We start from the raw sequence: 72,089 nt of genomic DNA, 5'->3' as shown, positions 1-72,089 counted from the left end.
GTACAGGTGGTTATGAGGTTGATGGTTCTGGTTATGATTATGGTGCTGGTAAGTGGTATTCTTTCCGTTTGGAAAGGATACATTGGGTTAACAACTTGGGTTAATGCTAAAACTTGGCTTTCTACTAGTAAGTAATAACCTGACCAACTAAAAGCAACTGCTTGACTTATCCCCACATAAAGCTAGTCCACTACAGCCAAACAGGATACTTGCTGAGTATGTTGATGTGTACTCACCCTTGCTCTACACACCAAACCCCCCCCCAGGTTGTCAGCATTGCAACCACTGCTCAGGCGAAGATGAAGCTGTGGAAGGAGACTTCCAGGAGTTCCAAGATTACGACGAGTTCTAGGTGTGGGTTAGCGGCAACCCCCAGTCGGCTGCCTGTGAAGGCCGCGTTATCTACGTTTCTTTTCCGCACTTTGATTTATTGTAAGAACTATATGGACGTCTCAGACGTATGATGTAATCGATTATTTCCCCTTATTAATACTATTTTGAGCACTGTGTGATGATGTCCATATTATGTAACTGCTGTGTACGTGAATAACTGATCCTGGCACGTACATGGTTCGCATTCGGTTTGCCTTTTTAAAACCGGGTGTGACATGTATCAAGGCTTCATACTCGGCTGCGTTGTTAGAGGCCGGGAATAGCAGCTGGAGAGCATACTTGAGGTGCTCGCCTCCAGGTGCAGTGAAGAGAATTCCTGCTCCTGCTCCTTGCAGTTTCAGCGAGCCATCAAAATACATTCGCCATACTTCTGCGGTTTCTGGATTATTCGGTACTTGTTGTTCTGTCCATTCTGATACGAAATCAACCAGTGCTTGAGTTTTGACGGCTGTGCGAGGTCGGAACTCGATATCATGGGATCCCAACTCGCATGCCCACTTGGCTATTCGGCCAATGGCTTCCTTGTTGTGAAGAATGTCTCCTATTGGAAAACCAGTAACTACTATGACTTTGTGGTCGTCAAAGTAGTGACGCAGCTTGCGGGCAGTTAGAAGTACTGCATATAATAGCTTCTGAACTTGAGGATACTTTTTCTTTGATGGACCCAGAACCTCACTGATGAAGTAGACAGGATGTTGTACCGGATAAGCATGCCCTTCTTCCACTCGCTCGACTACCAACGCAGTGCTTACCACGTGAGTCGTGCAAGAGATATACAACAGCAAATCTTCAGCCGGTTGAGTCGGCGTAGCTCGCCGGGGCGGTTTCAATACTGGTGGTGTTGTCAAAAATTTCTTCAGTGCATCTAAAGCTTCTTGTGCCTCTGAAGTCCACTGAAACTTGTCCACCTTCTTGAGTAGTTTGTAAAACGGTAGACCTTTCTCTCCCAGTCTGGATATAAATCTGCTTAGAGCTGCCATACATCCTGTGAGTCGCTGAACCTTCTTTTGTGACCGAGGAGCTTCCATCTTCATGATAGCTTCAATCTTATCTGGATTAGCCTCAATTCCCCGGTGGCTGACGATAAATCCGAGCAACTTTCCTGCTGGTACCCCGAAAACGCATTTTTCAGGATTGAGCTTCCATCTATATCTTCTCAGGCTGTTGAAAACCAGCTGTAAATCTTCGATGAAGTTTTCTGGATTCTCAGTTTTGATCACCACGTCATCAACGTAAGCCTCCACACGCTTGCCCCAGTGATCGGTGTTGGAACTTGCTCTCTGCTGCAGGTGGGCCAACGAGGGTGAACAATGGCAACAACAGGGTTACGTGCACGGGGGCAATAGCTCTGTTGATCTAGCCTCTCACGGGCACTGTGCGGGGGTATTTATAGGTGTCTGAGTGCCCAGCGTCTTGTGTTAAGGACGCATGTGCCCTCAGACGCCTGGTTTATCCCCGGAATATTCCCATAAAGCAGGGTTACAAGTTGTAATTACAAGTGTGCCTTTACAAGTTAGGCCCGTAATACAGAGGCGGCCACGCGGGGCCCGTTACAATGGGCCAGATCACACGTGGGCCTTGGGGCTGAACGAGGCCGCGCCGTGTGAAGACGTCGCCGCAGGCCTTCGTCAAAGTGCCGAGTCCTGCGAAGGGTGTCCCTGCCCGCTTTGCCTCCGTCGGACCAGCGGCTGCAGCGAAGGCCTCGAGCGAAGGGTGGCGTCTTTGCCTTCGCCCCAACATTTGCCCTCCGAGGGACCAGTTCGACAAAGTCACCTGGTGCCGAAGACGTCGCTAGATGGCGGAGACGCTGCCCTCGCTCGAAGTGGTTCCGCGGGGGTTTTTGATGTGACCGTTGATGGACGGCGTACTGTTGGATTGCGGGTTTCCCGAAGCGTCGCGGCCTGTCGGGTTGTGGGTTTCCCGAGGAGCCGCGCCCTGTCTATAAAAGGGGGCGGGGGCGGCGCTGTTTGAATTCTGCTTTCCGCGCTCCGTAAAAACCCTAGCCGCCCGCCGCCTTGCTGCTCCTTTTCCTCCGCTGCTCCCTTTGCTCGCCGGTGTTCTGGCTCGAGTGAAGCAAACCGCCCGCCGCCGCCGACGGTACGTAGCGATGCCATCCTCTTCTTCTTCCGCCACCGCCACGCCGCCGGCCGCCGCCTCGTCTGAGGAGACGTTGAGTAACGTGATGGTGGAAGAGTTGCGCGCCGGCGACTCTGTTGAATTTGGTGTGTCACGGATGACGTCAGGCCGTATTGAAGATATGCAGCGGTTGGGCTACTTTGGCGACGGAGTCGCTCGTGCTCCGGGGACGGAGGAAGTCCCCGAGCCGGAGGGCGAGTTGGTTGTTTTCGAGGCGTTCTTCGCCGCCGGACTCCGCTTGCCTGCGCACCGGTTTGTCGGCGAAGTCCTGCGCAGATTCAGCGTTCAAATACATCAGCTTACACCGAACGCCATAGTGGCGCTGGCGAAGTATGCCTGGGCGACGACTTCGTACGGCGGGCAGCCGTCGGTTGAAGTTTTCGCGAAGAATTATTGCTTGCATTGGCAGAAAAGGGTGGTTGAGGGCGGAGTTGCGCAGTTCGGGTCGTGCACTTTCACGCCGAAGACCGGCAAGACCACGATGCCAGTAGTGGAGTTGGTCCCGTGCGCCCGCAACAAGTGGGGCAGTTGGAATGAGTTTTGGTTTTATGTTGCTGAGGCTACTGTCGAAGGCCATCAAGGGCTCCCCGTGTCCGAGATGTGCTCTCACTGTTACTCTGCGTATCCGCCTTTCGAAGTGGCAGAAGAGGATACAGACGAAGGGGCCCTTCGGTACGCCGCCGGTCAGAGCAGCGGGCGTGATTTGGTTGAAGAGTTTGCGGCGTACGGGGTCTGGCCCTTGGCGCACGGCTGGGCGCTGGGCGAAGTATGCCCTCGCCAGATGCCCTTTCATGGAGGAAGGGAGGTGCGAAGTCCTGCCTTCGCACTGAGTTTGCGGAACCGTGACCCGGCCGCCTTTGTGCGTGATGCAGAGGACTTGGCGGTGCGACTCGTGGGGCGCTACGTGCCGAGGACGGAAGGCCAGCGCAGTTTTGACATCCGTGGGTCAAACGATCGCTTGAACAGGGTCTTTGAATTAAATCAACTGCCGTACGACGGCTACCCTGGTCAGGACGAGGCAGACCGCCGCGGGAAGAAACCGGTGGTGGAGACCGGAGGCGACCCAGCGCTGGCGGCCGCCACCTCTTCGAAAAAGAGAAAATTAGGTACTGCGATGGGAGGGCTTGGGGTGTCTGATAGTTTCGCTAGAGAGTTAATGAGGACGTGTGCGGCCCCGGGGGAGAGGATGTCTTCGCCCGAGCTCCGGGAGTCTTCGGCTCGGATGCTGAGGGTTACCGGGGGTTGTTGGCCTAAAAACATTCCTATCCCCTGGGATGAAGAGGACTGTTTTACATCTCGTATGGCTCGTCGGTGGAAAGTTTTTCCTTATGGGCGAAATATCGGTCATGTTGTGTGGGCAGTGATGGACAAAGATCGCCAAGTGGCGGCGCGGAAACGCCAGGCGACCGTGAGGGTTCACGAAGCCCGGCCGAAAAGGCAGCGGGGAGCATCGAAGGCTGAGGCCTCCGGCGGAGGCAAGCCGCCATTGCCGGCGAAGGCGGGCGCCTCCGCGCCTGGCAAGGCGCCGGAGGCGACGGTGGGCGCCGGAGGCCCCAAGATGTCGAAGGTGGTGCCGTCCGCCAGCGGAGTGGCGGAGGCTGCGAAGGCGGCCCGATCGCTACCGCCGCCCGGCAAACGCGTTGCCGACTTCGGCACCGAGATTGATGTGGAGGATTATCTTGGGGGTGAGTCTATATGTATACGCATTTTTTTTTCTTTTTCTTTTTCTTTTTTTTTAATTTGTTGACGCGTTGCAGGGTTGGACGAGGTCCCGCTTGCTCTAGTCGGGGGCCCTAACGGCGGCGTTGTCTGCCAAGGTCGAGAGACTTCGGACGCAACATGCGGACGCTGTCCGTGAGAAGTCGGCCTCCGACAGCAAGTGCCGCAAACTGGCGGAGAAGGTGGCCGCCCTTGAGAAGGAGAAGGCAGACCTCCGGCGCCAGCTGATGGAGGAGAGAAGGGAGGCCAACGAAGCCATTGCCAAGGAGCAGTCTGCGCAGGCGGAGGCCAGGCTGGCGCGGGCGGAGGGCAATATCGCCAAGGAGCTCGCCGGAGAGCTGCAGCGGCGGCTTGCTGCCCTCGAGAGCCGCACGGAGGGGGCCGAGGCCGCGGCGCGAGCGGAGGCCGAACGGACGCGCACGCAGCTCATGACTTCATATCGCGAGCTGGGTGTGCGGACGGGTGACTTCGAGGTGCCGGAGCGAGAGGCCGGACTTCGCTGTCTGGAGTGGGTGCAGGAGGAACTGCAGGAGCTCCCCACTGTCTTGGCGGGGTTGATGTCGTTCACCTCCCTGGTCACCTGCGAGGCAGCGATGAACGCGCTCTCTCGCGAAGGCTGCCGGCACTATGAGGCCCTCGACCAGGTGGATGAGGATTTTGGGCGAGATATCTTTGAGGTCGAAGACCCCGTGGTGAAGGAGTCCGCCGGGGCCCTCTATGACCGGATGTGGGGTTCATACGGTCGAGAGGTGGTCCGGGCGCGGGCCGAGGCCGCGAGGGCTCAGGTAACGTTGTCGTTTACTCGGTGCTTGCTGGATGCGGTCTGTGCGTGTGTTTGCTGAATTTTTGTGCGTTTTGTCTTAGGCGGAGCGCGGCGAGCGGGTGGACGATTTTGGGGCGCTGAACAACGCGCCGCCTGAGCCGGAGACCACCCCTGCGGAGGCCGCCACTAGAGTCGCCCCGGGACTGACCCCGGTGACCGCGGAAGATGCACCAGGCGCCCTTGTACCTGCTGCGGCCGGCGAAGGCCTTCTCCCAAGGGTGGCCGAAAGCGCATCTGATGCCCCCGCAGCTGCTGTGCCGAGCGCTGAAGATCCAGCGGAGGCAGCGGCGGAGGCGGCGGCGGAGGCTCCCGCAGCGGCAGGGCCTTCGCAGGTGGCGTAGGTGGTGTTTAGGGTTGAGGGATTTTTGGATTATGTACTGAATTTTGGTTGCTGCGCAGGTTCAAGATTTTGGGCCTGCGCACGCAACCGCTACTACTGGGTTTTTGGCGGCTTCGACCACGGAAGGTGGAAATGAATGTGGTGGGTCTGTTTCTGAGTTTTTTGATTTTACTGACTCTGGGAGCTCGGTTGAGTGGACCGAGGAGTCGTCGGAGGAGGACTTGGACTATTTTGCGGCCCTGGACGTGGCTGCGGCGGAGGCTGCGCCACATGCTGCGGACGCGCCAGGCGTGCCCGGTCCTAGCACCGGGCACCGACGACGAAGGGCGGTTGCGAAGCGTAGGATTAGTGCGGAGGAAGGGGCTCGGCTTCGCGTTAGTAGGGTTGGTCGGCAGGAGCTGCTGTCTTTGCCGGCCGCCTCGGGTGTGGGGGAAGGGGAGCTGCGAAGCCTTTTTGCGGGTGAGGAGCTTAGGATAATGTTATTTAATTATAGAGAGATGGGGATTATTCCTAAAGTTGAGCCGATGTAGGGCGTGGTGCCCTCGCTTGTGTATGTGCAAGGGCTTGTAAAATGGAGTAGTGTGCCCTCGCGTGCTTGTGCCTGCGAGGGCGCTGTGTACTTTGACTGGTGTGATTGATTGTGCTGTGCCAGTGTGATTATAACTGGTCTTGCTGTCGTTTCTGCTTTTGCCATACTGGGTCGGCTGCGCCCTTGGGCGGTTTTTGCGATAGGCTCCGGCTGCGCCTTTTAGGCGACTTCTGTGCGAAAAGTCTTCGTGATAGACTTTGATTTTTGCGCACTTGTTGTGCTAAGTCCGGCTGCACCCTTGGGCGACTTCTGCGCGGTTAGTCTTCGCTATAGACTTCGATTCTTGCGCACTTGTTGTGCTAAGTCCGGCTGCACCCTTAGGCGACTTCTGCGCGGATAGTCTTCGCTATAGACTTCGATTCTTGCGCACTTGTTGTGCTAAGTCCGGCTGCACCCTTAGGCGACTTCTGCGCGGATAGTCTTCGCGATAGACTTTGATTTTTGCGCACTTGTTGTGCTAAGTCCGGCTGCACCCTTAGGCGACTTCTGCGCGGATAGTCTTCGCGATAGACTTTGATTTTTGCGCACTTGTTGTGCTAAGTCCGGCTGCACCCTTAGGCGACTTCTGCGCGGATAGTCTTCGCGATAGACTTTGATTTTTGCGCACTTGTTGTGCTAAGTCCGGCTGCACCCTTAGGCGACTTCTGCGCGGATAGTCTTCGCGATAGACTTTGATTTTTGCGCACTTGTTGTGCTAAGTCCGGCTGCACCCTTAGGCGACTTCTGCGCGGATAGGTCGCACGCGAGGGTGTCTAGCGCTTAGCCTCGCGGTGACTTCGGATTGGTCGAATGCCGAAGACCGTTGTCGCGGTCTTTTTTCGACACATGCTTTTGCGGGGGATTTTTGTCACATATATTACATGGCTCCGCCTCGTTAAAAACCTCACCCCCCGGGAGGAAAAGAGTGCGGGCCGGTACAAGATTGTTTGCGGTGAATTACAAGGGCGAACTCAGCCCTAGGAATTAAACAAAAAATTTACGAAGGTTGTCAATGTTCCAGGAGTGCTCCAGGTCCTCGCCATCTGGCGTTGCGAGCCTGTAAGCGCTGGGGGAAGCTTTTGTTTTGACTATGAAGGGGCCCTCCCACTTGGGCTCCAACTTGCCCTTGGACTCCGTCCGAGCTGTTCGGATGAGTACGAGGTCCCCCGCGCTGAACTCCTTTGGGATGACTGCGCGGTCGCGCCATGCTTTGGTCTGGGCTTGGTATTTGTTTAAGGCCTGCAGGGCGAAGACCCGGTCTCCGTCAATGAGATCTTTGGAGGTTGGCTCATCCACGTCAGGGGTGGCTGACGGAGCTGTGCGCGGAGACCCATGTTTTATTTCTTGCGGGGTCATTGCCTCCGATCCGTATAGAAGGCGGAAGGGAGTGAACCCGGTCGCCCTGCACTCAGTTGTGTTTAGCGCCCAGACTGCCTCCGGTAACAAGTCGGTCCATCTGCCTTTTTTCTCGTCGAGGAGCATCTTCTTGATAGCTGTGAAGATTTTCCCGTTGGCACGCTCCACGACTCCGTTGGACTGCGGATGATAGACTGAAGCGAAGGCTAGCTTGGTGCCGATGGAAAAACAAAAATCCTTGAAATCTTGATTGTCAAACTGCTTGCCGTTGTCAACTGTTAGCTCGGACGGTACTCCGAAGCGGCAAACAATGTTCTGCCAAAAGAATTTTTGGGCAGTCTTTGATGTGATTGTGGACACAGCCCTCGCTTCAATCCACTTGGTGAAGTATTCGACGGCTACGAAGGCGAACTTGAGGTTCCCCTGAGCGGTGGGCAAGGGCCCGACAATGTCCAGGCCCCAGCGCTGAAGAGGCCATGTATGGGCGATCAGCTTTGTGTATTGCGAGGGGTTGCCTGACCGAGGAGAGAACTTCTGGCAGGCTTCGCAGGACCTTGTGACTCGATTTGCGGCGCAGATCATTGCAGGCCAGTAAAACCCTTGTCGGATCACCTTAGCAGCTAGGGCCCTTGGCCCCGCGTGCGAGCCGCACGTGCCACTGTGGACCTCGCGCAAGATTTGGATGCCTTCGGTCTCGGTGACGCATTTAAGCATTGGCTGACTGACCCCCTTCTTGTATAATTGGCCCTCGATTAGTGCGAAGTCCCGGCTCCGATGTTCGAGGCGCCTCGCCTCACTGACGTCGGTTGGGTGATAGTATCCCTGTAGAAACAGGGTTATTGGGGCCCGCCAGTCTTCGGTCATGATTAGGTGGACTATACGGTGGCCCTCGCTATCATTGGTTATTTGGAGCCCTTCGGGGCTCCGGACGGCTGGCGTGCCGATGGTGTGAAAGAATACGTCGGAGGGCAGGGGCTCGCCCCTGGCGGCGGCCTTGGCTAATGCATCGGCCTCCTCATTCTTGGCCCTGTCCACATGCTGTAGGGTGAATCCCTTGAACTGCCTCTCGAGACTTCGGATAGCCGCAAGGTATTGCATGAGCGCGGGGTCTTTTGCTGCATAGTCTTTTTCGACCTGACCGGCGACTATCTTGGAGTCTGTTTTGATGATGCATGTGGTGACTCCGAGGGCCCTTAGCTTGCGGAGACCGAGGATGACTGCTTCATACTCTGCTATGTTGTTTGTACATTTGTCAGATTCCAGAGCGAAGCTGAGGCGTGCTGTATATCTGTGTTTGACTCCGGCTGGTGAGGTGATTACTGCAGCGACGCCTGCCCCCGCGTGACACCATGCACCGTCGCAATGGATAGACCAGACCTTTTCTGCGGATGGGTCCGGCTGTGTTACTGGCCCGGTCCAGTCGACGACGAAGTCTGCCAGGACTTGCGATTTGATGGCTGTCCTGGGCTCGAAACTAATGTGGTAGCCGGAGAGCTCGGCTGCCCACTTGGCAATTCTCACTGATGCCTCCGGGTTCCTGAATAGCTCGCCGAGCCCCCTGTCTGAGGTGACTCGGACCTTGAATGCTTCAAAATAGTGGCGCAGCTTGCGCGAGGACATAACAACTGCGTAAGCAATCTTCTCCAGCTCTGTCATGTTGCATTTGGATGGTGTCAGGACTTCGGAGACGTAATAAACAGGGCACTGTCTGACTGCGCCTTCGACTGTCTGCTCCTGTACTAGTGCCGCGCTGACCGCGTGCGGCGAAGCCGCGACATAGAGCAATAAGGGGAGCGAGGAGTCTGGACTTGTGAGGATGGCCAGCTTCGCCAGGTACTGTTTTAATGAGGCGAAGGCCGCTGCTTGCTCCGGTCCCCAAGCGAAGTCCTTCGCGCCGCGGAGTGTTTTGAGGAAGGGGAGACTTCGCTCGGCGGACCTGGAGATGAATCTATTGAGGGCGGCCATCCTGCCTGTCAGGCGCTGGACGTCCCTGGCGGACTGCGGAGGCGACATATCGACGATGGCCTTGATCTTGGTTGGGTTGGCCTCGATGCCTCGGCGGGACACCAGGTAGCCCAATATCTTGCCCTGGCGAACACCGAAAACACACTTTTCCGGGTTTAGGCGGAGTCGTGCATCTCGCATGTTCGCGAATGTTTCCGCCAGGTCGGCGAGGTGGTCCTCCTTATTTTTGCTGGCGACGACGATGTCGTCCACATATGTGAATACATTTCTGCCGACCTGCCCTTCGAGCACCGTTTTGGTGAGTCTGGAGAAGGTGGACCCGGCATTCTTGAGACCCTCCGGCATTCTGACAAAGCAATAAGTGCCGAAGGGTGTTATAAAGCTGGTGCTAGCCTTGTCTTCCTCCTTCATGTATATCTGGTGATAGCCGGAGAAGCAGTCGAGGAGGGACATGACCTCGCATCCGGCCGCGCTATCGACTATTTTGTCGATCCGTGGCAACGGGAAATTGTCCTTTGGGCAGGACTTATTGAGACTGGTGAAGTCTATGCACATGCGCCATTTTCCGCTTTTCTTCTGCACCATCACAACATTGGAGAGCCACGTGGGGTAAGCCACTGGCTCGATGAATTTAGCCTCCAGGAGGCGATGCACCTCCGCCTTGGCGGCTTCTGTCTTTTCGTCTGACATCTTGCGAAGCTTCTGCTTTTTGGGTCGCACCGAAGGGTCAATCCCCAAGCTGTGTTCGATTATGGCTCGGCTGACTCCGACCAGATCGAGGGCAGACCAGGCGAAGACATCTTTATTCTTGGCCAGGCAGCAGAGAAGTTTCTCTTCTTCAAGTGAGGTGAGGTCTTCGCTGATAGTTACAGTCTGCTTGGGCGTGGCCTGATCGAGGGGGACAGTCTTGGTCCCGTCTTGGCACTGTAACTGTGCCTTGTCGTGCTGCTTGTCGGTTGGGCTAGCCGGCGCAGGGACTTCGCGCTGGGTCGTGAGACAGTGTACATTTCTCTGACCGGGCACGAAGTCCCGCTCTATGTTGCGCGTCGTCTGCTGGTTGCCGTAGATTGTGATGGCGCCCAGCGGGCCTGGTATCTTCATACATAGGTACAACCCGTGGATGGCGGCTTCGAATTTGTTGATGGAGCCTCGGCCCATGATGGCGTTGTATGGATATACCATGTCGACAATGTCGAAGGTTATTTGCTCACTTCGGGCATTGGGTGCTACACCGAAGGAGAGGGGCAACTCTATCTTGCCAACTGGAAAGGTGCCCTTGCCGCCGAAACCATACAACGGGTTGTCCGAAGGCTTCAGCAAGCTGTGGCTTATACCCATGCGGTCGAAGGCGTGGAGGAAGATGATGTCCGCCTGACTGCCGTTGTCGACAAGGACTTTGTGTAAGTCCCAGCCTGCCACGCTGCAGTTGATGACCATTGCGTCGATGTGGGGGGCGCTGCGCAGGTCGACGTCTCGCGCGTCGAAGGTTAGCGGTATGTGGGACCACTTCGTCTGCACGACTGGGCCAGTGACGGCGACATGGTTGATGCTGCGGTAGTGGTCCCGCTTCTGCCGCTTGGTGTCGAAGTCGGTGCTTGACCCCCCTGTTATCATGTGAATGACTCCGCGATATGGTTGATCGGCGAAGTCTTCTTGCTTTGGGGCATGGGGAATGTTTTGGTGTTGCTGGTGTGGTGGTGGGGATGGAGGAGGTACGATTTGTACTTCCTGATGATGTTGGTAAGCGTGGTGCGGTGGATGCGGAGCGGGGGCGTGGACGTATGGTGGAGGGGGTGGCTGGTAGTTATGCGCGACAATTCTGGGATTGTCGGCTGGCTGCGCCCTCGCCATTCTGTCTCTGGTGGCCTTCGTCTCGGGGCAGTCTTTGGTCTGGTGGGCACAGTCTTCGCCGTGGAAAAGGCAATAGAACCGGCGCGGCGGCTGCTGCGCCCGCCCTCGACCCCTGCCGCGAGTTCCATTTCCGCGGCCCTGGGGGGGATATTCCTGGCGGCGAGGGGGGTCAGCAGCAGGCTGTTGGTTGACGATGTTGTGGACTTGCTGCTGACTGCGGCCGTCTCGACTGGAGTCTGGCTGCAAAGTCCTTGTCCACGTGCGGCTGGACTGCGGAGTCTTACTGTTGGGTTTCCGTTGCGACTCGACCTTGCGCTGGTGGAGCTCTTCGGATTTGGCATATTTTTCGAAGAGCTGATATAGCTCCTGCAAGCTCTTGGGTGGATCTCTGATACAATGGCTGTAGAGGACGCCGGCCCGAAGGCCATTGATGGCGTAGTGGATAGCGATCTGATCGTCGACAGAGGGCAGCTGTGACTTGAGTGTTAAGAACTTGCGGTAATACTCCCGCAGAGTCTCCTTTTCCAGCTGTTTGCAAAGCGAGAGCTCGGCCAAAGCGTCGGTGTCTGGACGGTACCCTTGAAAGTTGAGGAGGAACTTGTCCCTGAGACTTCGCCACGAATCAATGGACAGCGGGGGCAATCTGGTGAACCAGGTGAGTGCTGGGCCCTCTAGGGCGATGATGAAAGACTTTGCCATTGTGGCGTCGTCCCCTCCGGCTGATGCAACGGCGACTTGGTAACTCATGATGTATTGCGCCGGGTCGGTGCTGCCGTTGTACTTGGGGTATGCCCCCGCTCGAAAGTTGGCTGGCCAAGGCGTCACTTGCAGGTGTGGCGCCAGGGGACTTCGCTCGTCGAGGTAGTTGACCCCTTGGAATGGCGCGCCGTGCTGGGGGGCGTAGTCATGCTGGGGGAAATGCGGGTTCTCCGGCTGCGTCCGGTGCTGCAGGGGTTGGCCATGCTGCCGGCCGAGGTAGCCTTCGCGCATGTCCTCCGGCTGAGCGCGTTGTTGGAGGGGTGGCTCTTGCTGTAAACCGAGGTGGCCTTCGCGCTGCATCAGCGCGATCTCGCGCTCGAGGTCCTGGGCTTTCTGCTCCTCGTCGCGTATCATTTGCCGCACTTTGGCTAATGTGGAAACACGCTGGCGCTTGGCCTCCAGTATCTCTTTCTGCCTCTGGAGATTGCGGTTCCTGAGGCGCAGGGCGCGCAGCTGCAGCTGTTCTTCTGTTGAGACGCCGAGGGCCTCACCGTCCTCGGTGAGGTCGGCGCCTTCCAGTGGGGCGAAGCCTGGGGGCGGCTGCGACTGTCCTTCGGTTCCGCAGGTGCGGAAGGCGTCGTCTTCGCCGGTGTGGGGAACGTTGTCTTCAAAGGGCTCTTGGTGGGTGGATTGGGTGAGGGCGAGGGCCTTGCCCTTTCTTGCGGCCAGCAGTGCTGCCTTCGCAGCCTCGTCAGCCTTGGGGTTAGCTCTCTTGGGTGCCATCACGGGTGGTTTTGTCGTGGCACGAACGGTGGGCGCCAAATGTTGGAACTTGCTCTCTGCTGCAGGTGGGCCAACGAGGGTGAACAATGGCAACAACAGGGTTACGTGCACGGGGGCAATAGCTCTGTTGATCTAGCCTCTCACGGGCACTGTGCGGGGGTATTTATAGGTGTCTGAGTGCCCAGCGTCTTGTGTTAAGGACGCATGTGCCCTCAGACGCCTGGTTTATCCCCGGAATATTCCCATAAAGCAGGGTTACAAGTTGTAATTACAAGTGTGCCTTTACAAGTTAGGCCCGTAATACAGAGGCGGCCACGCGGGGCCCGTTACAATGGGCCAGATCACACGTGGGCCTTGGGGCTGAACGAGGCCGCGCCGTGTGAAGACGTCGCCGCAGGCCTTCGTCAAAGTGCCGAGTCCTGCGAAGGGTGTCCCTGCCCGCTTTGCCTCCGTCGGACCAGCGGCTGCAGCGAAGGCCTCGAGCGAAGGGTGGCGTCTTTGCCTTCGCCCCAACAATCGGCTAGGCATGTTTGAATGGCCCTCTGATAAGTCGCTCCAGCGTTTTTGAGGCCGAACGGCATGGAGGTATAACAGAAGGCACCAAACGGAGTGATGAACGCCGTTTTTTCCTCGTCTTCTTTTGCCAAACTAATCTGATGATACCCGGAATAGCAATCTAAGAAAGACAACACAGAACATCTAGCGGTGGAATCCACCACCTGATCTATCCTCGGGAGCCCGAAGGGATCCTTCGGACAGTGTTTGTTGAGATCGGTATAGTCGACGCACATGCGCCAATCCACTTTATTCTTTTTGAGTACAAGAACAGGGTTGGCTAACCACTCGGGGTGTAATACTTCTCTAATGAATCCAGCCGCGACTAAGCGAGCTAACTCGGCACGAATGGCCTCTCTCTTGTCGGGCGTGAAACGACGTAGCTTTTGTCGAATCGGCCTCGCCTGGGGGTAGACTTTCAGTTTGTGCTCGGCCAGTTCTCTTGGGACTCCCGGCATATCCGCAGGTTGCCATGCGAATACGTCTCGGTTATCTTGCAGGAACTGGACGAGCGCGCTTTCCTATTTGTCGTTCAAACTGGAGCTAATGACAGCCGTCTTGCGCTCGTCAGCGAACCCCAGGTTGATTCTTTTGGTTTCTTCAGTCGGCCGCATAGAGGTCGCGGCCTGAGTTTCATTCGCTGGTACCGTGAGGCCTTCCTCAGGCTTAGAGTTCGTCGATGTAGAAGGAACCGCCGACGGCTTGGTGGTGAGGGCTGCCTGAATGGCCACTCTGAAACACTCTGCCGCGCCTTGGAAGTCGGCGCACACAGTTATGATTCCTCGTGGTCCTGGCATCTTCAGTATCATGTATGTATAGTGCGGAATGGCCATGAATTTGGCCAGTCCCGGCCTCCCGATGATGGCGTTGTACCCGCAGTCGAAGTTCGCCACCTCGAACCTCAGGAACTCGGTTCTGTAGTTCTCCGGAGTTCCGAAGGTGACCGGCATGTAGATGTGACCCAGCGGGTATTCCCCTTCCGTCGGCACGATGCCGAAGAAAGGAGTGTCCGACTCGTGGAGCTCTTTGAGGTGAACTCCCAAGCCTTGGAGTGTACGGGGGAAGGTGACGTTGATGCTGCTCCCCCCGTCCACTAGCACCTTCTTTACCCGGCTCTCTCGGATCACCGGATCGACGAGGAGCGGGTATTTGCCTGGATGGTCGAAGTTGAGCCACTGATCCTCCCGAGTGAAAGTGATCGGGTGCTCCGACCACCGGTACGGGGCGGGAGGTCCGGTGGTTGCCACCAGTATCTGGCGGTCGTTGAGCTTTTGTTGTCTTTTGTTCTCCTGCGACCCATGTCCGCCGAAGATGACGTTGACCTCCCTGTCAACGCGCGGGAAAGCTCCTCCTCCCCCCTCCTCCTGCCGACGGGGCTGTTGTGGTTCATCAGGTCCTCCCCTCGGCGGAGGAGGCGGTAGAGGTTGGAAGGGTCGGCCGTGCCCGACGGAGTGCTTGAAATCCCGGCAGTTTCGAAGGGTGTGGCGCATGTCCTTGTGGTACGGGCACTGGGCGTCAAGGATGTCGTCCAGCGTGCGCTCGCCTCCACGAGGTCCTCCTCGGGCGCGAGAGGCGGGTGGTCCGGCGGCGTGTACTTCTTCTCGAGGCCTCTTCTCCCAGCGTTTGTCGGACGGCTGGTTCACGTCACGTCGTGGCGCTGCTGGTGCAGGCTTTGCTCCTCCGATGAGATCCTGGGCCCGCTCGTCGGCGGTGATGTAGAGGTCGGCTTCCCGGAACAGCTCCTCGGAGGTAGTCGGCGCCTTTTGTAGTATGGCTCGGACGAAAACCGAGTCATTGGATCCTCTGTAGAAGTCCTCGATCACGGCTGCCTCCGTGACCTCGGGGATGCGGTTTCTCATGGTCTGGAACCTTTTAAGGTATGATCGGAGAGTCTCGTCCCCCCAGCGCTTGATGGATTTGAGGTCCCATGGTTGCGCCGGCTTGTCAGAGAGGGACTGGAAGTTGGCGATGAAACGTCGACTGAAGTCTCCCCAGTCGTCGATGCAGTGTCGGGGTAGATGTCGCAGCCACTGCAGCGCATCTTGCCCAAGGACGATGGGCAGATACGCGGTCATGACGTCTTCGGATGCTCCGGCAGCTCGAGCGGCAGTGGTGTAGACGGCTAACCAACCCCCTGGATCCTGCTTAGGTTCATATTTGTCAACATTGGATACCTTGAAGTTGGGAGGCCATTGGATGGCCCTAAGGCGCGGAGTAAGTGCAGATACTCCGCACGTGTCCTCCTGTCGTCGGGGATGACGTCTGTCCCGGGGAGGGGAGTGGTGGTGGCGGTCCCTCGACCGTCCCCGGGTGGTACCGCCAGTTGAAGCTGTTGCCGACTCAATCCTGGTGGCCTGGCTTTGAGTCGGGAAGCCATGATCTCGGTCATACTCCTCCCGACGGCGAATTTCGTTCTCATGCCGCCGTTCGCGCGAAGCATTGATGGAGCTTCGCGCGTCTCGGCGACTGTTGATGGTGTGTCGCAAATCGTTCGGCGGGTGAGCGAGCGGTAGAAGATGGTTGGCCGCCTGAGTAAACAGGCGTCGGTATCCTTCGGCGTCGGGAGTCCGAGGAAGTCCGTCAGCTATCCGAGCTAGAACGCCTCCGACTTCGCTCGGCGTGTTCATAGCTCGAGCGAAGTCGGGGTTCAAGTTGCGCCCGAAGAGCGGATTCTCCCGGCGTTGCCTTGCCTCTTGCTCGGCTTGCTCCTGAATCCGTCGGCGATCACGTCGTCGGGAGTTCCTTCGTTCCCTGAAGACGCGTTCTTCCGGAGTTTCTCCTACCTCCGAGACCTCGTCTCGCGAGACAGGCTGCTCCGGATCCCGCTCTCCGGCCGCGTGATGTCGTCGAACGTTCCTGCGTCGGTTCCTTCGTCGGCGGGATTCTCGCTGAGGCGGTTCTTCTCCAGGCGCGGTCGGTTCATCGTCGGAGACGACGAGCGACTCTGCTCTCCCGATGAAGAGGACGTCGGGGTAGAACGGCATTGCTGCCGCGGCGACTTTCTTTCCGTTCTCCTTTGAGATCGGAGGAACGGGAAGAACGATTTGCCTCTCCCTGGTCTCCTTCTTTCTCACGACCCGTGTCCATTCTTTCGTCGGGGAAGTAGACAGCGGACTCTTCCGGGTCAGCGAGCTTCTAGCTCCAGCTTCCCCGGAGACGATCTTTTTCCGAAGAGCCGGAAGTAGCGTCTTTCCAGCATTTTCGGAGTTTGTTGGAGGAGACTTCTGTTCCGGCAGATCTGCGAGGCGGTGTAGAATTCCTTCTTCATCTGCTACGGACGAGATTGTCCCGAAGCAGAATACAGATCCGGGACGCACGGCGACTTTGCTGTGGAAGGTGACGGCCATTGAGCTAGCTTGGATCGTCGACACACCCCCTACTTGGCGCGCCAGCTGTCGGTGTTTTGGGTCCGACCGCACACCCGGGGTTGCCCCTCAAGGTGTTTTCTAGGAGTAGGACGGTGTCCACGACTGTAGCAAAATGGTTCGTGCCGATCGCACGAGAGACAGTGAACAAGATTTACAGGTTCGGGCCGCTTAGAGATGCGTAACACCCTACGTCCTGATGAGAATTCGGCTGTGGTTACAAGAGGGCTCTCTGGGTTAAAGGCACAGAGAGTTTACGTGGGTGGCTAAGTAGGATAGGGTCGATCGTTCTGAAGGGGTGCCCCCTAGGCCTTATATACTCGACCGTGGGGCAGTACACGTGGGTAAGATAACAACAAGTAGCTAAAAGATAGTGAACCTCTTGAGATTATCCCTACGTAACCCTCGCCGACTTATCCTCGCATGGCTTCGTTGCATGGAGACTCCAGTGCAGGAAAGTCGGATCTCTGTTGCAGCCATTCGCTCGACGCTGTGGGCCGTCCGGGTTTGCACCAATCCAGCCTCATGTCGTTCTGCTTTGCCGGTTGTTTCTCCCCAGGCCCACGAAAGAATGACCTTACGATTTATTGGGCCCTTGGGCCTTTCGTGAGGTCCTTTACTCTTTTAGTGGACCCGGGGGATATCTATCTCCCACAGCACGGACGTCCACTCGGATTACCCGCTTGCAGCTCACCGGAGACACCATGTTCGGTGCCCATCGAGGGTAACATGGCGCACTCCCCCCTCCTCCTTGCGGAAAGGCGACGTAGGGGCGTATGCAAAAAGTCGAGTCTGTCCCTGATCGTCCTCTCGCCCTGTGCGGAGGCTCGGGGGCTGCTCTCGCAAACCCGGCTCCGGCCGAACCGTTGACAGCGTCAACATACCAACCCGAGAACTTGGGCCCCGACCGTGCACCCGGGCTACGGCCAGTTCGCATGAGGGAACAACCAGACCAGCCGAAGCGTTACGCAAGGCATTAAGACCTCGAAGGAGTGAAACCACTCCTCCGAGGCCTCGGGGGCTACACCCGGCGGGTGCGCTCGCGCGCACCCACCAGAATAAAATGCAACCGAGGAAGGCTGGTCCCCTTGCAAAAAAGTGCGACGAAAGCCTCCAAGCGAGTGCTAACACTCCCTTCGAGGCTCGGGGGCTACTGTCGGGGACCATAATTAGGGGTACCCTCAAGACGCCTAATTCTCAGCTGGTAACCCCCATCAGCATAAAGCTGCAGAGGCCTGATGGGTGCGATTAAGTCAGGGATCAGTCCATACGAGTGACTCGATCACGCTTCACCCGAGCCTAGCCTCGGACTCGGGCAGCCGACCTCGAGGGACTTCCGTCTCGCCCGAGGCCCCCCTTTTTAACGGCGGACACATCTCCGGCTCGCCCGAGGCCTTGGCTTCGCTAAGAAGCAACCCTGACTAAATCGCCGCACCGACTGACCAAGTTGCAGGAGCATTTAACGCAAAGGTGGCCTGACACCTCTATCCTGACGCGCGCCCCCCGGCAGAGCCGAAGTGACCGCCGTCACTCCGCTGCTCCACTGACCGGTCTGACAGAAGGACAGCGCCGCCTGCGCCACTCCGACTGCAGTGCCACTCGACAGAGTGAGTCTGACAGGCAGTCAGGCCTCGCCAAGGGCGCCATAGGGAACTCCGCTCTGCCCGACCCCAGGGCTCGGACTCGGGCTAAGACCCGGAAGACGGCGAACTCCGCTCCGCCCGACCCCAGGGCTCGGACTCGGGCTAAGAACCGGAAGACGGCGAACTCCGCTCCGCCCGACCCCAGGGCTCGGACTCGGGTTATGACCCGGAAGACGGCGAACTCCGCTCCGCCCGACCCCAGGGCTCGGACTCGGGCTAAGACCCGGAAGACGGCGAACTCCGCTCCGCCCGACCCCAGGGCTCGGACTCGGGCTCGGCCCCGGAAGACGGCGAACTCCGCTCCGCCCGACCCTAGGGCTCGGACTCGGGCTCGGCCCCGGAAGACGGCGAACTCCGCTCCGCCCGACCCCAGGGCTCGGACTCGGGCTCGACCCCGGAAGACGACAAACTCCGCCTCGCCCTACCCCAGGGCTCGGACTCCGCCCTGGCCTCTGCCGAACGACTTCCGCCTCGCCCGACCCAGGGGCTCGGGCTCGGCCTCGGCAACGGAAGGCAGATTCGACCCCAGCTTCGGAGGAACGCCCGCGTCGCCCGGCCTCGGGCGCGGGCCCGCCCACGTCAACAGGGAGCGCCATCATCACTCTACCCTGAGCCGACTCGGGCCGCGGAGAACAAGACCGGTGTCCCATCTGGCCAGCTCCGCCAGATAGGCAATGATGGCGCCCCGCGTGCCCTGTGACGACGGCGGCTCTCAGCTCCCTTACGGAAGCAGGGGGACGTCAGCAAAGACTCGACCGCTCCGACAGCTGTCCCTCCGCCAAGCTCCATTGCTCCTCCGACAGCCACGACATCACACCAGCAGGGTGCCAAGATCTCTCCGGCTGCCACATTGGCATGTACTTAGGGCGCTAGCTCTCCCTCCGCTAGACACGTAGCACTCTGCTACACCCCCCATTGTACACCTGGATCCTCTCCTTACGACTATAAAAGGAAGGACCAGGGCCTTCTTAGAGAAGGTTGGCCGCGCGGGACCGAGGACGGGACAGGCGCTCTCTTGGGGCCGCTCGCTTCCCTCACCCGCGTGGACGCTTGTAACCCCCCTACTGCAAGCGCACCCGACCTGGGCGCGGGACGAACACGAAGGCCGCGGGACTTCCACCTCTCTCACGCCCGTCTCCGGCCACCTCGCCTCTCCCCCCTTCGCGCTCGCCCACGCGCTCGACCCATCTGGGCTGGGGCACACAGCACACTCACTCGTCGGCTTAGGGACCCCCCGGTCTCGAAACGCCGACACATTGCTTTTAAAGTTGGTCAAAATTTTATTAGCAATTACTAAGTATAAGTAAATACCAACCCAATTAAGTAGTAGAACAAAAGTAACAACATCACCTGTGATGCAATGCATATGACAAATTGAATTTAAGTTCCATAAATTAATCATGTGAGTGTCCGAGCTGCTCATGACCGTGAGCACAACTAGTATACCAGTTTTACACTCTGCAGAGGTTGCGCATCTTTACCCACAAGTCATGTTACCCATCTGCCAAGAGACGGCCAATCCCATACACCTCTACCGAGGAGGCGAGGCAGGGTAACACTACGAGGCCTTTACAAAGTTCCACTAGCTTCAGAAAACCCGCTACAGTTTATAGGAAGCTCCAATGCAGGAATCCCTCGCATGACCGCCATCGCAGCAAAAATCATCCCAAGGGCCTCCCTACACTGACCACTCCCCTACTGCCCTTGCCCCTTTCGAGTAAGGTAGTCATCCACTAGCTTTCCTAATTAATCAGCCAAGGGCGTCCATAAACCCTTGTGGTAGCACTGTTTTCCCGGGTGGTTCTCCATGTTCCAATTAACATAATGATCTTATCATGAACAGTAAATAACAACTGATAATAAAAGTATAATCATGAATAAAATGTATCTCCATACCCATAACCACATAAAGCAATAGCAGGTACTACCCAAAAGTGTAGTGGTAATCAAGGTATAAAGATAGTCAAACTGGGGTAACCTATTGGGTCCCATCAAAATTAACCTATGCAGATCATTATGATTAATCAGAACATGACTGGGTAAAAGAAGTGATCAAGGACACAACTTGCCTGGGACTTGAGATTCCAGGTACCAACTTGCTCTTCAGGTGACTCGTAACCTCGCGCTAGTCGTAGCAATATAGGCAAACATAGTATAGGCAAAATTAACATTACACCAAACATAAGAACAAACTATATAATAATAATCTACGCGTTGCGACGAGATCGTAGGATCGAGACTCACTAAATTCAGAGCTACGGTTATCGAGTTATGATTTATGGGAGATCTATGTGGTTAAACTATATTATAAATTGATTAGTATACAGTGTATTAAAAAATATAATCTGAATAACTAATCCAACTTTAATATAGATTATAACTTAACTAGAGATCATATTCTAATCAAACTATAATTATGGATGGGTTAACTTCGATTAGAGGAGTTAATCTATTAAACATAGGCTAGACAAATTTCTAATAATAAAAGTATGGGGTGTGATAAATGTTAGTGCCATATTATACAAAAGATATTATTATGAATCTAATGCGATTCGAATGAATCAAATCAGAGTTATGGTTCTCTAGTTATGAATTTATGGAATTATGTAGTACCTAGAATAGAGTAATTCAAGTGAATAATTTTAAATCAAGTTTCATGGCTAAACAAAGGTACTAGGTGATAAATAATATTAAAACAAAATTAATGCAACTGGAATGAATTAATTTGGAGCTAAAATGAATTTAATATGAATTATACAAGTTTCTGGATTTATTTTTACACTAAAAATCAATTTCTGAATTTATTTATTTGATTTCACGAGCTCTGGACAGCACAACAAATACTAAAAAGTCCGAGGTTAATATCGCAAAAGTCCCGCAGACACAGACTTTCTTTAAGATGGACTGCGGGTTGAATTCTATATCACTCGGGGTCTCTTATGCAAAAGGTCTAGGTTGAAGGGGTATGGAGAAATTCGGGCCGCACGATCTGATCCGGACGGCTCGGATAACAACGTGGTCATAACCGAACCGGTACGCAGCGTGGGGCATCAGATTAAGATCCTACGGCTAGGGTGTTATGAAGATGTGATCTAATCCGGGTCATCGAACTACCATCCTACGGCTCGGATCCGTTTGATGAAGGGGTATGCTGATTCTAATCCTGACCGCCCACACAGAGATCAACGCCACACACAGGCCATCCAACGGTCGGGCAATTGTCTCCCCAACCCAGACGCGGACGACGGCGTGAGCAAGCCTATGGCGGCGCCATTACCGGCGCACGGCCGCCCGCCGATCCGAGCGCAAATCCACAAACCAAGGGTCGGTAAACGGAGCGGGGATGAAGGCGAATTAGTCTAGGGCTTCCTTACCTGGAGTTAGGAAGTCGAGATACCCTGACCACGGGCGGGGCGGATCTATGGCGGCACACGAACGACGGTGAGAAATTCCTCGACAACCAGCCGGTCTTTGTGTTAGAAATATAGGCATTTTCCGTACCATTTTAATTCCATAAATTAACATTATGATGATGACATATAATAGATAATCAAACATAGAAAACATGATCTCAAAAATATCCATAACAATATGGATCATGAGAACACAAAGCATATGAAGCATGTAAATCATATAAATAAAATAAGTATATATACATGGTTCATGGATTATTGCGGAACAACTGGAAATAAACAGATAACAATATAAACAAGATGACTGTAAAATTAAGACAGACAGATATAACATATTATAATACGATAGAACAAAGCTACATATGACATATATAATATGCAGAATATAAAACTGTAATGAACTGAATTGATCATACCCTCCCATGCGCTCCGAGGATCCTGATCCTTGTCCAACTTCTCTTGTCATCCGATCGAGATGAAGACGCCAAGAATCAGCGATGAAGACAACGACAGACGTTGGGCAGTCGCGTAGACGCTCCCCAAAAACCTAATTGCCGATCCCCCGTGCAAGGTCTCGAACGGCACCGGCTTCGGAGGCACCTGCCCTCTCGCTTCTCTGTGCGCGCAGATTCACGAGATGGAAATACCCTCACTCGGCTGCTGGACTGTGAGACTGAAAGTGTTTCTCGCGTGTACCGAGTGACAGGGGTGCTCCTCTATTTAACCTCTCGCAGAGGGAAGTGAGAGCACCTAGAGGGGGGGGTGAATAGGTGATCCTGTAAAACTTCAAAACTTAAGCCACAAAAACTTGTTAAGGGTTAGCACAAGTATGGCCAAGTGGCTAGAGAGGAGTCAAAACACAATAACCACAAGAAATCAATCACAGAGATGACACGGTGGTTATCCCGTGGTTCGGCCAAGTACAAAAACTTGCCTACTCCACGTTGTGGCGTCCCAACGGACGAGAGTTGCACTCAACTCCTCTCAAGTGATCCAATGATCAACTTGAATACCACGGTGTTCTTGCTTTTCTTTTCTCAATCCCGTTTGCGAGGAATCTCCACAACTTGGAGCCTCTCGCCCTTACAAAAGATGTTCACAGAGAATCACGGAGCAAGGGAGGGATTAGCAACTCACACACGACACAAAGATCACAGCGAATACGCACACACAAGACCCAGACTTGAGCTCAAGAGACTAGCACACTAGAACGGAGCTCAAATCACTAGAGTGTCGAACAAGTGTGCAAGATTGATGTGTGAGTGATCAAGAGTGCTCAAGGAATGCTTAGTATTCTCCTCCATGCGCCAAGGGGTCCCTTTTATAGCCCCAAGGCAGCTAGGAGCCGTTGGGAACAAATCTGGAAGGCCATCTTTGCCTTCTGTCTCGTGGGGCACCGGACAGTCCGGTGCACACCGGACACTGTCCGGTGCCTGATTTGTTTCCATAAACAGCGAAGCCGACCGTTGCCGACCGTTGCAGTTCTGGCGCACCGGACAGTCCGGTGCACACCGGACAGTCTGGTGCTTCCTTCCGACCGTTGGCTCGGCCACGTGTCGCGCGCCGATCGCGCGGTCGACCGTTGGCCCGGCCGACCGTTGGCTCACCGGACAGTCCGGTGCACACCGGACAGTCCGGTGAATTTTAGCCGAAGTCGCCGGAGAAAAACCCGAGAGCGGCTGGTTTGCTCTGTGGTGGTCTGGCGCACCGGACACTGTCCGGTGCACACCGGACAGTCCGGTGCCCCAGTCCGAAGCAGCCTTTGGCTGTACACAGCCACTCTCCACTTCTTTTCTTTTCTTCTTTCTCCTGTTTCTAACACTTAGACAAGATGTTAGTACACAAAACTAATGTACTAAGGCTTAGAAACATACCTTTACTTGTGATTTGCACTTTGTTCATCCATGGGCATATTTTCACATTTAAGCACTTGTGTTTGCACTCAATCACCAAAATACTTAGAAATGGCCCAAGGGCACATTTCCCTTTCAATCTCCCCCTTTTTGGTGATTTATGCCAACACAACATAAAGCAACTAGAACAAGTGCAAAATCACTTCAAATAAAAACTGACTTTGAGTTTTATTCAATTTTGGCATATATGGATCATCTTTTGCCACCAATTGGTTTGTTTTTGCAAATCAAACTCAAATCTCTATCTCTAAGTCAAACACACATGTTGAAGCATAACGAGAGTCATTCCAAAGGAGATTGATCAAAGATTTCAAAAACTCCCCCTATTTCCCATAATCAACACTTCTCCCCACAAGAAGCCAACTTTTGACAATAGAGACAATAAGAGACAATAAAAGCTTTTGACAAAACAAAAACTCTATTCTACTATTTTCAAAATCTCTCAAGTGGTAGCTGATCCATTTATCACTTTGGCCTTTATTTTCTCCCCCTTTGGCATCAAGCACCAAAACGGGATTAATCTTCAATTAAGAGCAAATGGCAATAAGATTTCATGAGATGAACTTGGAATTAGTTACCCTCTCATCGGAGTGCAGTGGAAGTCTTTCATGGTCCAAGTCCACCTTTTCCCTTTCAATCCTCCTTCGAGACTAAATTATCAAACTCAAGCACATGGTTAGTCTCAAAGGGTCAAGTTGTAACACATCTCCCCCTAAACATGTGCATCACTTTGCAACGGACTTGTGAGGTCCAGGGAGTGTTTGTACAACTTGAGCACCATAGTAAGCAACAAAATGCAAAAAGGAACATGATCAAACGCATAAGTACATGTATGCTATAATTCAATCCAGGTTCCGCGAATCTAAGACATTTAGCTCACTACGCAGCCATCAAAAGGTCTTCTCATCTAGAGGCTTGGTAAAGATATCGGCTAGCTGGTTCTCGGTGCTAACATGAAACACTTCGATATCTCCCTTTTGCTGATGGTCTCTCAAAAAGTGATGCCGGATGTCTATGTGCTTTGTGCGGCTGTGCTCAACAGGATTCTCCGCCATGCGGATAGCACTCTCATTGTCACATAGGAGTGGGACTTTGCTCAGATTGTAGCCAAAGTCCCGGAGGGTTTGCCTCATCCAAAGTAGTTGCGCGCAACACTGTCCTGCGGCAACATACTCGGCCTCAGCGGTGGATAGGGCAACGGATGTTTGTTTCTTAGAGTTCCATGACACCAGGGACCTTCCTAAGAATTGGCACGTCCCCGATGTACTCTTCCTATCGACCTTACATCCAGCATAGTCGGAGTCTGAGTATCCAACTAAGTCAAAGGTAGACCCCTTTGGATACCAGAGCCCGAAGCAAGGAGTAGCAACCAAATATCTAAGAATTCGCTTTACCGCCACTAAGTGACACTCCTTAGGATCGGATTGAAATCTAGCACACATGCATACGCTAAGCATAATATCCGGTCTACTAGCACATAAATAAAGCAAAGAACCTATCATTGACCGGTATGCTTTTTGATCAACGGACTTACCTCCTTTGTTGAGGTCGGTGTGTCCGTCGGTCCCCATCGGAGTCTTTGCGGGCTTGGCGTCCTTCATCCCAAACCGCTTTAGCAGATCTTGCGTGTACTTCGTTTGGGAGATGAAGGTGCCGTCCTTGAGTTGCTTCACTTGGAACCCAAGGAAGTAGTTCAACTCGCCCATCATCGACATCTCGAATTTCTGCGTCATTACCCTGCTAAACTCTTCACAAGACTTTTGGTTAGTAGAACCAAATATTATGTCATCGACATAAATTTGGCACACAAACAAATCACCATCACATGTCTTTGTAAAAAGAGTTGGATCGGCTTTCCCAACCTTGAAAGCATTAGCAATTAGAAAGTCTCTAAGGCATTCATACCATGCTCTTGGGGCTTGCTTAAGTCCATAGAGCGCCTTAGAGAGCTTACACACATGGTCGGGGTACCGTTCATCCTCGAAGCCAGGGGGTTGCTCCACGTACACTTCCTCCTTGATTGGCCCGTTGAGGAAAGCGCTCTTCACATCCATTTGGTACAACCTGAAAGAATGGTGAGCGGCATATGCTAGCAAGATACGAATGGACTCTAGCCTAGCCACAGGAGCGAAAGTCTCCTCAAAGTCCAAACCTGCGACTTGGGCATAACCTTTTGCCACAAGTCGAGCCTTGTTCCTCGTCACCACCCCGTGCTCGTCCTGTTTGTTGCGGAACACCCACTTGGTTCCCACAACATTTTGCTTCGGACGAGGCACCAGTGTCCAAACTTCATTGCGCTTGAAGTTGTTGAGCTCCTCCTGCATGGCCAATACCCAATCCGGATCTAGCAAGGCCTCCTCTACCCTGAAAGGCTCAATAGAAGAGACAAAGGAGTAATGCTCACAAAAATTAACTAATCGAGATCGAGTAGTTACTCCCTTGCTAATGTCACCCAGAATTTGATCGACGGGATGATCCCTTTGAATCATCGCTCGAACTTGGGTTGGAGGTGCCGGTTGCGCTTCTTCCTCCATCACTTGATCATCTTGTGCTCCCCCTTGATCAAGCGCCTCCACTTGAGGTACCTGTTCGTCATCTTCGGTTGGGGGGTGCACCATAGTTGAGGAAGAAGGTTGATCTCGTTCACCTTGTTCCTGTGGCCGCACTTCTCCAATCGCCATGGTTCGTATAGCAGCCGTCGGAACATCTTCTTCATCTACATCATCACAATCAACAACTTGCTCTCTTGGAGAGCCATTAGTCTCATCAAATACAACGTCGCTAGAGACTTCAACCAAACCCGATGATTTGTTGAAGACTCTATACGCCTTTGTATTTGAGTCATAACCTAATAAAAACCCTTCTACAGCTTTGGGAGCAAACTTAGAATTTCTACCCTTTTTCACTAGAATGTAGCACTTGCTCCCAAATATACGAAAGTAAGATACATTGGGTTTGTTACCGGTTAGAAGCTCATACGAAGTCTTCTTGAGGAGGCGATGAAGGTAGACCCTGTTGATGGCGTGGCAAGCCGTGTTCACGGCTTCCGTCCAAAAGCACTCGGGGGTCTTGAACTCTCCTAGCATCGTCCTCGCCATGTCGATGAGCGTCCTGTTCTTCCTCTCTACCACACCATTTTGCTGTGGTGTGTAGGGAGCGGAGAACTCGTGCTTGATCCCTTCTTCTTCAAGGAACTCCTCCACTTGAAGGTTCTTGAACTCGGACCCGTTGTCGCTCCTTATCTTTTTCACTTTGAGCTCAAACTCATTTTGAGCCCTCCTGAGGAAGCGCTTGAGGGTCCCTTGGGTTTCAGACTTATCCTGCAAAAAGAACACCCAAGTGAAGCGGGAAAAGTCATCAACAATAACTAGACCATACTTACTTCCCCCTATGCTTAGATAGGCGACGGGTCCGAAGAGATCCATATGCAGCAGCTCCAGGGGTCTTGAAGTGGTCATCACATTCTTGCTGTGATGCGCTCCTCCCACCTGTTTCCCTGCTTGACAAGCTGCACAAGGTCTATCTTTTTCGAAATGAACATTGGTTAGACCTATCACATGTTCTCCCTTTAGAAGCTTGTGGAGGTTCTTCATCCCCACATGTGCTAAGCGGCGATGCCACAGCCAGCCCATGCAAGTCTTAGCCATTAAGCATGCATCTAGACCGGCCTCTTCTTTTGCAAAATCAACTAAATAAAGTTTGCTGTCTAATACACCCTTAAAAGCTAGTGAACCATCACTTCTTCTAAAGACAGACACATCTACATTTGTAAACAGACAGTTATATCCCATATTGCACAATTGACTAACAGATAGTAAATTATATCCTAGTGACTCTACTAAAAACACATTAGAGATAGAGTGCTCATTAGAAATTGCAATTTTACCTAACCCTTTTACCTTGCCTTGATTCCCATCACCGAATATGATTGAATCTTGGGAATCCTTATTCTTGACGTAGGAGGTGAACATTTTCTTCTCCCCCGTCATATGGTTTGTGCATCCGCTATCAATAATCCAGCTTGAACCCCCGGATGCATAAACCTGCAAGGCAAATTTAGGCTTGGGTCTTAGGTACCCAACTCATGTTGGGTCCTACAAGGTTAGTGCAAATATCCTTAGGGACCCAAATGCAAGTTTTGTCTCCCTTGCATTTTGCCCCTAGCTTCCTAGCAACAATTTTCTTATCCTTTCTACAAATTTCAAAGGAAGCATTCAAAGCACAATAAATTGTAGAAGGTTCATTCACTACTTTCCTAACAACATTTCTCCTAGGCATTTGATGAACAACATTTCTTCTAAGCCCATTTCTACCATGCATAACATGAGAACTAGAAGCAGTCATAGCATAAGAGTCATAAGCATGTGAATCAAAAACATCATGACCTCTAAAAGCATTTCTAGAATATCTCCTATCATAGTACATGAAAGCATGATTCTTCTTAACACTATTAGCCATAGGAGCCTTCCCTTTCTCCTTGGTGGAGATGGGAGTCTTATGGCTTGTTAAGTTCTTGGCTTCCCTCTTGAAGCCAAGCCCATCCTTAATTGAGGGATGTCTTCCTATTGTGTAAGCATCCCTTGCAAATTTTAACTTATCAAATTCACTTTTGCTAGTCTTAAGTTGGTCATTAAGACTAGCCACTTCATTATTTAACTTTGCAATAGAAGCTATGTGTTCACTACAAGCATCAATATCAAAGTCTTTACATCTATTGCAAATAACAACATTTTCTACACAAGTTGTTGATTTACTAGCTATTTCTATCTTAGCATTCAACTCATCGTTAATGCTCTTTAATTTTGAAATTGTCTCATGGCATGAAGATAATTCACAAGTAAGCATTTCATTTCTTTTAACTTCTAGAGCATGAGATTTTTGAGCTTCTAAAAATTTATCATGCTCTTCATACAATAAATCCTCTTGTTTCTCTAAGAGTTTATCCTTCTCATTCAATGCATCAATTAATTCATTAATTTTGCCAATCGTAATTCTATCTAGACCTTTAAATAAACTAGAATAGTCTATTTCATCATTGTCACTAGAATCATCACCACTAGAAGAAGCATAAGTAGAGTTTCGAGTACTTACTTTCTTCTCCTTAGCCATGAGACACGTGTGACGCTCGTTGGGGAAGAGGGCCGATTTGTTGAAGGCGGTGGCGGCGAGTCCTTCATTGTCGGAGTCGGAAGAGGAGCAATCCGAGTCCCACTCCTTGCCTAGATGCGCCTCGCCCTTTGCCTTCTTGTAATGCTTCTTCTTTTCCCTCTTGTTTCCCTTTTCCTGATCACTATCATTATCGGGGCAGTTAGCGATAAAATGACCAATCTTACCGCACTTGAAGCATGAGCGCTTTCCCTTCGTCTTGGTCTTGCTTGGCTACCCCTTGTGACCTTTTAGCACCGTCTTGAAGCGTTTGATGATGAGAGCCATCTCTTCATCATTAAGTCCGACCGCCTCAATTTGTGCCACCTTGCTAGGTAGCGTCTCCTTACTTCTTGATGCTTTGAGAGCAAAAGGTTGTGGTTCGTTGATCGGTCCATTCAAGGCGTCGTCCACGTATCTTGCCTCCTTGATCATCATTCGCCCGCTGACGAATTTTCCTAAGACTTCTTCGGGCGACATTTTGGTGTACCTGGGATTCTCACGAATATTATTCACCAAATGAGGATCAAGAACGGTAAAGGACCTTAGCATTAGTCGGACGACGTCGTGGTCCGTCCATCGCGTGCTTCCGTAGCTCCTTATTTTGTTGATAAGGGTCTTGAGCCGGTTGTATGTTTGAGTTGGCTCCTCGCCCCTTATCATCGCGAACCGTCCAAGCTCGCCCTCCACCAACTCCATTTTGGTGAGCAAGGTAGCGTCATTTCCCTCATGAGAGATCTTGAGGGTATCCCAGATTTGCTTGGCGTTATCCAAGCCACTCACTTTGTTATATTCATCCCTGCACAATGAAGCTAGAAGAACAGTAGTAGCTTGTGCATTCTTATGGATTTGCTCATTAATGAATATAGGACTATCTGAACTATTAAAGTGCATTCCACTATCTACAATCTCCCATATACTAGGGTGGAGAGAAAATAGGTGACTACGCATTTTGTGGCTCCAAAATCCGTAGTCCTCCCCATCAAAGTGTGGGGGCTTGCCGAGTGGAATGGAAAGCAAATGTGAATTTGAGCTTTGCGGAATACGAGAGTAGTCAAAGGAAAAGTTAGAATTAACCGGTTTCCTTTGCTCGTAGTCGTTGTGGTCGTTGTCCTTTTGGGAAGAAGTAGACTCATCACTGTCGTCGTAGTAGACGATCTCCTTGATGCGCCTCGTCTTCTTCTTCTTCCCTTCCTTTCGTCTATGACCCGAGCCGGAGTCGGTAGGCTTGTCATCTTTGAGCTCATTGACGAAGGACTCCTTCTCCTTATCATTGATCACGATTCCCTTCCCCTTAGGATCCATCTCTTCGGGCGGCTAGTCCCTTTCTTGAAGAGAACGGCTCCGATACCAATTGAGAGCACCTAGAGGGGGGGGGGGTGAATAGGTGATCCTGTAAAACTTCAAAACTTAAGCCACAAAAACTTGTTAAGGGTTAGCACAAGTATGGCCAAGTGGCTAGAGAGGAGTCAAAACACAATAACCACAAGAAATCAATCACAGAGATGACACGGTGGTTATCCCGTGGTTCGGCCAAGTACAAAAACTTGCCTACTCCACGTTGTGGCGTCCCAACGGACGAGAGTTGCACTCAACTCCTCTCAAGTGATCCAATGATCAACTTGAATACCACGGTGTTCTTGCTTTTCTTTTCTCAATCCCGTTTGCGAGGAATCTCCACAACTTGGAGCCTCTCGCCCTTACAAACGATGTTCACAGAGAATCACGGAGCAAGGGAGGGATTAGCAACTCACACACGACACAAAGATCACAGCGAATACGCACACACAAGACCCAGACTTGAGCTCAAGAGACTAGCACACTAGAACGGAGCTCAAATCACTAGAGTGTCGAACAAGTGTGCAAGATTGATGTGTGAGTGATCAAGAGTGCTCAAGGAATGCTTAGTATTCTCCTCCATGCGCCAAGGGGTCCCTTTTATAGCCCCAAGGCAGCTAGGAGCCGTTGGGAACAAATCTGGAAGGCCATCTTTGCCTTCTGTCTCGTGGGGCACCGGACAGTCCGGTGCACACCGGACACTGTCCGGTGCCTGATTTGTTTCCATAAACAGCGAAGCCGACCGTTGCCGACCGTTGCAGATCTGGCGCACCGGACAGTCCGGTGCACACCGGACAGTCCGGTGCTTCCTTCCGACCGTTGGCTCGGCCACGTGTCGCGCGCCGATCGCGCGGTCGACCGTTGGCCCGGCCGACCGTTGGCTCACCGGACAGTCCGGTGCACACCGGACAGTCCGGTGAATTTTAGCCGAAGTCGCCGGAGAAAAACCCGAGAGCGGCTGGTTTGCTCTGTGGTGGTCTGGCGCACCGGACACTGTCCGGTGCACACCGGACAGTCCGGTGCCCCAGTCCGAAGCAGCCTTTGGCTGTACACAGCCACTCTCCACTTCTTTTCTTTTCTTCTTTCTCCTGTTTCTAACACTTAGACAAGATGTTAGTACACAAAACTAATGTACTACGGCTTAGAAACATACCTTTACTTGTGATTTGCACTTTGTTCATCCATGGGCATATTTTCACATTTAAGCACTTGTGTTTGCACTCAATCACCAAAATACTTAGAAATGGCCCAAGGGCACATTTCCCTTTCAGGAAGCTGAAGGAGAAAAGTCGCCGAGTCACGCCAAGAGTCGGCCAGCTCTAGCCGAGTTATGCCATGAGTCGGCCAGCTCTCGCTGAGTCACGCCATGAGTCGACAGCTGAAGGAGAAGGGTCACCCGGCTGGCTGACGAAGAGACAGGGCCACTCGGCAGACGAAGAGACAGGGTCACTCGGCTGACGTACGCGGTTAGTGAGTGCTAAAAATTAACACAACCACACCACGCCCGCTCGCCTGCCTGTCTGTCTGTCTGTCTGCCTGCCTGCCTGCCTCGCCTCGCCACGCCACGCCACGCCACGCCCGGCCCGGCCCGGTCGGCGGTGGCGGCGGCGCGCGCGCGCGTGTGGCACGCCCTTGTCCATTTCTTGACCTCTCAAGTTAAGTGGAATAAATCCCACCATATAAGTCAAGGCAAAAGACCCTTGGACTTCCAATGTGGTACTATTGGTATTCTCCACCATTACACACCATAGAGTTTATTTAATAAATGGGTCAAGCCCATAAAAGATCCAACAATCCCCACCAAACTCTAGGGTTTGTAATGATGAAGTATCAGAATCACAATCCTTTGATATACCAGTGTTTTGATGGAGACTGTTAAGTTGAACATCCATCTAGAATAAGAGTTTCACTCATTCACAACTGAACAATGGACTATGCCTTGAATTGATAGTTTTGTGCGAAATAAGATTCTCTCAAATCCTTTGCTGATACTAGGCTGCAAAAAAGGTATTCCCGCTGTTTAGAAGCATATAAGTCACACTTCAGTGCCTTTCATGAGTATTTAGGGATTACCCAAGTCCCATAGACTATGACTAGCAGTCTGACTCATATAGGTGTATTCCTCAGAAGATGTTCTGTAGGACAACATCTCATTTTTATAAGACTCTTGGAATACATTAAGGTAAAAACCATCCTGCTTTACAGATAGGAAAGATGTGCATCAGAAATGAGTTAAAGAAGGGATCTTTCCTCACAATCTACTCCTAGCTTGTTTCTCCACTCTACTTCACGGGATCTCCGATCACATAGAGCAGGTTACCACTAGAGTAGATCTCACATGGGTCTCATACCCATTTCCCTCGATGCACTTTCTATCACATTGCGTGATAGACCCTTAGTGAATTGATCTGCCAGATTATTTGATTTGTGGACATAATCCACAGTTATAACTCCGGAGTTTTTCAACTTTCTGACAGATTTCAATCTCCTCTTAACATGCCTTGTAGACTTCATGTTATTCCTAGAACTGTTAACCTTTGTAATCACCGTTTGGTTGTCACAGTTCATGGAAATAGCCGGTATCGGTTTTTCAACTACCGGTAAGTCCAATAGGAAATCACGAAGCCACTCGGCCTCAGCCCCAGCAGTGTCTAATGCTGCGAGTTCTGCTTCCATTGTAGACTTCGTTAAGATAGTCTGCTTGCAAGACTTCCAGGAAACAGTGCCACCTCCAAACAGAAACACATATCCGCTTGTGGCATAAAGCTCATCAGCATCAGAAATCCAGTTGGCATCACAATAGCCTTCCAGCACTTTTGGGTTTCCGGTATAATGAATACCGTATGTCATAGTACCTTTCAAATACCGCAACACTCTCTCAAGAGCACGCCAGTGATCATCTCCTGGTTTCGACACAAACCGACTTAGCTTACTCACAGCATAAGAGATGTCTGGCCTTGTTGCACTTGCAAGGTACATGAGCGAGCCAATGATCTGGGAGTATGTCAATTGATCCCTTGCTATTCTCCGATTCTTTCTTAATAGCACACTAGGGTCATAAGGTGTTGGAGCAGGATCACAGTCACTAAAACCAAAGCGACTCAATACCTTTTCCACATAATGGGATTGTAACAAAGTTACCCCACCATCAGCTTCTCTAACAAGCTTGATGTTTAGAATGACATCAGCCTCTCCCAAATCTTTCATCTCGAAATTGCTCGATAGAAGATTTTTAACTTCCTCAATCACATTGAGATTTGATCCAAAGATCAAAATGTTATCAACATAAAGGCACAGCATAACATACTCACCCCCACCATACCGAAAGTATACACACGTGTCAGATTCATTTACAACAAAGCCAGCTGCTGTAAGAGTATTATCAAACTTTTCATGCCATTGCTTAGGTGCTTGTTTTAGGCCATACAATGATTTTATCAACCTGCACACTTTGTTCTCTTGACCATCCGCAATGAACCCTTCTGGCTGATCCATATAGATCTCCTCATCCAACTCTCCATTTAGGAAAGCTGTCTTATCATTCATCAGATGGATGTTAAGACCATAAGAGGCTGCCACGGCTATTAATGTGCGAATTGTAGTCAATCGAGCCACTGGTGAGTAGGTGTCAAAGAAATCTTCACCCTCCTTTTGGGTATATCCTTTGGCCACAAGCCTTGCCTTGTACCTCTCAATTGTACCATCAGGCCTAAGCTTTTTCTTGAAGATCCATTTGCAACCTATAGGTTGACAACCATAAGGACGGTCAACGACCTCCCAAGTTCCATTAGACATAATAGATTCCATCTCACTCCTTACTGCTTCCTTCCATAAGTCAGCATCAGGAGAGGAATATGCCTCACTAATGGTGGTTGGTGTGTCTTCCACAAGGTACACTATAAAGTCATTACCAAAGGATTTTGCAACCCTCTGTCTCTTGCTCTTTCGAGTGACTATAGTGTCATCCTCCTCAGGGATGTGCACGTGAGAATCCTCAGTATGATCTATAGGAATCGACAGTTCGTGCTCATGGGGAATTATAGTCTCATGACTTGTATCGCTAGGTGTATTCTTCATGGGAAACTCATTCTCAAAAAATGTTGTGTCTCTTGATTCCATGATAGTATCAACATACATATCAGGCACATCAGATTTTATAATTAAGAACCTATACCCAGTGCTGTGAAAAGAGTACCCAAGGAATATACAGTCAACAGTTTTAGGCCCAAGTTTACGCTTTTTGTTGATTGGCACATTCACTTTAGCCAAGCAACCCCAAGTGCGCAAATATGAGAGATTTACTCTTCTCTTTTCCCATTCCTCAAATGGAGTGATCTCTTTGTTCTTTGTTGGAACTCTATTCAGGACGTGACATGCTATCAAAATCGCCTCACCCCACCATGCCTTGGATAATCCCGCTATACTCAACATGGCATTCACCAAATCTGTTAGAGTGCGGTTTTTCCTTTCAGCAATTCCATTGGATTGTGGTGAGAATGGCGGTGTCCTCTCATGAATAATACCATGTTCCACGCAGAACTCATCGAACACATTAGAGAAATATTCTCCACCTCGGTCGGACCTTAAACGTTTTATTTTCCTCTCAAGTTAGTTCTCAACTTCAGCTTTATAGGCCTTAAAATAATTGAACGCTTCATCTTTTGTTTTTAAGAGATACACATAACAAAATCTAGTGGAGTCATCTATAAAAGTGAGAAAGTATCTTTTACCACCTTTGGTCAAAATTCCATTCATTTCGCACAGATCAGAATGAACAAGTTCTAGAGGTGCCAAACTCCTCGCCTCAGCAGCCTTGTGAGGCTTGCGGGGTTGTTTTGATTCAACACACACATGGCACTTAGACTTTTTGACCAAGTTAAATTTAGGAATTAAATTTATATTTGCTAACCGCATAAGACAGCCAAAGCTTGCATGACAAAAACGTGAATGCCATAAATCTGACTCATCAGAAAAATGAACAGAATTCACCAGTTTATTACACACATCATGCAGTGATAAGCCGAACAGGCCTCCGCAGTCATATCCTTTACCAACAAAAGTACCATGTTTCGACACAACACATTTATTAGACTCAAGAACAACTTTGTATCCATCTCGACATAGCATAGAAGCGCTAACGAGATTCTTCTTGATAGAGGGCACATGCTGCACGCTCTTTAATGGCACCGTCTTTCCCGAAGTAAACTTCAGAATGACCGTACCAACACCAAGAACATGAGCACGCGACCCATTTCCCATCAACAAGGCGCCAGACCTCCCGACCTGATAGGAAGTGAACATAGAGGCATCAGCACACACATGAATGTTTGCACCACTGTCCATCCACCACTCAGGTGAATTACAGACTGAAAGAACAAATGGTAAAGAATTACCATACCCAGATGTTCCTCCTTCAGTTTCAGTGGTTACAACATTAGCTGATTTCTTGTCTTGAGTGAACTTGCGATCAGGGCACTCTCTTGCCCAATGTTGATCACTGCCACAGACAAAGCATCCTCCCTTTCCCTTGTTATTGTTGTTCTTCTTTTTAAACTGTGCTGTTTGAACAGGTTTATTCGCGTTCTCTGGTTTGTTCTGGTTTTTCTTCTTGTTAAACTTGCGGAAGTTTCTCTTCTGCACCACATTAGCAGTAGAGGTCTCCACACCTTTTCCATTGTCCTTTGTTCTAGCTCTTTCCTCAACATCAAGAGTACCAATGAGCTCTTCCACATTGAACTCTTGTCTCTTATGTTTGAGAGAGGTAGCAAAGTCCTTCCAAGAAGGTGGTAACTTGGCGATTATACCGCCAGCCACAAACTTGTCAGGCAAAGGACAAGGAAAAAGTTCGAGTTCCTTAGCTAGTGCCTGAAACTCATGAGCCTATTCCACTACAGATCGGTTCTCAACCATCTTGTAGTCATACAGCTGCTCCATGAGATACAGCTCGCTACCAGCGTCAGTTACTCCAAACTTTCCGACAAGTGCATCCCACAGCTCTTTCCCTGTGGGAAGGATGATATAGCTTTTCTGGAATTTTGTATCCAGTGCGCTAATTACTGCTCCTCGAAAGAGGTTGTCTTCAGCCTTAAACTTAGCCTCATCCGTAGGAGGTAAGTTGGCAGGCTTGCCCTCAGCGGCATGAAAACAAGACATTGCAGTTAGCCACAATTCTATTTTAGCTTTCCATATCAAGAAGTTTTTACCATCAAAAGGATCAGGCTTTAGCACAGCAGCAAAACCTCTGACAAAAAAATGTCTAACTTTAGGTTTTTGGACTGTTAGAAATATAGGCATTTTCCGTACCATTTTAATTCCATAAATTAACATTATGATGATGACATATAATAGATAATCAAACATAGAAAACATGATCTCAAAAATATCCATAACAATATGGATCATGAGAACACAAAGCATATGAAGCATGTAAATCATATAAATAAAATAAGTATATATACATGGTTCATGGATTATTGCGGAACAACTGGAAATAAACAGATAACAATATAAACAGGATGACTGTAAAATTAAGACAGACAGATATAACATATTATAATACGATAGAACAAAGCTACATATGACATATATAATATGCAGAATATAAAACTGTAATGAACTGAATTGATCATACCCTCCCATGCGCTCCGAGGATCCTGATCCTTGTCCAACTTCTCTTGTCATCCGATCGAGATGAAGACGCCAAGAATCAGCGATGAAGACAACGACAGACGTTGGGCAGTCGCGTAGACGCTCCCCAAAAACCTAATTGCCGATCCCCCGTGCAAGGTCTCGAACGGCACCGGCTTCGGAGGCACCTGCCCTCTCGCTTCTCTGTGCGCGCAGATTCACGAGATGGAAATACCCTCACTCGGCTGCTGGACTGTGAGACTGAAAGTGTTTCTCACGTGTACCGAGTGACAGGGGTGCTCCTCTATTTAACCTCTCGCAGAGGGAAGCTGAAGGAGAAAAGTCACCGAGTCACGCCAAGAGTCGGCCAGCTCTAGCCGAGTTATGCCATGAGTCGGCCAGCTCTCGCCGAGTCACGCCATGAGTCGGCAGCTGAAGGAGAAGGGTCACCCGGCTGGCTGACGAAGAGACAGGGCCACTCGGCAGACGAAGAGACAGGGTCACTCGGCTGACGTACGCGGTTAGTGAGTGCTAAAAATTAACACAACCACACCACGCCCGCTCGCTTGCCTGCCTGTCTGTCTGTCTGTCTGTCTGTCTGTCTGTCTGTCTCGCCTCGCCTCGCCTCGCCACGCCACGCCACCCCCGGCCCGGCCCGGTCGGCGGCGGCGGCAGCGCACGCGCGCGTGTGGCACGCCCTTGTCCATTTCTTGACTTCTCAAGTTAAGTGGAATAAATCCCACCATATAAGTCAAGGCAAAAGACCCTTGGACTTCCAATGTGGTACTATTGGTATTCTCCACCATTACACACCATAGAGTTTATTTAATAAATGGGCCAAGCCCATAAAAGATCCAACACTTTGCTCCCAGCGCCGCATCGATCACGTCCCTGAGCACCTGTCGAAGCCCATAGATCTATCTTCACGCTCCGAACGGCCATAGGTGCTTGAATCGATGGCGACGACGCGTTCGGCATCCAGTTTTCTTCCCCTACTCTCTGGTTGCCTGATGGGGACGGTCGCGCTCGGTGAGTTGAGCTTCAGGGAGGTCTCGGGGTTCTCATATATACCAAATGTCGCGCGCGAAACTCGGATGGGCGAACGGTGGCCGAAGTGGGTCGAGATAATCACGCGGATTTCGGCAGTCGGTTGCGTAGGTGGTGCGGCGGCGCACTCCGCACGATTGGTTGCCGTGGAGCTCGGATTTGTTGCGAAGTTCACGGCATGGGAGAAACAGCTGACGAGGCAGGCCCACCATGCTTCCGCTGCGTGCCGCACGGGGTTCTGTTGCGCTACACCCGCGTCTGGTTCCAGGAAGAGGACGACCCTGGCCTCCCTGACCCACCTGCCAGAGGCGCGAGATGCCCAGGTGACCGCCGTGGAGAGCAAAGTGCCTGAGAGGCTGACGAGAGCGACCCACCGACAGAGCTCCACGCGGCGCGCGGCTTCGACTGGAGAGTGGGGTCGGCCTGGCAGTCATGGCGCGAGCCCAGTTGGGCTGGCGAGGACGGCTGAGATGGGCCAAAATGTGTCCGCGACGGCCCATCCGGCTTCCCACTCCTTCTCTTCTCTTTTATTTTATTTCCTATTTTCTATTTTCTATCTCAATCCCGAAATTCAAATGAGATTTTGGTTTTAAATTTCAACTTTAAGTGAAATGCGCATTCCAAAAACCCAGAATGATGCAATATATATTTATAGTAAATTCTTTACTCATTCTCCTACACAAATGTTGCAATTACGCAAACACACATATTATTCGCTTAAGAAAACATTATTTTGAGTGTGTAGTTGTATTACAAGTATATTCAAAAGTTAATATCCCTTTGTTTTGATAGAAAATATTTTCCAGTGTATAATCTTTATTAAGATACAATTTAACTAACATTTTTTTAGTATGACCCTTTATATTAGAAAGGGTGAATTCCAAAGTTTAATTATTCTTAAAGGGCATCTTTTTGATTTTTTTAGTCCCAAAATCAGGATTGAAATTTTTTTGGGTGTTACAATTGTACAGCTCTCAGTCCTGCGTACGCATGCCCGGACGGTCCAGCGTAAGGGGCCAGATGGTCTGTGACCGGGCCAAACGGTCTGAAGGTATATCCGGACTGTCCAGCTGTTATGGTGCTGCCTGGGTAGTCCCGTACCCAGACCATCCGTCGTAAAGGGCTGGACAGTCCGCAATCGGGCCGAATGGTCCAGGGCTGTACTCGGACGGTTCGGTCATATATGGCGCGACTTGGACAGTCTGCGCGTGGACTCGTGTAGAGTCGGACGGTCCGGCGTAATATGTCGGTCGGTTCATGCCATATCCGGACGGTCCTGCGTAAGATATCAGACGGTCCGCAACATATCTGGACGGCCCGGCATAAGGTACCGGTCGGTCCGCGACATATCCAGACGGTCCGGCGTAATGTACCGGACGGTCCGTGATGGGGCCGAATTGTCCGGGGTTGTACCCGGATAATTCGGCCATGCACGGTGCGACCTGAGCGTTCTGTGTGCGGGCCTGCGTCGGGTCGAACGGTCTGACAAAATACGCCGGACAGTCCGCGCTAAAACTGGACTGTCTGAGATGATGCTCGGACGGTCCGGCCGTGTCCAGAACCTGTCGCGTGCCTAGTGGCGGCGGCTGTGATGGTGACACAAAAGCGTGCATCGACATACCATATGATGGCTAGGTCAAGGGTGACCCATTTGTAGCCGATGTGCTTGGCGCGGGTGGCTCTGTATTAGACTCTCGCGATGGAAAGCTAGGATCAGCCGATTTCTCGTATGAACTAGATGCATTTTAATATATTCATCTACATATTGCTTTAAATGATCTCCTCATTGATCCATGAAAGTCGTAAGAGATAGATCTGGAGCACTTATAGCAGGACCCTGAAGTGGAGGTAGGAGAGATTCCATATCGATCTCCCCTTGACGGATGATCTTCTGGTGGCGATCCACCGTGAAGTGTGACAAGTACTTTTCCGCCGCCTCTTTGCGTCGTTTGGAGAGTTTATGCAGCAGTTCCGCCTCCTCCTTGTCGCGTTGTTCGTTCCATTGCTGCATCACCTCTTTCTCATCGCGCATTACAAGGTCCTCAAAGGGTCTTTGGTCATCAGCCGGGAGTGCCTCCATGGCCGGCTTGATGATGTTGGTGGTGGAGATCTTGGTGTGATCCTTAGAACCAGCCATCTATGAGCCGATTTTTAGCAGATCTAGACACCTAGTCCCCAACGGAGTCGCCAAAAAGTGTGTTGACACCTTTTCGGGCGCCGATCACTATAATGAGAACCGGCGGTGGTGCCCTCTACAGAGGCCGGACGGTCCGCGACCTGATACAGGGGCTGGTGTTCCTGCCTGACGGGCTAGACAGTCCACGCCTATAGGCTGGACGGTCCGCGTGTACGCAGGGTCGGCGAAGATCAGCTGCGGCGCTTGGATCTCGCTCCTGGGAGGGACCCCGTCGAGGAGGAGAGATCCTAGGTGTTGTCTAGGCTCGGCAGGCCGACCTAAACACCTCTAATCGACGTAGAGCCGAAGAGAAGCGAATAATTTAGGGATTACGAGGCTAAACCGGAGCTAAACTAGAACTACTCCTAATGCATAAGGTAAAAACGAGAAATAGGCTTGATTGGATCGATTGTTGGGGGTCAATCGACCGTAGCCCTTCATCTATATAAGGGGGAGGTCTGGATCCGCTACAAACTATTTCCCGAGCTAATACCGCGGTTTTAGGTAACAAATCCGCGAGAAACTAAGAACCCTAACTGACTCTGCGCACGCGCGGACCGTCCGCGTGGTCGTTTCTGGTGCTCAATAGGACTGATGAATAGCACACGACTGGATGATGCTCTACAACGGTAATATTCAGCTAGCGTGTTGAGCACTATTTGTGGCCTCAGCACGGTCAGACTGTCCGGCCCGCGGATGGTCTGCCCGTAGGCACGGACAGTATGCGGGTAGATCGAATCAGGTGGCTAAAACTTCTATCTCCTCGCCCGTTTGGCCCTATAGTCCCGTGGGAGTTGTTGGAGAACGCTTAGAAACGGCTCCAGACCTTCACTTAATATATTTGAAGGGGTACGGCTGATTGAACAACCAACAATTGACCAATCAACCAAATTACTTTATGTTCTTCACTTTTTGCCCTAGGAGTAGACAGTAACTTAGATTCCTCTATCTAATCTCCATCTCTCTCCGGTTCTACGTCGTTTAGAAGCGTCTTGGGTGGCCTATCGATCACAAGACACACCCTAGAATCTCTCCCCCCTGACGGGGTCCCTCCCGGAAGCGAGATCCAGGTGTCGTCGGCGAACTCAGTCGTCCCTGTTCATGCGCGGACCGTCTGACTTGTCAGACAGGAACCCTAGCCTCTACGTCATGTCGCGGACCGTCCAACACTTAGTCAAGGACCATCTGCGTCTTCATAGAGAGCACCGCCACCGGTTCTGATAGCAATGATTGGCGTCCGGATCAGTGTCAACACAGCAGTTGGTCCATCACCTTTTTGTTTGTTTGTTTTGGATTGGATTCACAACCGCGAGTCGATCTGCGACATAGACAACTAGACAGGTACAGTATCTTAAATCTGTATGGACGGCGCGATATATTTCAACGGTCCATATGCACCCACCTTGGAGCGAGGCTTGCCCCAGAGTCAAGCTGCTCTAGGTGAAGAAATGCATATATGCTTATAGTATTATTATATTTGGCTGGCTTCAACAAGTCGGTCCATAGCCTGGACTGGACCGTTCCATCTTGGGGCAGTCTCCAAAGTTCCATCTGCATGCGACGTCGCGGAGGACGTATTTCTATATGCATATTATACACGGCGATTGATTCAAACTAGAACCTGCTGCTTGCATTTGCATTCGTCTGACGGTGAGATTGAGAAAACTATATCATTAGTGGCACTGTCGCACGGATCCGGATGTCTACCGTTTCTAATTACTAATTATTATTCAAACAATGCGAGTTGAAGTGTCATATTCTTTTGACGTTACTGTAATTTTTCTTTTGTCATACAAACGCTGGCGGCCTGCTAGCTGCTGGGACAAGTCTACAAAATATATCCTAGCTAGCTCCTTTAACTTAATCAGATGATTAATTTTTTTCTACAAAGATCTGGATACACAGACACGCGTAGCTGCTCAATTAAGCTAGGTCCTTCAATTCGAAAGCGACCACGCGACGCCGCTAGCTGTTTGTTCCATGCATATATTCAAGAGTCGTAGTCAGCTTGGGGTTTGGTTGGGGATGACCAGCAGGAGCTAGCAGCGATCTCTAGAGAAGATTGTTTTGGACGTACGTGTGCGTGCAGCTGGTCGCAGTAGTGTACTTGGTCGACGGCACGGTCTTCGACTCGCTGATGATGCCTCTCTCGATCGATGCTCTGCTAGCTGTGCTCTTCGGAAGCTACAATGTAGAGTAATCTACTGGGCGTGTTACGTTGCAACCAAAGAGCTCACATTATCTCCCCCTCCATCTATATATCTTTTATGGCATGTTGGCGACCTGTACCTGCCCGGCTCGACCCGCCCAACTGGAGCAGGTCCCTGCTTGCACGGCTGCAACGTACCGTGTTTGCGTCCATGTACCAAACGAGTTCGTACCTTGCTCAAAACATGTAATGCCAATCAACTGATTAGGCTCAATGATAGGAAACATTAGTGAGGAACATCATTGGTTGTGTTACCAATATGATTGGTCTCAGTTTGTGATTATATATGGTGGTTCTAATCCTTTGTTCAAGTCATTGGTGGTTGTCATCCAAATAGAAACGACAAACAACGAATGCAATGGAGAAAACCAAGATGAAGACATGCCCTGATAAAAAAAATGTCAAACTCAATAAAGGAAAATAAACATCTAGAAAACCACCTCATCACATAGTTGCATCATATGCCTTTTCAGTTTTCCCACCATAAACCACCAAGTCTTAGAAACAAAGACAGGCAAAAAAAATTGGACAACAACAATATGACATAACAACTAAGCCAAATAAGCTAGTTCATGTATCAAATAATGTAGCCAATAGAGGCTACACAAATAGTGCCTTACAATAACATTTTTAGCCCAACAGCTTAGCGATGAAATGGTGTCCATGCTACCCAAATGTTACCTATCGTTAGCCACCCTCCCAGGTAATAAATTGGACCAAAAGGACTGGTGTGGGAGTAAACCAAACAACCAAATTGCATAAATAGGTCTACAACAAACTATTCCTAGTTGTAGTTAAAACAAGAGAGAGTGGGTGAGGGGGTGGAGGAACTATATATCTCAACATAGAACACCCTAGTATTCATGCACACCAACATGTAATGCACCTACATGTAGTAGTTCTAGCTTGGCTAGGAAGTTCCTAGGCCAAAGGTTCCTATGTCCATCACTCATGTTCACAAATCCCCTGCCTTGAGCCTTGTTGTCCAGGAGGAAGGTGTAGGCAACAATCAGTGCCTCCTTAAAATAGTAGGCATCTCCATCACAACCAGGTAGTGGTTAGCATCTAGATGGCCAGGTCTAGTCTCTCTAAGAGCATTAGCTACGTTGTTCAATGCAACAGACATGTTGGTCAACATAAGCATCTCATCCTCACTGAAGTTCCCTCTCTTCCTCTTCCTACCCACAACTGTGGAGGGGACCTTTGTGGCCTTGCTGCCCTCTCCAACATCAATTTGTGCCCTCTCTTCAGAGATAAGGGTGAAGGCAGGTCCCTCAACCTTGGCAACAACACTATTAGGTTGGTTCTATCCTAAGGCTTCACTAGAACCGAGTGCAAATTTGCCAGTGGCCATAGCATGGCCAAAACTAGCCTCTATCTTAGGGTAGAACCTAATACGACAATTTAGGAACTCTGCATCTTTTGTATAGTCCTGATCAAGTAATTGGAAAACACAGAGTTATAGAGAAGTAAAACAACAAGGTAAGGAGACATAGGCAACAAATCATAATGCTACCTTGCAGTGACCAAGGTAGGGCTCTTGATCAAGCAAGATAGCTTTAGTGTCGTTATCCCATACAACCCCACTAAGGTCCTTGAGCTTACACACCCTAGATCACTTCTACCTCCATTTCCTCAGTTGGTTATACACTTGAGTTGGGCTCACTACCTCTCCAGTGTATTACTTAAGGGCATTGGCCATAGAATTCACATCCTTGTCCTTGAAGACTGAAGCGCCCCAGATCCTCTGGGACTCAAATGTGATACAATTACTAGTCCCAGGAGGCTAGTAAACACATTTATACATCAGATGATTACAGATCTGCTTAAACAAGACAAACCTATAAAGGTGGCGATCAACTTTAAGAGTTGGTCCACAACTCGGGACATATCATCAGAGTGGGGCTGAAGCAGCCCAATATACGCAGCGAAGCAAATCAGTGGTCCAACAGCCACAGGCAAGGTTGGGAACAGGTGTAACTCTTACCCGATCAGCGATCACCTTCTCTGAAAAACAACAAATAAGCAAGGGTGAGTACTTACGTACTCAGCAGCCCACCTTCACCCGCAGAATGGGGAAATCAGATATAATGCATGGAATATGTGGAGCTCAGGATAATTTGCAGAAACAGCAATATTTTATGCAGGGTTGTTTTGTAAAACATTTTGTATTTTGCAAAGCGCATTCTCTCCCAAAGGAGCAGGAAGTTTTTCAATATAAGAACAAAATCCCCTGGGCTAAACCATCCAGGTATCTCAGCAGTTTCCCACTGGTTTTCATTTTCAAAAACAGCTACTGGACTTCCCGTCCACCATAGCTCACGGCTCAACCGCCGGACCTTTTAAAAACCACTTTTCTCAAACACACCTCTTTTTTTTAAAACAAAACACTAATTGTCATACCACACCAGACTCGTCCATTCCTGTGGACACAGACTATTTGAATAGGTTTGAACTCTGCGCAGAGGGGTACACTTTACCCACTAGTCCGGTTTCTGCGATCTCACCGTCGTGAGACCTGTCGGGGACCATAATTAGGGGTACCCTCAAGACGCCTAATTCTCAGCTGGTAACCCCCATCAGCATAAAGCTGCAGAGGCCTGATGGGTGCGATTAAGTCAGGGATCAGTCCATACGAGTGACTCGATCACGCTTCACCCGAGCCTAGCCTCGGACTCGGGCAGCCGACCTCGAGGTACTTCCGTCTCGCCCGAGGCCCCCCTTTTAACGGCGGACACATCTCCGGCTCGCCCGAGGCCTTGGCTTCGCTAAGAAGCAACCCTGACTAAATCGTCGCACCGACTGACCAAGTTGCAGGAGCATTTAACGCAAAGGTGGCCTGACACCACTATCCTGACGCGCGCCCCCCGGCAGAGCCGAAGTGACCGCCGTCACTCCGCCGCTCCACTGACCGGTCTGACAGAAGGACAGCGCCGCCTGCGCCACTACGACTGCAGCGCCACTCGACAGAGTGAGTCTGACAGGCAGTCAGGCCTCGCCAGGGGCGCCGTAGGGAACTCCGCTCCGCCCGACCCCAGGGCTCGGACTCGGGCTAAGACCCGGAAGACGACGAACTCCGCTCCGCCCGACCCCAGGGCTCGGACTCGGGCTAAGACCCGGAAGACGGCGAACTCCGCTCCGCCCGACCCCAGGGCTCGGACTCGGGCTAAGACCCGGAAGACGGCGAACTCCACACCGCCCGACCCCAGGGCTCGGACTCGGGCTAAGACTCGGAAGACGGCGAACTCCGCTTCGCCCGACCCCAGGGCTCGGACTCGGGTTAAGACCCGGAAGACGGCGAACTCCGCTCCGCCCGACCCCAGGGCTCGGACTCGGGCTCGGCCCCAGAAGACGACGAACTCCGCCTCGCCCGACCCCAGGGCTCGGACTCCGCCCTGGCCTCTGCCGAACGACTTCCACCTCGCCCGACCCAGGGGCTCGGGCTCGGCCTCGGCAACGGAAGACAGATTCGACCCCAGCTTCGGAGGAGCCCCCACGTCGCCCGGCCTCGGGCGCGGGCCCGCCACGTCAACAGGGAGCGCCATCACCACTCTACCTCGAGCCGACTCGGGCCGCAGAGAACAAGACCGGTGTCCCATCTGACCAGCTCCGCCAGATAGGCAATGATGGCGCCTCCCAAGCTCTATGACGGCGGCGGCTCTCAGCTCTCTTACGGAAGCAGGTGGACGTCAGCAAGGACTCGACCGCTCCGACAGCTGTCCTTCCGCCAAGCTCCGTTGCTCCTCCGACAGCCACGACATCACACCAGCAGGGTGCCAAGATCTCTCCGGCTGCCACATTGGCATGTACTTAGGGCGCTAGCTCTCCCTCCGCTAGACACGTAGCACTCTGCTACACCCCCCATTGTACACCTGGATCCTCTCCTTACGACTATAAAAGGAAGGACCAGGGCCTTCTTAGAGAAGGTTGGCCGCGCGGGACCGAGGACGGGACAGGCGCTCTCTTGGGGCCGCTCGCTTCCCTCACCCGCGTGGACACTTGTAACCCCCCTACTGCAAGCGCACCCGACCTGGGCGCGGGACGAACACGAAGGCCGCGGGACTTCCACCTCTCTCACGCCCGTCTCCGGCCACCTCGCCTCTACCCCCTTCGCGCTCGCCCACGCGCTCGACCCATCTGGGCTGGGGCACGCAGCACACTCACTCGTCGGCTTAGGGACCCCCCGGTCTCGAAACGCCGACAGTTGGCGCGCCAGGTAGGGGCCTGCTGCGTGCTGACGAACTGCTTCCCGTCAAGCTCCAGATGGGCAGTATCCAGCAACCTCTCCGGCCCGGGATGGTGCTCCGTTTCGGGAGTCTTGAGTTCATGTCCTTCGACGGCAGCTACGACATGATACTCCTTCCACCGCCGTGCGACAACGACAATGGCGGCCGACAACCCGCCCGCCGGCGGCGGAATCGACGACATCTTCCCCGCATGGTGGAAGAACAACATTCGAGCTCGCTCCGTCCTCTCCCCCGCCAACGGAGGAGGAGGCGGGGCAACCAAGGCCAAGCGGGAGGCCGCGCTTCGTCGGCCGTCGAGCGAATCGACGCCCCGACGGAAGGCACGCCGGGCGTCGACCTCGCGTTCGAGACGAAGGCAAGCGCCGTCCCCCCGCGACACGCTGATCCCGAGCAAGAAGACGACGCCAGCGCGCTCGCGGAAAGCTTGCAGGACGTCGCCCTCGTACCTAGGACGACGGTGCAACCAGTCCCCGATGCGACTACGTCGCTCCTCGTCGACCAAAAGGTACTGACTAATCCCCATCTTACGTCATTTCGACTCGGCCTCAACCCGCCTAGCAACCTTGCTTTGGCGGGCGCTCTCATTGAGGCGAGTGCAACCCCACTGGGGTTTCATATGCGGTTGCCTTGGGACCGGTTGACGGACGTCTCGACCTACGGGCCCTCTGGGTCCGAGGAAGATGACGATCCCAGCATCTGTTGGGATTTCTCTGGACTTGGCAACCCCAGTGCCATGCGGGACTTCATGACCGCATGTAACTACTGCCTCTCCGACTGTTCCGACGGTAGCCGCAGCCTTGACGACGAGGGCTGCGGCCCAAGCCGCGAATGTTTCCACATCGAGCTAGGGGATCCCTCCGAAGGCAACCATCTCGGCATGCCGGAGGACGGTGATCTTCCTAGGCCGGCGCCTCGTGCCGACATCCCGCGGGAGCTAGCTGTGGTCCCCGTTCCGGCGGGGGGTCACGACCCACAACTCGAGCAAGTCCGCGAGGCGCAGGCCAGGCTCAACGAGGGAACAGGAGCGCTTGAGCCGATCCGTCGGGACGTCGGACGGGTATGGGCGGGCCAACCCTCGGCCGGAGAAATACGTCACCTGCCCCAAGGTCTCCAGCACCGCGTCGCCAACGATGTCAGGGTCAGGCCGCCGCCCGCATCCAGCGGGGTTGGTCAGAACCTGGCAGCCGCAGCGATGCTCCTCCGCGCGATGCCGGAACCATCAACTACCGAGGGTCGGCGAATCCAGGGAGAGCTCAAGAATCTCCTGGAAGGCGCTGCAGCCCGACGGGCTGAGAGCACTGCCTCCCGAAGGCAGGGATATCCCTCAGAACCTCATGCCGCGACTTCCCGATTCATGCGGGAAGCCTCGGTCTACACCGGGCGCACGCGCAACACCGCGCCTGCGGCCCCGGGCCACCTCAGCAACGAGCACCATCGACGCGACCGTCGGGCCCACCTCGACGAAAGGGTGCGCCGAGGCTACCACCCCAGGCGTGGGGGGCGCTACGACAGCGGGGAGGATCGGAGTCCCTCGCCCGAACCACCCGGTCCGCAGGCCTTCAGTCGGGCCATCCGACGGGCGCCATTCCCAACCCGGTTCCGACCCCCGGCTACTATCACGAAGTACTCGGGGGAAACGAGACCGGAACTGTGGCTCGCGGACTACCGCCTGGCCTACCAACTGGGTGGAACGGACGACGACAACCTCATCATCCGAAACCTCCCCCTGTTCCTCTCCGACACTGCTCGCGCCTGGTTGGAGCACCTGCCTCCGGGGCAGATCTCCAGCTGGGACGACTTGGTCCAAGCCTTCTCCGGCAATTTCCAGGGCACATACGTGCGCCCCGGGAATTCCTGGGACCTTCGAAGCTGCCGGCAACAGCCGGGAGAGTCGCTCCGGGACTACATCCGGCGATTCTCGAAGCAGCGCACCGAGCTGCCCAACATCACCGACTCGGATGTCATCGGCGCGTTCCTTGCCGGCACCACCTGCCGCGACCTGGTGAGTAAGTTGGGTCGCAAGACCCCCACCAGGGCGAGCGAGCTGATGGACATCGCCACCAAGTTCGCCTCTGGCCAGGAGGCGGTCGAGGCTATCTTCCGAAAGGACAAGCAGCCCCAGGGCCGCCCATCGGAAGAGGCTCCCGAGGCGTCTACTCCGCGCGGCACCAAGAAGAAGGGCAAGAAGAAGTCGCAATCGAAACGCGACGCTGCCGACGCGGACCTTGTCGCCGCCGCCGAGTACAAGAACCCTCGGAAGCCCCCCGGAGGTGCTAACCTTTTCGACAAGATGCTCAAGGAGCCGTGCCCCTATCATCAGGGGCCCGTCAAGCACACTCTCGAGGAGTGCGCCATGCTTCGGCGCCACTTCCACAGGGTCTGGCCACCCGCGGAGGGTGGCAGGGCCCACGACGACGACAAGAAAGAAGATCACCAAGAAGGAGAATACCCTGAGGTCCGTGACTGCTTCATGATCTACGGTGGGCATGCGGCGAATGCCTCGGCTCGGCATCGCAAGCAAGAGCGCCGGGAGGTCTGCTCGGTGAAGGTGGCGGCGCCAGTCTACCTAGACTGGTCCGACAAGCCCATCACCTTCGACCAGGCTGACCACCCCGACCACGTGTCGAGCCCGGGGAAATACCCGCTCGTCGTTGACCCCGTCATCGGCGACGTCAGGCTCACCAAGGTCCTGATGGATGGGGGCAGCTGCCTCAACATCATCTACACCAAGACCCTCAAGCTCTTGCGCGTCGATCTGTCCTCCGTCCGAGCAGGCGCTGCGCCCTTCCACGGGATCATCCCTGGGAAGCGCGTCTAGCCCCTCGGACGACTCGACCTCCCCGTCTGCTTCGGAGCGCCCTCCAACTTCCGAAGGGAGACCTTGACGTTCGAGGTGGTCGGGTTCCGAGGAACCTACCACGCGGTACTGGGAAGGCCATGCTACGCGAAGTTCATGGCTGTCCCCAACTACACCTACCTGAAGCTGAAGATGCCGGGCCCCAACGGGGTCATCACCATCGGCCCCACGTACAAACACGCGTTCGAATGCGACGTGGAGTGCGTGGAGTACGCCGAGGCCCTCGCCGAGTCCGAGGCCCTCATCGCCGACCTGGAGAACCTCTCCAAAGAGGTGCCAGATGTGAAGCGTCATGCCGGCAACTTCGAGCCGGCGGAGACGGTTAAGGCCGTCCCACTCGACCCCAGTGGCGACGCCTCCAAGCAGATCCGGATCGGTTCCAGGCTCGACCCCAAATAGGAAGCAGTGCTCGTCGACTTTCTCCGCGCAAACGCCGACGTCTTTGCGTGGAGTCCCTCGGACATGCCCGGCATACCGAGGGATGTCGCCGAGCACTCGCTGGATATTCGGGCCGGAGCCCGACCCGTCAGGCAGCCTCTGCGCCGATTCGACGAGGAGAAGCGCAGAGTGATTGGCGAAGAGATCCACAAGCTAATGGCAGCAGGGTTCATCAAAGAGGTATTCCATCCCGAATGGCTTGCCAACCCTGTGCTTGTGAGGAAGAAAGGGGGGAGATGGCGGATGTGCGTAGACTACACTGGTCTTAACAAAGCATGTCCGAAGGTTCCCTACCCTCTGCCTCGCATCGATCAAATCGTGGATTCCACTGCTGGGTGCGAAACCCTGTCCTTCCTCGATGCCTACTCAGGGTATCACCAAATCCGGATGAAAGAGTCCGACCAGCTCGCGACTTCTTTCATCACGCCGTTCGGCATGTACTGCTATGTCACCATGCAGTTCGGTTTGAGGAATGCGGGCGCGACGTACCAGCGGTGCATGTACCATGTGTTCGGCGAACACATCGGTCGCACAGTCGAGGCCTACGTTGATGACATCGTAGTCAAGACAAGGAAGGCTTCCGACCTCCTCTCCGACCTTGAAGTGACATTCCGATGTCTCAAGGCAAAAGGAGTCAAGCTCAATCCTGAGAAGTGTGTCTTCGGGGTGCCCCGAGGCATGCTCCTGGGGTTCATCGTCTCCGAGCGAGGCATCGAAGCCAACCCGGAGAAGATCGCAGCCATCACCAGCATGGGACCCATCAAGGACTTAAAAGGCGTACAGAGGGTCATGGGAAGTCTTGCGGCCCTGAGCCGCTTCATCTCACGCCTCGGCGAAAGAGGTCTGCCTCTGTACCGCCTCTTAAGGAAGGCCGAGTGTTTCGCTTGGACCCCTGAGGCCGAAGAAGCCCTCGGGAACCTGAAGGCGCTCCTTACGAAGGCGCTTGTCTTGGTGCCCCCAGCTGATGGAGAAGCCCTTTTGGTCTACGTCGCCGCGACCACTCAGGTGGTTAGCGCCGCGATTGTGGTCGAGAGGCAAGAGGAAGGGCATGCATTGCCCGTTCAAAGGCCAGTCTACTTCGTCAGCGAAGTACTGTCCGAGACCAAGATCCGCTACCCACAAGTTCAGAAGCTGTTGTATGCTGTGATCCTGACAAGGCGGAAGTTACGACACTACTTCGAGTCTCATCCGGTAACTGTGGTGTCATCCTTCCCCCTGGGGGAGATCATCCAGTGCCGAGAGGCCTCGGGCAGGATCGCAAAGTGGGCGGTGGAAATCATGGGCGGAACAATCTCGTTCGCCCCTCGGAAGGCCATCAAGTCCCAGGTGTTGGCGGACTTCGTGGCCGAATGGGTCGACACCCAGCTGCCGACAGCTCCGATCCAACCGGAGCTCTGGACCATGTTTTTCGACGGGTCGCTGATGAAGACGGGAGCCGGCGCGGGCCTGCTCTTCATCTCGCCCCTTGGGAAGCACCTACGCTACGTGCTCCGCCTCCATTTCCCGGCGTCCAACAATGTGGCCGAGTACGAGGCTCTGGTCAACGGGTTGCGGATCGCCATCGAGCTAGGGGTCAGACGCCTCGATGCCCGCGGTGACTCACAGCTCGTCATCGACCAAGTCATGAAGAACTCCCACTGCCGCGACCCGAAGATGGAGGCCTACTGCGATGAGGTTCGGCGCCTGGAAGACAAGTTCTTCGGGCTCGAGCTCAACCACATCGCTCGGCGCTACAACGAGACTGCAGACGAGCTGGCTAAAATAGCCTCGGGGCGAACGACGGTCCCCCCGGACGTCTTCTCCCGGGATCTGCATCAACCCTCCGTCAAGATCAACGACGCTCCCGAGCCCGAGGCACCCTCGACACAGCCCGAGGCACCCTCGGAACAGCCCGAGGCACGCTCGGCACAGCCCGAGGTGCCCTCGGCACAGCCCGAGGCACCCTCGGCACAGCCCGAGGTACCCTCGGCCCCCGAGGGCGAGGCGCTGCACGTCGAGGAAGAGCAGAGCGGGGCCACGCCTGATCGAAATTGGCAGGCCCCGTACCTACGATATCTCCGCCAGGGAGAGCTACCCCTCGACCAAGCCGAGGCTCGGCGGGTAGCTCAACGCGCCAAGTCGTTCGTCTTGCTGGGCGATGAGGAGGAGCTCTACCACCGCAGCCCCTCAGGCGTCCTCCAGCGATGCATCTCCATCGCCGAAGGTCAGGAACTCCTGCAAGAAATACACTCGGGGGCTTGCGGCCATCATGCAGCACCCGAGCCCTTGTCGGGAATGCTTTCCGGCAAGGCTTCTACTGGCCAACGGCGATGGCGGACGCCACTAGAATTGTCCGCACCTGCGAAGGGTGCCAATTCTATGCGAAGCAGACCCACCTGCCCGCTCAGGCTCTGCAGACGATACCCATCACCTGGCCCTTTGCTGTATGGGGTCTGGACCTCGTCGGTCCCTTGCAGAAGGCGCCCGGGGGCTACACGCACCTGCTGGTCGCCATCGACAAATTCTCCAAGTGGATTGAGGTCCGACCCCTGAACAGCATCAGGTCTGAGCAGGCGGTGGCGTTCTTCACCAACATCATCCATCGCTTCGGGGTCCCAAACTCCATCATCACCGACAACGGTACCCAGTTCACCGGTAAAAAAATCTTGGATTTTTGCGAAGACCACCACATCCGGGTGGACTGGGCTGCCGTGGCTCATCCCATGACGAATGGGCAAGTAGAGCGTGCCAACGGCATGATTCTACAAGGGCTCAAGCCCCGGATCTACAACGGCCTCAACAAGTTCGGCAAGCGATGGATGAAGGAACTCCCCTCGGTGGTCTGGAGCCTAAGGACAACGCCAAGCCGAGCCACGGGTTTCACGCCGTTCTTCCTGGTCTATGGGGCCGAGGCCATCCTGCCCACTGACCTGGAATACGGCTCCCCGAGGGCGAGGGCCTACAACAAACAAAGCAACCAAGCTAGCCGAGAAGACTCACTGGACCAGCTGGAAGAGGCTCGGGACAAGGCCTTACTACACTCGGCGCGGTACCAGCAGTCCCTGCGACGCTACCACGCCCGAGGGGTCCGGTCCCGAGACCTCCAGGTGGGCGATCTGGTACTTCGACTGCGGCAAGACGCCCGAGGGAGGCACAAGCTCACGCCCCCCTGGGAGGGGCCATTCGTCATCGCCAAAGTCCTGAAGCCCGGAACATACAAGCTGGCCAACAATCAAGGCGAGGTCTACGGCAACGCTTGGAACATCAAACAGCTACGTCGCTTCTACCCTTAAGATGTTTTCAAGTTGTTCATATACCTCGCACCCACGCAAAAGTTTAGTCATCAAGGAAGGGTCGGCCTCGCCTCGGCAAAGCCCGACCCTCCCTCGGGGGCTAAAAGGGGGGAGACCCCCTCTGCGTCGAATTTTTCCTCGAAAAAAGATCTCTTTTTAGCAGAATTTCTTTCGTGCTTTTTGACTACTTCGAAAAGCGGATCCTGGAAACGACGGAGTACACGTAAGCAGCCAAGGCTGACCGAGCCGAGGGACTCCTACGCCTCCGGGATACGGATACCTCACTCATCACCTTCTGCGATAAGTAACTCGCGTTCAGATAAAGTGACTCCGTGGACCGGACAAGTCTTTACGTTCGGAAGCTCTTCTGCCGAAGCGGTCCTTCAAGCTTTCTCGACTAAATCGGAGACAGGGCCTCATGGACGGGTGAAAGTACGCGTAAGCGGCAAGGCCGACCGAGCCGAGGGACTCCTACGCCTCCGGGATACGGATACCTCACTCATCACCTTCCGCGAGAAGCAACTCTCGCCCGCACAAACATCCCTGTTACCGACGAAAAAGTCCAGATGCTCGGAATAAGAGGAAAAGAGACGCAGCTTTACAAGCGCGGCGAGGGTGTGTTTTCTGGCCTCAGCGGCCACAGAAGGCGCACGCTACAAGACAATCTGATCCTGCAGGCTCGGGTCTTCACGCTGAAGGGGGCCGTAGCACCCTCGGCATCGACGACGTCTTCAGCAAGGTCCGACCCAGCCTCGGACGGCGGCGCGGTCCAGGGACTTCTCCGGGAATCCGGCCCGAGCAGGCGGCTCGGCCGGCTACCCCTGGGGCCTCGGCCAACCATCTTCCAAGGGCGCTAGCCCGACCCGAGGCCTCGGCTGATCGACTCCGGCGTCGGATCCGCTGACGGACAACCCGGGTAGGCTCCGGCCAACCAGGTTCCCATTTTCGAGCCAACTCCGCCTCTGTTCGTACTGATATCGCTACCCCTAGCCTCGGCTCGTCGAAGAGCGGCCGAGGGGTCTATTTAACTAAGCTAGAGGAGCCTCAGACAACAAGGCCGATCGAGCCGAGGGATTCCTACGCCTCCGGGATACGGATATCTCACTCGTCACCTTGACATGGGGCGACTCATGCTTGGTGAAGCGGTACAGGGCGAGTGGTTGGCGGGGCGGCCGTTGCGCATGCGCGAGCCGTTCGAGGAACGGATCACGGGCGCACCGTCTTCGCGCCGTGGGAGGAGGCTCTCTCGCTGTCCCGGGACGTGAGCCTGGCGCGACGGTCAATGCGGTCGAAAGTGGGCCGGCAGTGATGACGGTGTATCCTTTTCCTTTTTTCCTCTTTCTCTATCTCTTGCAACAGGGACCGGGAAAGGGGGATACCCCGAAAAGGATCCTTCCCTGTGAAGGAACCGGGCTCCGAGCCTTCCTACTGATTAGAGGTTCGAAGGCTGGCCCTCCGAAGGGTTCAACAGTCGCCTCAGATCGTGTGGGCCCGACACCCACTACTGGTCAGGGGTTCGAAGGCCAGCCCCCCGAAGGGCTCTATGGCCGCCTCAGGCTACTCGGGCTCCGCGCCCATTACTGATCAGAGGTTCGAAGGCTGGCCCCCGAAGGGTTCACAGTCGCCTCAGACACCGAGCGAGGGATGACCAGAGGTACGTTCGATACATAACCGAGGCTCGGGCTGCACTCCCGAGATACCCTAGGACATTTCCGAGACCAGCGAGAGCGATCTTGTAACGGAATCCCATCGGAGGGAGGCATCGAGCCCTCGGACCCCGTCGCCAGGGGACCGGGTCCGGCAGATCACCCGCAGGTACTTTTGGGCGTGCCTCTGGGCCCCTAGCCGACCCCCAACGAACGGGGCACGGACGTCCACTCGGATTACCCGCTTGCAGCTCACCGGAGACACCATGTTCGGTGCCCATCGAGGGTAACATGGCGCACTCCCCCCTCCTCCTTGCGGAAAGGCGACGTAGGGGCGTATGCAAGAAGTCGAGTCTGTCCCTGATCGTCCTCTCGCCCTGTGCGGAGGCTCGGGGGCTGCTCTCGCAAACCCGGCTCCGGCCGAACCGTTGACAGCGTCAACATACCAGCCCGAGAACTTGGGCCCCGACCGTGCACCCGGGCTACGGCCAGTTCGCATGAGGGAACAACCAGACCAGCCGAAGCGTTACGCAAGGCATTAAGACCTCGAAGGGTGAAACCACTCCTCCGAGGCCTCAGGGGCTACACCCGGCGGGTGCGCTCGCGCGCACCCGCCGGAATAAAATGCAACCGAGGAAGGCTGGTCCCCTTGCAAAAAAGTGCGACGAAAGCCTCCAAGCGAGTGCTAACACTCTCTTCGAGGCTCGGGGGCTACTGTCGGGGACCATAATTAGGGGTACCCTCAAGACGCCTAATTCTCAGCTGGTAACCCCCATCAGCATAAAGCTGCAGAGGCCTGATGGGTGCGATTAAGTCAGGGATCAGTCCATACGAGTGACTCGATCACGCTTCACCCGAGCCTAGCCTCGGACTCGGGCAGCCGACCTCGAGGGACTTCCGTCTCGCCCGAGGCCCCCCTTTTAACGGCGGACACATCTCCGGCTCGCCCGAGGCCTTGGCTTCGCTAAGAAGCAACCCTGACTAAATCGCCGCACCGACTGACCAAGTTGCAGGAGCATTTAACGCAAAGGTGGCCTGACACCACTATCCTGACGCGCGCCCCCCGGCAGAGCCGAAGTGACCGCCGTCACTCCGCCGCTCCACTGACCGGTCTAACAGAAGGACAGCGCCGCCTGCGCCACTCCGACTGCAGCGCCACTCGACAGAGTGAGTCTGACAGGCAGTCAGGCCTCGCCAGGGGCGCCGTAGGGAACTCCGCTCCGCCCGACCCTAGGGCTTGGACTCGGGCTAAGACCCGGAAGACGGCGAACTCCTGATAGTCGCCTAGAGGGGGGTGAATAGAGCGAAACTGAAATTTTCAAATATAAACACAACTACAAGCCGGGTTAGCGTTAGAAATATAAATGAGTCCGCGAGAGAGGGCGCAAAAGAAATCGCAAGCAAATAATGAAGTAAGACACACGGATTTGTTTTACCGAGGTTCGGTTCTTGCAAACCTACTCCCCGTTGAGGAGGCCACAAAGGCCGGGTCTCTTTCAACCCTTCCCTCTCTCAAACGGTCCCTCAGACCGAGTGAGCTTCTCTTCTCAAATCAAAGCCGGGAACAAAACTTCCCCGCAAGGGCCACCACACAATTGGTGCCTCTTGCCTTGATTACAATGGAGTTTTGATCTCAAGAACAAGTGAGAAAGAAAAGAAGCAATCCAAGCGCAAGAGCTCAAATGAACACGGCAAATCACTCTCACTAGTCACTAGGGCTTTGTGTGGAATTGGAGAGGATTTGATCTCTTTGGTGTGTCTAGAATTGAATGCTAGAGCTCTTGTAGTAGTTGAGAAGTGGAAAACTTGGATGCAATGAATGGTGGGGTGGTTGGGGTATTTATAGCCCCAACCACCAAACTTGACCGTTGGCTGGGCTGTCTGTTCGATGGCGCACCGGACAGTCCGGTGCACACCGGACAGTCCGGTGCCCCCTGCCACGTCATCACTGCCGTTGGATTCTGACCGTTGGAGCTTCTGACTTGTGGGCCCGCCTGGGTGTCCGGTGCACACCGGACAACTCCTGTTCATTGTCCGGTGCGCCGGAATGGGCGCGCCTGCCTTCTGCGCGCGCAGAGCGCGCATTTATTGCGCAGCAGGTAGCCGTTGGCGCGGAGTTAGCCGTTGCTCCGGAGTCGCACCGGACAGTCCGGTGAATTTTAGCGGACTAGCCGTTGGCGTTTCCCGAAGCTGGCGAGTTCCTGAGGCTGCTCCTCCTTGGCGCACCGGATACTGTCCGGTGTACACCGGACAGTCCGGTGAATTATAGCGCGAGTGCCTCTGGAAATTCCCGAAGGTGGCGAGTTGGAGTTTGAGTCCCCCTGGTGCACCGGACATGTCCGGTGGTGCACCGGACAGTCCGGTGCGCCAGACCAGGGGTGCCTTCGATTGCCCCTTTGCTCCTTTGTTGAATCCAAAACTTGGTCTTTTTATTGGCTGAGTGTGAACCTTTTACACCTGTATAAACTATACACTTGGGCAAACTAGTTAGTCCAATTATTTGTGTTGGGCAATTCAACCACCAAAATTAATTAGGGACTAGGTGTAAGCCTAATTCCCTTTCAATCTCCCCCTTTTTGGTGATTGATGCCAACACAAACTAAAGCAAATATAGAAGTGCATAATTGAACTAGTTTGCATAATGTAAGTGTAAAGGTTGCTTGGAATTGAGCCAATATAAATACTTACAAGATATGCATGGAATGTTTCTTTCTTATTTAACATTTTGGACCACGCTTGCACCACATGTTTTGTTTTTGCAAATTCTTTTTGTAAATCCATTTCAAAGATCTTTTGCAAATAGTCAAAGGTAAATGAATAAGAGTTTGCAAAGCATTTTCAAGATTTGAAATTTTCTCCCCCTGTTTCAAATGCTTTTCCTTTGACTTAACGAAACTCCCCCTAAAGGAGATACTCCTCTTAGTGTTCAAGAGGGTTTTGATATGCCATTTTTTAAAATACTACTTTCTCCCCCTTTTGAACACAATAGGATACCAATTGAAAAATATTCAACACTAAGTTTTTGAAATCGGTGGTGGTGCGGTCCTTTTGCTTTGGGCTCATTTCTCCCCCTTTTTGGCATGAATCGCCAAAAACGGAATCATTAGAGCCCTCGAAGTACTATCTTCCCCTTTGGTCATAAGTAAATGGGTTAAGATTATACCAAAGACGAAGTCCGGTCCTTTTGCTTTGGGTTTTTACTCTCTCCCCAAAGACAAGGTCCTTTTCTTGGAGCGATGGCGAAGGATGAGTTACGAAGTGGAAGCCTTTGTCTTCGCCGAAGACTCCAATTTCCTTTCAATACACCTATGACTTGGTGTGAAATAGACTTGAAAAGCACATTAGTCATAGCATATGAAAGAGATATGATCAAAGGTATATAAATGAGCTATGTGTGCAATCTAGCAAAAGAAATTGCGCGAATCAAGAATATTGAGCTCATGCCTAAGTTTGGTAAAAGTTTGTTCATCAAGAGGCTTGGTAAAGATATCGGCTAATTGATCTTTAGTGTTAACATAAGAAATCTCGATATCTCCCTTTTGTTGGTGATCCCTAAGAAAATGATACCGAATGGCTATGTGCTTAGTGCGGCTATGCTCGACGGGATTGTCGGCCATCTTGATTGCACTCTCATTGTCACATAGCAAAGGGACCTTGGTTAATTTGTAACCGTAGTCCCGCAGGGTTTGCCTCATCCAAAGCAATTGCGCGCAACAATGACCTGCGGCAATGTACTCAGCTTCGGCGGTGGAAAGAGCGACCGAATTTTGCTTCTTTGAAGCCCAAGACACCAAGGATCTTCCCAAGAACTGGCAAGTCCCCGATGTGCTCTTCCTATTAATTTTGCACCCTTCCCAATCGGCATCCGAATAACCAATCAAATCAAATGTGGATCCCCGAGGGTACCAAAGCCCAAACTTAGGAGTATAAGCCAAATATCTCAAGATTCGTTTTACGGCCGTAAGGTGGGATTCCTTAGGGTCGGATTGGAATCTTGCACACATGCAAACGGAAAGCATAATATCCGGTCGAGATGCACATAAATAGAGTAAGGAACCTATCATCGACCGGTATACCTTTTGATCCACGGACTTACCTCCCGTGTCGAGATCGAGATGTCCATTGGTTCCCATGGGTGTCTTGATGGGCTTGGCATCCTTCATTCCAAACTTGCAAAGAATGTCTTGAGTATACTTGGTTTGGCTAATAAAGGTGCCCTCTTGGAGTTGCTTGACTTGAAATCCTAGAAAATATTTCAACTCCCCCATCATAGACATCTCGAATTTCTTTGTCATGATCCTACTAAATTCTTCACATGTAGATTCGTTAGTAGACCCAAATATAATATCATCAACATAAATTTGGCATACGAACAAATCATTGTTAAGAGTTTTAGTGAACAAAGTAGGATCGGCCTTGCCGACTTTGAAGCCATTTGCAATAAGAAAATCTCTAAGGCATTCATACCATGCTCTTGGGGCTTGCTTGAGCCCATAAAGCGCCTTAGAGAGCCTATAAACATGGTTAGGATACTCACTGTCTTCAAAGCCGGGAGGTTGCTCAACATAGACCTCTTCCTTGATTGGTCCGTTGAGGAAAGCACTTTTCACGTCCATTTGATAAAGCTTAAAGCCATGGTAAGTAGCATAGGCTAATAATATTCGAATTGACTCAAGCCTAGCTACGGGTGCATAGGTTTCACCGAAATCCAAACCTTCGACTTGTGAATACCCTTTGGCCACGAGTCGAGCTTTGTTCCTTGTCACCACACCATGCTCATCTTGCTTGTTGCGGAAGACCCATTTGGTTCCTACAACATTTTGGTTAGGACGTGGAACTAAATGCCATACCTCGTTCCTCGTGAAATTGTTGAGTTCCTCTTGCATCGCCACCACCCAATCCGAATCTTGTAGTGCTTCCTCTACCCTGTGTGGCTCAATAGAGGAAACAAACGAGTAATGCTCACAAAAATGTGCAACACGAGATCTAGTAGTTACCCCCTTATGAATGTCGCCGAGGATAGTGTCGACGGGGTGATCTCGTTGTATTGCTTGGTGGACTCTTGGGTGTGGCGGCCTTGGTTCTTCCTCATCCTCCTTTTCTTGATCATTTGCATCTCCCCCTTGATCATTGCCATCATTTTGAGGTGGCTCATTTTCTTGATTTTGCCCTTCATCAACGTGAGCCTCATCCTCATTTTGAGTTGGTGGAGATGCTTGCGTGGTGGAGGATGGTTGATCTTGTGCACTTGGAGGCTCTTCGGATTCCTTAGGACACACATCCCCAATGGACATGTTCCTTAGCGCTATGCATGGAGCCTCTTCATTACCTACTTCATCAAGATCAACTTGCTCTGCTTGAGAGCCGTTAGTTTCATCAAACACAACGTCACATGAGACTTCAACTAGTCCAGTGGACTTGTTAAAGACCCTATATGCCCTTGTGTTTGAGTCATAACCAAGTAAAAAGCCTTCTACAGTTTTAGGAGCAAATTTAGATTTTCTACCTCTTTTAACAAGAATAAAGCATTTGCTACCAAAAACTCTAAAGTATGAAATGTTGGGCTTTTTACCGGTTAGGAGTTCATATGATGTCTTCTTGAGGATTCGGTGAAGATATAACCGGTTGATGGCGTAGCAGGCAGTGTTGACCGCTTCCGCCCAAAACCGGTCCGGTGTCTTGTACTCATCAAGCATGGTTCTTGCCATGTCCAATAGAGTTCGATTCTTCCTCTCCACTACACCATTTTGTTGAGGGGTGTAGGGAGAAGAGAACTCATGCTTGATGCCCTCCTCCTCAAGAAAGCCTTCAATTTGTGAGTTCTTGAACTCCGTCCCGTTGTCGCTTCTTATTTTCTTGATCCTTAAGCCGAACTCATTTTGAGCTCGTCTCAAGAATCCCTTTAAGGTCTTTTGGGTTTGAGATTTTTCCTGTAAAAAGAATACCCAAGTGAAGCGAGAATAATCATCCACTATTACAAGACAATACTTACTCCCGCCGATGCTTATGTAAGCAATCGGGCCGAATAGATCCATGTGGAGTAGCTCAAGCGGCCTGTCGGTCGTCATGATGTTCTTGTGTGGATGATGGACTCCAACTTGCTTCCCTGCCTGGCATGCGCTACAAATCCTGTCTTTCTCAAAATGAACATTTGTTAATCCTAAAATGTGCTCTCCCTTTAGAAGCTTATGAAGATTCTTCATCCCAACATGGGCTAGTCGGCGGTGCCAGAGCCAACCCATGTTAGTCTTAGCAATTAAGCATGTGTCGAGTTCAGCTCTATCAAAATCTACTAAGTATAGCTGACCCTCTAACACACCCTTAAATGCTATTGAATCATCACTTCTTCTAAAGACAGTGACACCTACATCAGTAAAAAGACAGTTGTAGCCCATTTGACATAATTGGGAAACAGAAAGCAAGTTGTAATCTAAAGAATCAACAAGAAAAACATTGGAAATAGAATGGTCAGGAGATATTGCAATTTTACCAAGTCCTTTGACCAAACCTTGATTTCCATCCCCGAATGTGATAGCTCGTTGGGGATCTGGGTTTTTCTCATATGAGGAGAACATCCTTTTCTCCCCGGTCATGTGGTTTGTGCACCCGCTGTCGAGTATCCAACTTGAGCCCCCGGATGCATAAACCTACAAAACAAATTTAGTTCTTGACTTTAGGTACCCAAACTGTTTTGGGTCCTTTGGCATTAGAAACAAGAACTTTGGGTACCCAAACACAAGTCTTGGAACCCTTGTGTTTGCCCCCAACAAACTTGGCAACTACTTTGCCGGATTTGTTAGTAAGCACATAAGAAGCATCAAAAGTTTTAAATGAAATGGCATGATCATTTGATGCATTAGGAGTTTTCTTTCTAGGCAACTTGGCACGGGTTGGTTGCCTAGAGCTAGATGTCTCACCCTTATTCATAAAAGCATGATTAGGGCCAGAGTGAGACTTCCTAGAATGAATTTTCCTAATTTTGCTCTCAGGATAGCCGACAGGGTACAAAATGTAGCCTTCGTTATCCTGAGGCATGGGAGCCTTGCCCTTAACAAAGTTAGACAAGTTCTTAGGGAAGCATTAATTTTGACATTGTCTCTCCTTTGAAAGCCAATGCCATCCTTGATGCCCGGGCGTCTCCCATTATAAAGCATGCTACGAGCAAATTTAAATTTCTCATTTTCTAAGTTGTGCTCGGCAATTTTAGCATCTAGTTTTGCTATATGATCATTTTGTTGTTTAATTAAAGCCATATGATCATGAATAGCATTAACATCAACATTTCTACATCTAGTACAAATAGATACATGCTCAACAATAGATGTAGAGGGTTTGCAAGAATTAAGTTCAACAATCTTAGCACGAAGTATATCATTCTTATCTCTAAGATCGGCAATTGTAACTTTGCAAACATCAAAATCTTTAGCCTTAGCAATCAAATTTTCATTCTCTAATCTAAGGCTAGCAAGAGAAATGTTTAATTCTTCAATCCTAGCAAGCAAATCATCATTATTATCTCTAGGATTGGGAATTGAAACATTACAAACATGAGAATCAACCTTAGCATTTAAACTAGCATTTTCATTTCTAAGGTTGTCAATCATCTCACGGCAAGTGCTTAGCTCACTAGATAGTTTTTGACATTTTTCTACTTCTAGAGCATAAGCATTTTTAACCTTAACATGTTTCTTGTTTTCTTTAATTAGACAATCCTCTTGGGAGTCCAAAAGGTCATCCTTTTCATGAATAGCACTAACCAATTCATTCAATTTTTCCTTTTGAGCTATGTTAAGGTTGGCAAAAAGGGAACGCAAATTATCTTCCTCATCACTAGCATTTTCATCACTAGAGGATTCATATTTAGTGGAGGATTTAGATTTAACCTTCTTTTTGCCGTCCTTTGCCATGAGGCACTTGTGGCCGACGTTGGGGAAGAGGAGTCCCTTGGTGACGGCGATGTTGGCGGCGTCCTCGTCGTCGGAGGAGTCGCTTGAGCTCTCGTCGGAGTCCCACTCGCGACAAACATGGGCATCGCCGCCCTTCTTCTTATAATACCTCTTCTTCTCCTTTCTTCTCCCCTTCTTGTCGTCGCCTCGGTCACTGTCACTAGATATAGGACATTTAGCAATAAAATGACCGGGCTTACCACACTTGTAGCAAACCTTCTTGGAGCGGGACTTGTAATCCTTCCCCCTCCTTTGTTTGAGGATTTGGCGGAAACTCTTGATGACGAGCGCCATCTCCTCATTGTCAAGCTTGGAGGCGTCGATTGGTTGTCTACTTGGTGTAGACTCCTCCTTCTTCTCCTCCGTTGCCTTGAATGCAACGGGTTGAGCTTCGGATGTGGTGGCATCATCAAGCTCGTTGATCTTCCTCGAGCCTTCGATCATGCACTCAAAACTTACAAAATTCCCGATAACTTCCTCGGGGGTCATTTTAGTATATCTAGGATTACCACGGATTAATTGAACTTGAGTAGGGTTAAGGAAAATAAGAGATCTTAGAATAACCTTAACCATCTCGTGGTCATCCCACTTTACGCTCCCGAGGTTGCGCACTTGATTCACCAAGGTCTTGAGCCGGTTATACATGTGTTGTGGCTCCTCCCCTTTGCGAAGCCGGAACCGACCGAGCTCCCCCTCGATCGTTTCCCGCTTGGTGATCTTGGTGAGCTCGTCTCCCTCGTGCGCGGTTTTGAGCACATCCCAAATCTCCTTGGCGCTCTTCAACCCTTGTACTTTGTTATACTCCTCTCTACTTAGGGAGGCGAGGAGTATTGTTGTTGCTTGAGAGTTGAAGTGCTCGATTTGGGCCACCTCATCCTCATCATAGTTCTCATCCCCTACCGACGGTACCTGTGCACCAAACTCAACAACATCCCATATACTTTTGTGGAGCGAGGTTAGATGAAATCGCATTAAATCGCTCCACCTAGCGTAATCTTCACCATCAAAAGTTGGTGGTTTGCCTAATGGGACGGAAAGTAAAGGTGTATGTTTGGAAATACGAGGGTAGTGTAGGGGGATCTTACTATACTTCTTGCGCTCTTGGCGCTTAGAAGTGACGGAGGGCGCATCGGAGTCGTAGGTCGATGATGATGAAGTGTCGGTTTCGTAGTAGATCACCTTCCTCATCCTTTTGTGCTTGTCGCCTTTCCGATGCGGCTTGTGGGAAGAAGACTTTTCCTTCTTCTCTTTGTGGTGAGAAGAGGAAGACTTTTTCTCCTTCCGTTTGGAGGAGTCCTTTTTCTTCTCCTTCCCCTTGGTGCGGGACTCTTCCGATGAAGTGCTCCCGTGGCTTGTAGTGGGCTTTTCGCCGGTCTCCATCTCCTTCTTGGCGTGATCTCCCGACATCACTTCGAGCGGTTAGGCTCTAATGAAGCACCGGGCTCTGATACCAATTGATAGTCGCCTAGAGGGGGGGTGAATAGGGCGAAACTGAAATTTTCAAATATAAACACAACTACAACCCGGGTTAGCGTTAGAAATATAAACGAGTCCGCGAGAGAGGGCGCAAAAGAAATCGCAAGCAAATAATGAAGTAAGACACACGGATTTGTTTTACCGAGGTTCGGTTCTTGCAAACCTACTCCCCGTTGAGGAGGCCACAAAGGCCGGGTCTCTTTCAACCCTTCCCTCTCTCAAACGGTCCCTCAGACCGAGTGAGCTTCTCTTCTCAAATCAAAGCCGGGAACAAAACTTCCCCGCAAGGGCCACCACACAATTGGTGCCTCTTGCCTTGATTACAATGGAGTTTTGATCTCAAGAACAAGTGAGAAAGAAAAGAAGCAATCCAAGCGCAAGAGCTCAAATGAACACGGCAAATCACTCTCACTAGTCACTAGGGCTTTGTGTGGAATTGGAGAGGATTTGATCTCTTTGGTGTGTCTAGAATTGAATGCTAGAGCTCTTGTAGTAGTTGAGAAGTGGAAAACTTGGATGCAATGAATGGTGGGGTGGTTGGGGTATTTATAGCCCCAACCACCAAACTTGACCGTTGGCTGGGCTGTCTGTTCGATGGCGCACCGGACAGTCCGGTGCCCCCTGCCACGTCATCACTGCCGTTGGATTCTGACCGTTGGAGCTTCTGACTTGTGGGCCCGCCTGGGTGTCCGGTGCACACCGGACAACTCCTGTTCATTGTCCGGTGCGCCGGAATGGGCGCGCCTGCCTTCTGCGCGCGCAGAGCGCGCATTTATTGCGCAGCAGGTAGCCGTTGGCGCGGAGTTAGCCGTTGCTCCGGAGTCGCACCGGAAGACGACGAACTCCGCTCTGCCCGACCCCAGGGCTCGGACTCGGGCTAAGACCCGGAAGACGGCGAACTCCGCTCCGCCCGACCCCAGGGCTCGGACTCGGGCTAAGACCCGGAAGACGGCGAACTCCGCTCCGCCCGACCCCAGGGCTCGGACTCGGGTTAAGACCCGGAAGACGGCGAACTCCGCTCCGCCCGACTCCAGGGCTTGGACTCGGGCTCGGCCCCAGAAGACGACGAACTCCGCCTCGCCCGACCCCAGGGCTCGGACTCTGCCCTGGCCTCTGCCGAACGACTTCCGCCTCGCCCGACCCAGGGGCTCGGGCTCGGCCTCGGCAACGGAAGACAGATTCGACCCCAGCTTCGGAGGAGCCCCCACGTCGCCCGGCCTCGGGCGCGGGCCCGCCACGTCAACAGGGAGCGCCATCACCACTCTACCCCGAGCCGACTCGAGCCGCAGAGAACAAGACCGGTGTCCCATCTGACCAGCTCCGCCAGATAGGCAATGATGGCGCCTCCCAAGCTCTATGACGGCGGCGACTCTCAGCTCTCTTACGGAAGCAGGTGGACGTCAGCAAGGACTCGACCGCTCCGACAGCTGTCCTTCCGCCAAGCTCCGTTGCTCCTCCGACAGCCACGACATCACACCAGCAGGGTGCCAAGATCTCTCCGGCTGCCACATTGGCATGTACTTAGGGCGCTAGCTCTCCCTCCGCTAGACACGTAGCACTCTGCTACACCCCCCATTGTACACCTGGATCCTCTCCTTACGACTATAAAAGGAAGGACCAGGGCCTTCTTAGAGAAGGTTGGCCGCGCGGGACCGAGGACGGGACAGGCGCTCTCTTGGGGCCGCTCGCTTCCCTCACCCGCGTGGACGCTTGTAACCCCCCTACTGCAAGCGCACCCGACCTAGGCGCGGGACGAACACGAAGGCCGCGGGACTTCCACCTCTCTCACGCCCGTCTCCGGCCACCTCGCCTCTCCCCCCTTCGCGCTCGCCCACGCGCTCGACCCATCTGGGCTGGGGCACGCAGCACACTCACTCGTCGGCTTAGGGACCCCCCGGTCTCGAAACGCCGACAAGACCCGAATGCCGAATCTCTTTCTTTCCTTGCACGTCCTTAACTTAACAGTTATACCGGAAGGAGTCAGGCCACCGCCATGTCCAAACCGGACAAAACATTCCCCTCCTTATCCTCCCGGTGCTCCCCAGCCTTCATAACCCTGGGGTTTGGACCGTACGAGTTCAGATTGAGTGACTGCCCATACAGTCTCGAGTGGTTGTACTTATCATGAGTACATGTAGTGAAGGATGACAAACCGGTCCTTATGTGAGGGGACAATCCTTCTGCTCACATCTAAACCAGCTGAGCCATCACCTTAGGCCCTCCCCTAAACCAGGGAGTCCCTGATCATCCCTACTCAAAGGTGATAAGGGTGAAAACCCTTCATCATACACATTTTGAAAAGCATTTTCTTTTGAAAACTCACACCTTTTCTCAAATCATTTGTAACAAATATATCAAGGATTGATTGCGGCAAGCGGCTGGGTGGCCATAATAACTTGTCTCAAAATCATATTATGCATAAAATAACATGTTGAGGGTTGTGGTTGAAAAATCATAGGTAATTTATGCATCAAAAGGATCCAGTGAGCTTGTCGTGCTTATCCGGCGAAGGGGGAAGGGGAGCTCGCGGAACTGGCTTCTGGCTCCACTGCCTAGCGTAGACTTGCAGATCTGGCCTCCACGAGACGGCACGAACGCTCCGATGACTATGCGACATGAACAAGCAAACATACAAACCAGCAAGTATACCAACAAATATTTAGTATAGTGGTCTGAATAGCGATATATGGATGGGTAGAGTCTTGAGTAGAATCTGTGTCATGTGGTGTTGAGATACTACTAGTGGTGGAGCGGAGGTGCTTACCAAGAGGGTGGACTGGAGGCAAAGCGACACTATGCGTGTAGCCGGCAGAGCAGAGTAACTGAGTGGTTGGGGTGTTTGCCTTGGCTGAGGGTGTTGAGTGTGTGGAGAGGGAGAGGGTAGCTGGGTGTATGTGGTGTAGCACAGTGAAGTTCACTGTTGGTGAGAATAGTGACGAATGAATCGTCTGACTTAGTATGAACAGGAGAGTTATAGGCAGAATATGGGACAAGAGTATTTTGGGAGTTTTCTAGAACACGAACCATGCTTAAGGGATGACATGGTCAGATAGGGAATAGTTTGATAATAATTTAGAAACAAGAATTATTGGAATCGGAGTTTGGAAGCCTAGTTCGAAGGAATCTCAAAGTTAATCGTGCTCAACTTGGAGAAACCTGGGATGGGTGACCAGATGGGAAGTTTCATACTGGAAGGAAAATCACAGTCACCGGAGTTCGTATGACTGGAATATGGGTCTGGCTGGTCTTAGGTGGACTGGACAGCATGATGGATGAGTAGTTGAAATTTGGGGTGATCGGATAATCGATGAATAGTAACGATGAATAGTAACGATGAACAATGATGATGAAAAGTTAACATAGATATCATCGATGAATAGGAACGATGATAAATAGTGTTGGTGAATAGTAACGATGGTGAATAGTGTCAATAAATAGTAATAATGAATAGTAACGGTGATGAACAGTAACGATGATGAATAGTAACGCCGAATAGTAATGGTGAATAGTCCATATGAACGAACGATGAACGCTGAAAAGTGAATATGAACGAACGATGAACGATGAATAGGAACTATGAACGAACGGACGAACGATCGAATGATCGGACGAACGAACGATCGAAATTTCGGCAGCATAACGGCAGGACAAAGATTATCTGGAAGAACGATGAATAGGGACTATGAACGAACAATGAACGATGAATATGAACTATGAACGAACGATGAATGATGAATAGGAACTATGAACGAACGATGAACAATCTAATGATCGAACGAACGAACGATCAGAATTTCGGCAGCATAACGGCAGGACAAAGATTATCTGGAAGAATGATGAATAAGGACTATGAATGAACGATGAACGATGAATATGAACTATGAACGAACGATGAACGATCGAATGATCGAACGAACGAACGATCGGAATTTCGGCAGCATAACGGCAGGAAAAAGATTATTTGGACGAACGAACGGACGAACGATCGAACGATCAGACGAACGGACGAACGAACCATGAACGATCGGACGAACGATCGAACGATCAGACAAACGAATGAACAAATTAAGAACAGGGGGACGAACGATCGAAGAACGACCGAACGATCCTTGTGCTAGTGTGTGCTTGTGTGGGAGGTGGAGTGGGCGTGTGGGGGGGAGTGGAGAGAGTTGCCATGAAATGGCTTGGGGTGGGATGAGAGGAGGCCCTTGCCCCTCTATTTATAGCCATGGTGGGGGGATTAGGGGGAGGGATGAGAGGATTAGTGGGAGGATGAGAGGATTAGTGGGAGATTAGCATGGATTTGTCTTATATGAGTGTAATTAGCTTGTAGAGCTCAACGTATGACACCGGAGGCATACGTATACGTATGAGCATGAGGAAAGTTATGAAGAAAATATTTGTAGGGACTTGAAAAATGATTCTGAAGGTATTTCTCGAGAGGAAAATATCTGGAGGATTATCGGTGGAATATTTGAGCAGTATTTCTGGAAAGAACTCGAGGGGATCACTGGGGAAATATCTGGGCAGTATTTCTGGAAAGAATTTGAGGGGATCACTGGGGAAATATCTGTAGGATATTTTGAGGAGGATTTTGGAGAAAATATAGACCACTATATTTTATTTGCTAATATCAACTTGCAAACAAACCTTTTGAAATGAAATTTGAAATTCATTTTGAATTTAGAGCGAGTTTGAGAAAATTCCAAGATTTGAATTTTTGGGATGCTACAAAGACCTTATCAGGCCTGCTACCATCATTAAGTAGTTGAGCCATCCTCCTAAGAACAAAGCTAGAGGTGTTGTTCCACCTCATTGCCCTAAGACCCCAAGGAACAATAGTAACAAGTTTAGTCGTTGCTAGAGCAGCACCAATACCAAGTGCATCATCATCTGCATCACTAACTATTGCACCAACACCAGCCCTTATCAACCCATTCAACACATCAATAGCCACCAACAACCCACCCTGACCACCATCTTGGACTAAAGGCATCCTACCACTGGTTTTCTTGTACAAATTGGGATAATAATATCAACATGGTAATCATGGTGAAAATAAGAAAACACAAATGTGAATGAAAAAAATTGGTCTCAACCATGTCCATCGTATTATTACATTATCATCAAACAAACACGAGTTCCATAGGAGAGTAAACAAACTAAATTCAATAACATAGTCCATCATATCCTAGAGGTTCCCCTCCCTTCCCACATAGCATTGCAGATGGCATCCCTCTTTGCAGCCATGGCACTAGATTCTTGGCTCTAGCTACCATTATCATCTCATGGATCTTGTTGTGTGATAGTGAAACCCTCCTCATCAAGCACTACTTCATCAATGCCAAAGCCTAAGATCTAGTTATATAGGATGGAGAATGCCAACACAAGCTTCTTATACTTGTGAAAGGGCTTGTTGTCCAGGATATGAAACCTATTCTTTAGTGCACCTATAGCCCTCTCCATAGTAACTTTGAGTGATGAGTGTCTGAGGTTGAACAACTGCCTTGCATTGGTAGATCAATTTATACTCCCAAACCCACTCAAATGGTACTTGACCCCCTGAAGGGGGTAGAAAGCCAATGTGGCATGCATACCCGGCATCTACCAAGTAGAATTTACCTACAATATGACATCTACTTGAGCATATGTGACATTGCTTTGGTCAAAAAATTTATGGACTTGGCAGTGCAATTACCTTGTGGGATAGTGAACACATCATCCCTCTCAATGACATTAGCTAGGATAAGTGCATCATAGGAAGACCCCTCCCAGCCAGCTAGAACATATTTGAACTTGAGGTCAAAGTCCACAGCAACCATCACATTTTGTGTGGGCTTAGTTTTACCACCCCTAAAACCTTGCTACATGTGTCTAAGCACCCTTGCCAGCACATGGGTACCATCAATGGCACCAATGCAGTCCTAAAAACCATATATGTAAGATAAAGGAACATGTGAATATGAACAACTATTGAACCCAAGGTAAACAAATACCTTGGGTTCTTAGTTAGAGATGATGCTGCTGCACGATACGAAGACACACTGGAACCTGAACCGACCGAGACAACCATCGAGAGGTCAAGGAAAAGGAAGCAGAGCGATCATAAACGAGGTGATAGAGGACTGAACAAGTTTCCTGACAATACATATATAATCTCAGATGTGAGCCCGAAAGGTCAGCCCTTTTCTCTAGAGGAGGCATTGCCTAAGTTTCAGAATGCCCTTGGGTTCTTAGTTAGAGATAATCTTGACATCACAATCCGACAGTGGAAATATGCGTCAGATGATGTCAAGAATCAAATGTGGAATAAGCTATTTACGAGGTTCGTTTTGCCTCGAGGTTCAGAAGAACTTGTGCAGGAATACATAATGAAGCAGTTTGTAACGGCTGGTCTCGGTAACCCTAAGCATCCTGGTTGTGTACGAGGAACCTCATCTAAGGAAGGATGGAAGGAAGTATTCGAACCATAGTAGGAAGGTCTGTATAAAAAACATGATCGATACAAGGAACATATGGCAGATTATTTTAAGGAGGAGGCTAAGAAAGAGATAAAGACCTGATGTCTCAAATGCTATCGAATTCTCCACCAGAATTGATGCAGCAATTGACGAGTGCGATGTTTGTTCAACAGATGACCACTCCACAGATGCAAATAATTCCAGCGGCTCAACTGATGTCTTCCAGCGATTATACGACCGTCCCAAGCTCTATCGCGTGAACGGGAAATAAGGTCCGATATCCAGTTAATGACATCACAACGCCTGTGGCGTGCACACTAGTTATAAGACATGGTATTAACAATCATCGTACGAAGAAAGTAGCCACAGACCATGCGATCCTAGGACACAAGTTCCATGGAAGTGACATTCCAGAATATTATTGCAATGTAGAAGTGATGACAATCGTCCAAAGATCCGAGGACGACATGCTAGACATCCCTAGTGTAAAGCCCAAAATTGGTAGAAGAAAAATGATAATAATGAAATAAAATAATAAATATAGAAATATGCATATCATGCTGGAGGTCTTGTATTGTTGCAATCGTACTCAAATTTGGAAGACAAGTTAGGTTTGAAAAGTAGAATTTGAAAATAGAAAGGGAAATAAGAAAAGAGAAGTAAAGGAAAAAGAATATACACTATAAAAGTATATATATTATAAATAAATAAATAAATAAATAATAGGCGTTATCTTCATATTAAGATTTTTATTAGATATTTGGAAAACTGAAGCTCAAACAGAATTTGAATTAGACTCTTAAATTTGGAAAGGAAAATAAAATAAAATAAAAAGAGAACAAAACGAAACGACCACTTGGGCCGAATTCGGTTCCCCTCGGCTCACCTAAATCCTGTCGCGCCAGCCCACCTCATGCACTGATAGCCACTTCCACGTGGGACCCACGGGTTAGCACCGTCTTCATCTCTCCCCGCATCGGTCAGGCATGTGTCGTGCTCTCTAACAGGTGGTCCCCTCTGCTCAGCCTCACCTAACACCCGCTCATGTACACCTCTCCTATTTCGCTGACTGGTGGACCATCTCTATCAGGACTGTCCCTGACCTCGCGGATTCGGTCTCAACGAATCCCGCGCACACCGCGGGGCTCAACATCCGCGCAACAGAAGCCTGCTTCTGCGCGCGCACTGACTGGAGGGCCCGCCCCGTCAGCCGCTCCCTCTGCCGCGCCATTACACTGAACCGCGGACCTCGCGCGGCAGAGAACGCTGGGCTCGCAGGGTCTTCGTCCTCGTTCGTCGCTGGCGGAGCTCAACAAACCAGGGAGTAAAATCCGCGCGGTGATCTCGCTGACCCGGGCAACGGAGTCCGCGACCCTACCTCCAAGGCTCCAACCCCGCCGAGATTTTCGCAAGACCAGCTATAAGACCCGACCACCTCCCATTGTCCAAAGCATCGTGCAAAAACCACCGAATTCGCGGAGAGGGAGGAGCACCGCCGCCGACTGTTTTCCGTTCACGCCGTCGGTCGGGGTCAAACCAGTGACTAGGAGGGTTCGCCGTGACCTGGCGTACGTGTTAGCGGCACCAGCACTGGTGGATGTGCGCCTATCACTAAGGAATCGCTCAAACGGAAAACCATGACCATCGTGGACCGCATGCCGCCGTGGACTGCACCCGTGACA

The 72,089-nt window shown here is 51.8% G+C and overlaps 1 pseudogene; it reads right to left on the bottom strand.

Annotated features, from left to right (window-relative positions):
• Positions 1 to 42,918: 42,918 nt before the first annotated feature.
• Positions 42,919 to 71,638, bottom strand: LOC118473045 (uncharacterized; annotated as a pseudogene).
• Between the last annotated feature and the right edge of the window lie 451 nt (positions 71,639 to 72,089).

This window comes from Zea mays, chromosome 7, assembly GCF_902167145.1.
Source record: "Zea mays cultivar B73 chromosome 7, Zm-B73-REFERENCE-NAM-5.0, whole genome shotgun sequence".
Classification (NCBI taxonomy): Eukaryota; Viridiplantae; Streptophyta; class Magnoliopsida; order Poales; family Poaceae; genus Zea; species Zea mays.
The sequence above is the reverse complement of the archived record's forward strand: the minus strand, read 5'-3'. Positions and strand labels throughout refer to the sequence as shown.